General features: G+C 41.3%; 4 protein-coding genes across 8 annotated transcripts in view; 1 reads left to right on the forward strand and 3 right to left on the reverse strand.

Annotated features, from left to right (window-relative positions):
• Positions 1–5,923: 5,923 nt before the first annotated feature.
• Positions 5,924–16,995, reverse strand: uxt (ubiquitously-expressed, prefoldin-like chaperone). Its single transcript, XM_041799566.1, has 6 exons — positions 16,735–16,995; positions 14,683–14,764; positions 14,072–14,139; positions 11,650–11,757; positions 11,316–11,379; positions 5,924–6,477 (listed from the first exon to the last, which is right to left on the reverse strand). Exons 1-6 carry the CDS (start codon positions 16,830–16,832, stop codon positions 6,415–6,417), a joined length of 483 nt encoding a protein of 160 aa, XP_041655500.1. The 5' UTR covers positions 16,833–16,995; the 3' UTR covers positions 5,924–6,414.
• A 1,047-nt stretch (positions 16,996–18,042) lies between these two features.
• On the forward strand, positions 18,043–23,414 carry cdk20 (cyclin-dependent kinase 20). Of its 4 annotated transcripts, XM_041799542.1 has the most exons (10): positions 18,043–18,079; positions 18,507–18,578; positions 18,658–18,743; positions 20,167–20,280; positions 20,351–20,539; positions 21,108–21,229; positions 21,852–21,914; positions 22,072–22,195; positions 22,670–22,825; positions 23,104–23,414. In XM_041799542.1, the coding sequence occupies exons 3-10, from the start codon at positions 18,669–18,671 to the stop codon at positions 23,293–23,295; spliced, it is 1,035 nt and encodes a 344-aa protein (XP_041655476.1). In that variant the 5' UTR covers positions 18,043–18,079; positions 18,507–18,578; positions 18,658–18,668; the 3' UTR covers positions 23,296–23,414. The 4 variants fall into 4 exon arrangements, with proteins under 4 accessions (XP_041655476.1, XP_041655475.1, XP_041655479.1 ...); XM_041799541.1 differs by having other exon boundaries at positions 18,050–18,578; XM_041799545.1 differs by lacking the exon at positions 18,507–18,578 and having other exon boundaries at positions 18,057–18,079; positions 18,648–18,743.
• Positions 23,415–25,195: 1,781 nt separating this feature from the next.
• gata1b (GATA binding protein 1b) lies at positions 25,196–29,438 on the reverse strand. The gene is made up of 4 exons (XM_041799067.1): positions 29,171–29,438; positions 28,953–29,092; positions 28,499–28,624; positions 25,196–25,396 (listed from the first exon to the last, which is right to left on the reverse strand). The coding sequence occupies exons 1-4, from the start codon at positions 29,436–29,438 to the stop codon at positions 25,235–25,237; spliced, it is 696 nt and encodes a 231-aa protein (XP_041655001.1). The 3' UTR covers positions 25,196–25,234.
• Positions 29,439–48,854: 19,416 nt separating this feature from the next.
• magixa (MAGI family member, X-linked a) overlaps positions 48,855–70,820 on the reverse strand; it is a 54,481-nt gene continuing 32,515 nt past the window's right edge. Inside the window, exons 17-22 of one of the 2 annotated variants that reach the window (XM_041798571.1) lie at positions 57,466–57,660; positions 56,834–56,910; positions 56,516–56,662; positions 54,671–54,809; positions 51,267–51,501; positions 48,855–51,203 (exon numbers count right to left, since the gene is read on the reverse strand). In XM_041798571.1, coding sequence (XP_041654505.1) covers positions 50,600–51,203; positions 51,267–51,501; positions 54,671–54,809; positions 56,516–56,662; positions 56,834–56,910; positions 57,466–57,660 — 1,397 coding nt within the window. In that variant the 3' untranslated portion in view covers positions 48,855–50,599. Of the gene's footprint in view, positions 51,204–51,266; positions 51,502–52,363; positions 52,452–54,670; positions 54,810–56,515; positions 56,663–56,833; positions 56,911–57,465; positions 57,661–70,820 lie in introns of those variants that run through there. The other variant, XM_041798570.1, reaches the window with a different exon arrangement.

A 70,820-nucleotide genomic window follows, 5' to 3' on the forward strand; every position in this document is an offset into this window, starting at 1 on the left:
TCCTTCATAGTAAAACTCAGATTAACGAGCACATTTAGAGATATTTCCTGACTTTAATCAGGCGACTGAGAGGTGTTGATTATAACGACAATATGAGTGTAGTAATGGATTAAATGTAAAAATGAGTGCAGTTTACATTTATAACCTGAGACCAGGGCGAGATGGTGGTGGACCAAAGTTAGAGAAGAGTCAAGAGGGTGTTTTTCTGCAGAAATGGGATGTTTGATGAAATAATGTACATTTTAAAAACGTGTAATCATAGGCACAACGGAAACTTTCCCTAGCAGTCTGGGGAAAACCACGGCACAATCATATGGGTATTCCTCTCTTTCTAGTGCTACAATAGCACCAAACTGCAGACATTCATGGTTAAAGGATGTCTTAATGATTCAGCCTACGACCCCCAAAATAAAGGTGCCAGGCCCGGGGACCCCCACTGGACCTGAAGGTGGATGAACACAGACATGATCTTTCTAGAACAGTCATGTGGAGACAAGGCCGTTCATAAAGGGGATAATGGAAGCGGTTTCTGGGACCCAGCCAAACTGGGGGCCAGCAAAGCCATAGTCCATTGTAAAGTTAAGCTGTGATATTCATATCTTAAATTTAACCTGAAAAATAACCACTCTTATCAAAGATTTTTTAAATCATTGATATAATAAATAGCCTTCTTAAAAATGTAAATCCCCTTTGTTTAAAAAACTATTATAATGGTTTAAAAATTGCTATAATGGATTAGTAAAGGCAAAAAATTGTGGAAAAGTTGGTGAAATTGGATTTTAAAAGTAGCAGAAATGGGTTTGGAGTGGCAAAAATTAGATAAAAACTGAAAAAGTGGGCATAAATAGTGGTAAAAGGGAGTTAAAAGTGCCTGAAATGGCTTTAAATCAGCAAAAAATGTGTGGAAATTTGGTGAAATAGAAAAATTGATATAAACAGGCAAAAAAGGGTTAAGTGAGAAAGAAAAAATAGGCAGATAATGACAGAAATTGGTTAAACTGGCAAAAATGGGCATATAAAATGATGAAATGTGGTTAAAATGGGAAAAATTGGGCATAAAAAGTGGGAAAAAGAGATTAATAGTAGCAATAATAGGTCAACAGAGGCAACATTAACCCTTTGGGTGCCAGAGTTTTTTCAAGAAAATATTCAATCATGATATCAAGATTTCAAAAGTCAGTAGCTTGAAAGTGTTTAGAGATAAAGGCATACTGTAAATGAGAAAAATCTTCAGTGTAACCCAAAGTTTGTGATGGGAGTAAATTCACTCATCTCATTGCATATTCTGACGTCACCAGGCGGCCTCCACTGCCACAGCTTCTTCCACGTCTGCCCCTACCTCCGCTGTTTTTTTATTCTGGCTACCTCCGTCAATATTCATGTTTTGACCACCCCTGCAACCCCACCATGTCCCCACCCCGGCCACCGTGAGGAAAAGCATCGGCTTCGGTATGTGCTGCTTGTGGACTCTCATGGTGCACAGACTCGCGGTGGCTGCTCACAGACGCACGGCAGTTCTGTTCTGAACGTCGTGTGTTGACCACCCCTGTAACCCCCACCACGTCCCTTCATCGGCGTTCGCCGGTTACTCCCACCCCAGCCACAATGAGGAAAAGCATCTGCTTTGGTATGTGCTGCTTGTGGACTCTGATGGTGCACCGAGTCACGGTGGCTCCGACACACCGGCAGTCTCGGTCTCACCGGACGACTGAACGTCATTGTCAGAGGGGTGAAATTTCCACTATTCCTCTGGGAATTGTGAGTATTTTCTCTACAATTCGCTCTCTTTCTTTCTTTTACACACTGACTACAACCACTTCCTCGTCTCCCTGACTGGCGGTGCATCTTTTACTCCAAAACTTTGAATAGAAACACGCCCACAAATGCTGCTGGTATTGAAGTTACTCATGTCCGCCATCTCCTGGTGTAAAGTAGCAACAACATTAGGCACCATATGTGACCAAAGCTGGTAAAAAGTCCTGCAAGTCGTCCGAGGTTATTTTTGAGTTTTTTACACATTATGAAAGCGTAGATTCCAAGCTTTCAAACGGTCTATCATACACCTTAATCTGAGCATATTTTACAAAGATATGCTCATTTAAATGTTAACTTCTAGTTCCTGTTTTTTTCTGAGAAAACCAGGCTCAAAGTTTCAGGACTTCTCCTACCTTCAGGCAGGCGAGGTAATGGGCGTGAACAATAGAGCCACATTTACATAAAGTCCACCCAAACCAAGTTTTTGAATCGGACTGGTGACGCTCATCAAACTATTCCCATAGGAAATCCGCCTTCATCAAACTTTCACTGTCGAGTGATCCTGAAGTCGTCGCAAGTCTGTTGATAAATCTTGCTCCTTCTTCATCGTCTCTTCTACTTTTCTTCGCTGCAGGGTGCATCTTGAGGCTTGTTGTTAAAGGTGATAACTAGAAACAGCTGTAGTTACGTGCCGAGGGGGGTGGCATTTGAGCCATGCAGTGTTTGTTATTTTTGATCTCAATGGGCAAAACTGGGAACAATGGGAGACTGAGCGGCCAATTATCACCCCGCAGTTTCGCTTTCCCCTCCCCTCAATATCCTTGCAGCAACTGTGAGAATAGGGCATTTTAAAACACAAAATTAATGCTTTTAAATGTCACATTTGTGTTACTTTTTTCATCTAATGAGTAGGTGAAATGTCGGACTTGCATAAAATGAGAAGAAACGGAAAATGATCATTTTGAAGAAAACGACTTTGTATCCATTTTTCTCAAACAGCGGCATGCCGACTTGCAGGAACTTATCTGGCTTCGGTCACATATTTGCAGGTAGAGCCTGTTTAATTCAGCAATGTTGCTTGTTGCAATATTGCGACTTTGGCGCTTAAAGAGTTAAGTTCAAGTGACAAGAATTACTTTAGAAGTGGCAAAAACAGGCAGAAAAAAAGTGGTGGAAAAGTTCAAAACTGACAAAAGTAGGTGTTAAAAGGAAAAAAATTGTGTTAAAATTGGTGGAAAAAATGACAGAATGGGGTTAAAATTTGATAAAATTGTTGTGAAGTGGCAACAGTGTAACTTAATAGTTTTTTTAGGGCATCTGGCGACCCCCTCTAAGTGTCTCACGAGCCCCAAAGGGGTCCCGACCCCAAGGTAGAGAACCACTGCTGTAGAGGGCAATTTGCTTTGCAGTCATCAAACCAGGTCTTTCTCGTCCTTCTTTGGTCTTTGGGCCACAGTCATGCTGGAATAGAAAAGCTTCTCCCCAAACTATTGCCACACTGTTGGAAGCATAGCATTGTCCAGAATGTCTTGGTCTGCTGAAGCATTAAGATTGGCCTTCACTGGAGATAAGGGATCTAGACCAGACCCTGAAAAACAGCCCCATATCATTATCCCTCCTCCACCAAACTTCACAGTCAGACAGGTAATGTTCTCCCAGCATCCTCCACACCCAGACTCGCCCAGGCGTGCATGCAGCTGTTGCTATGGAAACCCATTCATGAAGCTCCTGCTGCAGTTTTAGTGTTTAATGCCAGCAGAAGTTCAGAACTTTTCAGCGTTGGAATCAGCAGGGACTTGGAGACTTTTACCCATCATCCTTAGCAGTTGGTGACGTGGTGACGTGATGTTGCTGTTGCTCCTAAACTCTTCCACTCTCTAATAACATCACTGACAGCTGACTGTGGAATATCCAGCATGAACGCTGGACATCTCTGAGCTCTTCAGAACGACCTGTTTAGGATCACAGATGTTTGAGACTGCATGGATAGGTGAGGATTTTATACACCTGTGTGTCTGACTCAAACACCTGAACTCAATGAGACGCTGACTTCATATGTTCATCAATGATTTTATGAAGACCATTTAATCCTGTTATAAGGCAATCTTTTGTGGCATTTTCCTTTCCTGTCTCTGTGTGAACACGCAGCCTGATCACATGTTTTCGTGGCTCTGTACATCAGTTCTGCTTTCACTCAGCCTGCAGCATCACTAGATTTGACTATGAAACATTGTTATACTCAAACTCTCACAGTCAGCAGTCTGACAGACAGATGACATTATTTTAAAGGTTTTAAGGTGGCTGGTAAATCCTAAATACTTATTCTTCTTTATTTTTTCTGCCTATCAGAAACATTTTAAGTCAGCGTAGCAGTGAGAAACCTGAAGTTTGAGCTCCCTTCCTCAGTCACAGAGGGATAGTGAGAGCAGAGCCGGGTATCAAACCCGTGACCGTGCTGAGCGGGTTCACTGTCGGCAGTGAATCAGCTGCAGTCCTGGCTCTGTCACGCGTCTCCTCTTCAGGAGGCTGAGCATGTCGAGTGTGCGTGTGTCTATTTCAAGAGTCATCTCTCGGCTTCTTTACACACCGACTCTATTTAGCATCCCGTTGCCACAGAAACCGGCTCCGTGTTGTTGACTGAGCATCTCTGAGAGGAGCTGACGGCTCAGAGTTGTTATTAAAAGAGTACTACAGATATGGTATTTATAACTCCTCATCAAACTGCTGTTTAACATCTACGCCCATGTTATGAAATATAAAATCTGCTCCAGGTTCACATTACCGATGGTTTAATGCAGAAGCACGGTCTTTATCTGCAGCTAATGCTGGTGAAATTCAACAATTAACCCGCGGATGTCTAAGACTGGAGGAGTGGAGCCTGTTGTTATTTGTGTTGATTTACTGTTATGATTATTATGACTATCATTGTTATTATAACCCCAATTCCAAAAAAAGATGGCGCTGTGTACAATGTCATTAAATCAGAAGTCAATGAATGTCAAATCTCATAAACCCATATTTGATTCACAATAGAACAGAAACAACAAAATCAGAAGTTAAACTGAGACAGTTTAACATTTCAGGAAGAATATTAGCTCATTTTGAAACTGATTGCAGCAACATATCTCAAAAAAGTAGGGATGGGGCAACAAAAGGCTGGAAAAGTAAGTGGTATGAAAAATACCCGGAGGAGCATTTTATTACTAATGAGGTTAATTATCAGCATGACTGGGTATAAAAGGAGCATTTTAGAGAGGCAGAGTCTCTCAGAAGTAAAGATTCCTAAATGTAAAATAGCTCAGACTTTGAATCTTTCTCCATCTACAGTCCATAATATCAACAGATTCAGAGAAACTGGAGAAATTTCTGTGAGAAAGGGACAAGGCTGAAGGGCCCCCCGGGGGCCACTGCATTAAAAACAGGCATGATTCTGTAGTGAAATCACCACATGGGCTCAGGAACATTCCCTTTCCCCTTTACCCCCCATAAGGAGGGTAAAAGGAAAAGTTCTGTGAAATTGTATTTAAAAGTTTGAAAAAGTGGTTTAAACTGGCAAAAATGGGCATAACAAACAGTGAAATGTGGTTAAAATGGGCAAAAATGTGTGTCAAAAGTGGTAAAAGGGGTTCATAGTGCCAATAATGGATCAACAGAGGCAGAAAGTGGCAAGAACTGGTTTAGATGTTGCAAAAACAGGCAGAAAAAAATGGAAAGGGTTTAAAATTGAAAAAAAAAAAAAAGGGTTTAGAGTGGCAAAAATGTGTTAAAATGGTGGGAAAAGGTGATAAAAATGGGCTAAGATTTGGCAAAATTGGTGTAAAGTCTGAAAAAGTGGGTAAAAAATGTTAATGGGTCCAAATTGTGCAGAAATTGATGAAAAGTGGCAAATAATAGGAACAAAATTGGGTGGGGAAATTTTATTTTTTTTTGTCGTTTGTTTCGTTTTTGTTAAGGCATCACGCGACCCCCAAGCAGGAACGCACATCCTCATAAATACATGTAGACAGCCTGTGTGCATGGATCTGCAGACAGAACCACGAGGCTCCTGACCCCTACAGACTGCACTGAACCACCGCGGGTATAAAAGACTGACAGCTTAGCATGTTAGGAACTACATGGTACTCTACTCTGATCTACACCAGGAGAAACTGAGCTGTTGACAAACTTCTTAACCAAATCATTATTTATTAAACATGTACAGATTTACAAAACAGCCACACCATAAAAAGGATTTATATTTACCTCAACTAAAGAGCTCTGCTGCAGATTTCACCCTCTTGTAAGACCTAACAGTCACCTTGTGCCATCATTTAAAGGTGTAGGGATGCTTGCTGTTGGTATCGTTGCTGGTCTGGTACTGTGGGGACAGTTCCTCATTTAAAAAAGACAAAATGTGAATCTAACACCTTTCTTCCCTGGACAGCCACAGATGATGCTGAAATGAAACGTCTGAGTACTGACAGTCATCATCCTCCTGTCACGTTTCCCACAGGGTCTTTGTCTGTGGTGGATCAGATCCTGTACTTTCTCCAGGGTTCAAATGTCCTGGATGATGACTTTAATCAGCTGTGAGGACAGTCACATTTCCTCCTCTCCTCTCCCCTGCGATGCTCTTCAGTCTGAATGCATCAGCTACCTGTCACTTCGGTCCAGAAGAGTCTAGAAAATGTCTCCTCTTCTGCTCTCCGGCAGGTCAGCCAGACCCTGCAGCTCCCTCAGACCCTGAGGAGAAGAAGAGAAACAGCCAATCAGATTTCTCCTCTGGCTCAGTGTGGAGACATGTTGATCACATCTGGAGAGCAGCGCGTGGAAGCTGACCAGCTGGCCTTTTGCTTTTTAGTCTGTTTGTGAGTGATTTTCCCTAAACATGTCCAGAGGCTGGCATCCAGCTTTATGCTGAGGCTGAGTGCTAAGAAAAATTGTTTTTGCAAAATTGTTACGTTACATACAGTTGCAAGAAAAAGTATGTGAACCCCTAGGCTAATGACTTCTCCAAGAGCTAATTGGAGCCAGGAGTCAGCCAACCTGGAGTCCAGTCAATGTGATGAGATTGGATGTGTTGGTTAAAGCTGCCCTGCCCTATAAAAAAACACACACCAGTTTTGAGTTTGCTGTTCTCAAGAAGCACTGCCTGATGTTAACCATGCCTGGCACAACAGAGCTCTCAGAAGACCTACGATCAAGAATTGTTGACTTGCGTGAAGCTGGAAAGGGTTACAAAAGTATCTCTAAAAGCCTTGATTTTCATGTGCCCACGGTAAGACAGACTGTCTACAAATGGAGAAGGTTCAGCACTGTTGCTACTCTCCCTAGGCGTGGTCGTCCTGTAAAGATGACTGCAAGAGCACAGCGCAGAATGCTCAGTGAGGTGAAGAAGAATCCTAGAGTGTCAGCTAAAGACTTACAGAAGTCTCTGCTAACATTTGTGTTGACAAATCTACAATAAGTAAAACATTAAACAAGAATGGAGTTCATGGGAGGACACCACGGAGGAAGCCACTGCTGTCCAAAAAAAACACTGCTGCATGTTTGAAGTTTGCAAAAGAGCACCTGGATGTTCCACAGCACTACTGGCAAAATATTCTGTGGACAGATGAAACTAAAATTGAGTTGTTTGGAAGGAACACACAATGCTATGTTTGGAGAAAAAAACATCAAAACCTTATCCCAACTGTGAAATATGGTGGAGGGGCCGTCATGGTTTGGGGCTGCTTTGCTGCCTCAGGGCCTGGATGGATTGCTGTCATTGATGGAAAAATGAATTCCCAAGTTTATCAAGACATTTCGCAGGAAAACTTAAGACCATCTGTCCACAAACTGAAGCTCAACAGAGGAAGGGTGATGCGACAGGACAACGACCCAAAGCATAGAAGTAAATCAACAACAGAATGGCTTCAACAGAAGAAAATACACCTTCTGGAGTGGCCCCGTCAGAGTCCTGACCTCAACTCGATTGAGATGTTGTGGCATGACACCAGACATCCCAAGAATACTGCTGACCTGAAACAGTTTTGTAAAGAGGAATGGTCCAAAATTCCTCCTGACCGTTGTGCAGGTCTGATCTGCAACTACAGGAAACGTTTGGTTGAGGTTATTGCTGCCAAAGGATGGTCAACCAGTTATTAAATCCAAAGGTTCACATACCCTGCACTGTGAATGTTTACATGGTTTGTTCAATAAAAACATGAAAACATATCATTTTTTGTGCAGTATTAGTTTAAGCAGACTGTGTTTGTCTATTGTTGTGACTTAGATGAAGATCAGAACACATTTGTTGAGCAATTCATGCAGAAATCCAAGAAACCCCAAAGGGTTCACATACTTTTCACATACTTTTTTCTCTACAATGAGGTTAACAATTAAGCACTATATCCTGAACATTTGAAATTGTAGATCTCACACACAGTCACTAGGTTGTATGTGGACGTGTTTTTCTTGAAACTTGTTCACGTGATGACTCATGGACTGGATCATGTGGTTGTCTATCTGATTACCTTCACCTGTATATAATGAGGCGCTTTGCACTTGTCACTTTAGTCTGATGAAGAGCAACGCTGCTCAAAACATCACGCTGGTGCAATAAATAATTATATTTTTGGAGCCCTGCAGTGTGTGAGATGTCTTTCTGTTCATTGTTAGTCCCACCTGGATGTGCGTGTAGACTTTTTTCTTGATTTCTGCTCCTGTTACCCAGGCTAGAGAACCTCTAGGAGGTCCAACAGCAGCTGGAACTGTTGCAGAAAAAACTGCATTGCAAGCTAATCACCAGTAAATCTGCAAACCTGCAGTTTCTCCTGTTGCACCTTGTACATACTTTAGTGATTTTACATTGTTTTAAATTTTTATTTTGCTACTTTATTTTTCAATAGTAATCTACTTAAGTTGAAATTGCCTTGTAATACTTTTCTTCTGTTGTCTGTTTTGCACCAAACAGAAGTCAAATTCCCCGTATGTGAAAATGTACTCAGCAATAAAACTGATTCTGAAAAGTCCTGCCCTTCCAAACACTTTCTATGGGAGCTTTCCCAGATGAATGTGAAATATCTCGTCAGGTTAGGAAACATCCTTTCTTACATGCTCAACAAACTGGTGAGGAAGGCCCGCTCTGTGGTTTTGGTCTAGAACTGGACTGTCTGGAGACTGTGGCTGAGAGGAGGGTGAAGGACAAAATCACCTCCATCTTGAATAACCCCTCTCACCCTCTCCACAGTGAGCTGTGGCACATGGGCAGCTAATTCAGCATCGCCTCATCCCACCCAGGTGTAAAAGTGAGCGCTTCAGACGCTCTTTTGTTCCTGCTGCCATTAGACTGGACAACAGCAGTGGGAGCCACGGTCTGTCTCTGCACTGAACAGTTATATCTGACATATTTGGAACTTATCAATCTCAACCTGGACGCACTGTGCTGTAACATTATTACTGTCATTTAAACTGGAACTCTTATTCTATATTCACTGTACACTTACTATTAATATTCATCATGCCATGACTGTTGCATATATAATGCTGTATTATATTATAGTATACAATATTATTTTATATTCTACAGTATATTATACTATGCTATACTGTACTATTTTATATTATTTTTACACCTTAACTTGATATTAATATTCATACTACAATACCAACTGTTATCTGCACATCTTGTATTATAATCTTGCTCCTCCACACTGCACATCTAACATACCATTCTACTTTTTTGCACTACCTCATGTTCAGAGAGGCATCTGGCTGCAGCCCTCGGGCAAACCTCTACGCTGGGGCGTTCGGTTGGAGACCTCTACGCTGGGGCGTGACGTATATTGCCTGTGACGAAATTTCAGCTCTATCCGCTTGCCGACAGGCTGACTCTAACTCTAACCAGTTGGGCTTTAATGCCTAAATCTAACCAGTCGGATTTAAACGCCTAAACCGAACCAGTTGGGGTTCGCCCCAGCATACGAGTCGGCGTCTGCACAGTCCAGCGTAGACCACTACGCTGGGGCGAAGAAGCCCCAGTGTACGGGGCTATGCTAATGTGTCATAAGCACAGTTATGTAGTCATGCTAACAACAGCTAGGTCATGCTAACAACAGCTAACACGCTGCACACCCCAGCGTAGGCTTGGGCAATGTACGTCACGCCCCAGCGAAGAGGTTTCGCCCCACCGTAGAGGTCTCCAGCCGAAGCCCCAGCATAGAGGTTTGCTTGAGGGCTGCAGCCAGACCCTCTTGCATGGTCATGGCATAGCACTTCTCTGTAAATAACTTGCTGCCAACAAGCGTACCATGTCCCCTTACACAAACACGTGTCACTTTGTTACTATCGCTTGCAACGAATGTGAATTTATTAGAGGTGTAGAGGTACGTGTATTCGTACTGTATCCGTTTGGTACGGGCCTCTCGGTACGGTACAGACGTGTACCGAACGAATACATGTGGGATGAAACTCATACACAGACGGAAAACCAGAGAACAACTCAGTGCCACGCTGTCCTGGCAACCACACAACCACAGCAAACAGCAACAGCCTGAATATTCCCAGATTACAGTGTCCTGTTTAGGAACTCTTTTTGTGCCTTTATTGGACAGAGGAGGACAGTGGATAGAGTCAGAAACAGGGATGAGAGCAGGGGACAGACATGCAGTAAAGGGCCTCAGGTCAGATTTGAACCCGGGCCTTCCGCGTACATGGGGCGTGCCTTAAACCACTGGGCCACCTGCACCCCTGCCTATTTTTTTAGTACAATTTCATTTTAAAAAATTAAATTTTACTTATTCGCTTTAATTACCGTACCACAAACGTATGGAACCGTGACTTCAAAACCGAGGTACATACTGAACTGAAATTTTTCTGTTCTGTTACACCCCTAGTATATATACTGTAACTTATTTACTTGTTTATGTAACTTTATTTAGTTCTATTGTTCAATTCTATTGTATTATACCACCCATTGTGTTGCTGCAATGCCAGAATTTCCCCTCTAAGGATCAATAAAGTCTTATCTTAGATTATGTTCCACCATCCCCCTAGACCGCTGCTTTATGTTTCTGAATATTTGACATTTTATGAACTGTTTACTCAAAGGACGGACTACAGACAACAGGTAGAAAAAAATCAATCCTTATTTATGATGGTAAATACTGAACAAGTTGGGTTCTTTTTCTCGTTTCACTTCCTTTTCTATTTCAAGAATGTCCTGAGTTCATGATTTTAATGTCTTTAATCAGTTTCTCTTCTGTTTTTAACTGTTATGAATCCTCTTTAAGGTTCCTCTTTAACTTTAACATCTTTATTAATGACGGTTGTCTCTTCAGTGATTTCTCCGTTATAAATAAAGGTTGATTGTGATATTGAGTAATTGAATATGAGAAGGGTTAAAAATGATTTGACTCTGTTAATGTTATTTATATTTGGTGTCATTTAAGAAAGGGAGTCATACACCCATTAAAAAGGGACAGAGAGGGACTGAAAACCACTTATCTTCACTTTTCCCTGTGAATTATGATCAATGTTAATAAACAGACCTGATAAAGGAGCAGAACAGCTTTATTCATGTGAGTGTAGAACAAACAGACCTCCAGAACCATCCGGATGTTGGCCTTAATCTTTGCAGAGTCTTTGGTGAGCTGCTCCGTGAAGCTGAAACACACAGCGTTAGCAATGTTAGCATCTCTCCTTTAAAACAATGCACACAGCTAGCATAAAGCTAACACACTACAGATGATTGTCATCTCAAAGGAACTTTATCTGAATAATTCTGCAGGAGAAATCAAAATGTTTATTTTAATGTGCTGCCCTCTGCTGGAGGCTTATGGTGACTGCATGCATTAAACCACCAAAGAAGAAGTTAACTGTGTGGAAGTACTGCACTTCCAGTCGTGCTTCTTTTCTTTAAAACGCTGTACTGACGCTGTGAGCTGACTCGTCTTCTTCTCGATGAATCTCAGAGCCTCATCATGAGTCATCTCCAAGAAGAAACCGTAACCAACCGCCACGTAGATCCTGGACGAGTCCTCTCTGGAAACAAGAGAAGAGCCGGGCAGAGGAGCTGTAAATAAATCATTCAAACACCCGTGTTTGAATATAAGTTGAAATGTTTACGTGTTTTATAAAAAATAATACCAAAGTGCTTAGATCACATTTTTTATTTAACACCATGTTCAGATGTATGTCTTTAATTCTGTCAAAGCACTTAGTGAACCTCTTTTTTCAAAAGAGCTGAACAAAAACTTATTATTAATTTTATGTGTGATTAAAATAGAGGTTCATCATAGGTTAAATCATTTGTTTGTACATATTTTAAATCGTGCTAAATTAAGAGAAATGCATTCAAAATTCTCAGCCTAGACGAGTGTTTGTCAAATGGTGTGGCAGGGCAAGTCTAGACGTGCTGTGGAAATCTGTGCCAACATACACTATGTGGACAAAAGTATTCAGCCACCAGACCATTATATCAACAGGGACTGTAGTGACACTGCATTTAAATCCATGTACTTTAATCTGGAGTTATCCTCCTTCTGCAGCTCCAACAGCCTCCACTCTTCTTGGAGTGTTTCTGTGTGAATGTGTGTCCTCCCATTCTGTAGAGCATTTATGAGGTCAGGCTCTGATGTTGGACCAGAAGGCCTGGCTCACAATCTCTGCTCCAGTTCATCCAAAAGGTGCTGGACGGGGTTGAGGTCAGGACTCTGTGTGGGCCAGTCCAGTTCTTCCTCTAAAACCATGTCTTTCTAGTGACTGCCAAACAGAGACCGCAAGTGGGAGCGTGTCCAAGTTGTGCAGCTTTGGATGCAGGGCGTTCTCAATTGCAGACGTGGCCCACACCACCATTACAGTCTTTGTTACCTCCACCAAGGAGGTTATGTAATCGGCAGGGTTTGTTAGTTAGTTAGTTAGTCTGTTGTTAGCAACATTACTCAAAAAGTTATGGACGGATTTTGATGAAATTTTCAGGAAATGTCAGAAACGGCATAAGGAAGAACTGATTAGATTTTGGGAGTGATCTGGATCACCGTTAACCTTGCAAAGCAAATGGATACGCCCATTTCCTTGTTTTTCACTGGCGAATCCATCTTGTTAAGCTCCCATCTGAACTGTTTGGGCCTGGTTAGAAAGTGACAGGACCAATCAGCAACGAGGGGCAGTGGCAGAGTCGTGACGTAAACAAGCAGCAGCAAGAGGCCGGTACAATTATGGCGGAAGAGATTAGCGTGGATGCTGCTAAAGCGCAAGTTTTATCAGAACTTGACGACATTTCTTCGATAAAAGAAGAACAAAGATCAGCAGCGAGTTGTTTTCTTTTAAAAACCACAAAAGTCGAGTACATACATGTCTATAGTTGCCATGTTTCGCGTTATTCCCCGTAGCTGTGCACGAGCAGCTCGATAGCAGCTACGTCACGTGTTTTGTTTTGTTGCTCTGATTGGCCCGTAGAGATGTGACAGACAGAACATTCATCCAATCACACTCCAAGTTTTTTTCAAAGCCTCTGCCTTTTCTCAAAGGTTTCGTATTGAAGCTTTCCTGGCGTGTCAGGTTAGATCACCGTCTGGATCTAGGAATTCTTTAAAGGATTCTTTACTATTGGGAGATAGGGCTAATGGCGGAGGTCTGCGCTGTTACCACTTTACACCAGGAGATGGCGGCTATGAGTAACTTCAATCCCAGCAGCATTTTTGGGTGTGTTTCTATTCAAAGTTTTGGAGTTTATAGAGTTTGAAAGACGCACGCCTGGTCGGGAAGACGAGTCGGAGCATAACAGAGAGAAAGACAGCGAATTGTAGCGAGAATACTCACAATGCTGGGAGGAATAGAGGAATATTCACCTTCTGCCATGACTTCCAGTCATTCGGTGAGACCATGGGTGAGACTGTCAGTGCATCTGCTGGCACCAGCAGGCAATACTTCCACCATGACAGTCCAACTGTAGCGAAGCCAATGCTTTGCCTCACCGTGTATCCACCCCACTGGGGAGGGAGTAATTGGCGAATGCCGAGGTGGGGGGGTCACATGGGGACAGATCCAGGAATTTTTTAAAGGGTTCTTCACTATAGGGAGATAGGTCTGATGGCGGAAGACTGTGCTTTCCAAGTGATTTTTTAGTTTGAAGCTTTTGTTAGCTGGTTTTTCAGTGACCAATTTATGTTCTAGTGCATGCTGTAAATCTAACATTTAATAGTCAGATTCTAATGGCCCATTTTACATAAATGCCCCCCCCCCCCAATACACACACTGTCCTGTCCGTCCTGTGTAAAAACCTTAAAAGTATTGGATTTTAATTATCCTTAGGTCAGTGTTAACAGTGTTTATGAAGTATCAACAATCAGCTTACACTTCAGCCTGGACGTAGAAGTTACAGCCCAGATCGACTTCTGTCTTCAGCTGCTGAGAGCCCGACTCCTGCAGACAGACACACACGTGTCACAACAAGACGTTAGCTTCTGAATAATTACATATAAATAAAGGATGCATGCTCTAAATAAAATAATCACACATGAAGTCACATTTGGTTGCAAACATCTCCATCCTTTACTATCATATAATATCAGATTAAAGACTAAAATAACTAAGCACTGGCTAGAGACAAAAGGAAATCTATACAGAAGAAAATCTTGCTACTCTGTTAAATTTGCCTTCAAATTCTTTCACTAAAGTTTTGATTGGTCAGATGTATGCTCGTTGGAAGTGAAAACTTTGGAGAAATCATCCACGATCTGAAACAATAAAAGCTGCAAGTTTGCCCTGCAAAATTATGTTGTTGGTATGAGAGCTTGGCTTGAAGGATTTGCTGGCTACAGGGTTGAAAAAAATGTTTAATAAATTCACACAAAAGCCTCTGGTGTGCAAAGCTTCTAGACTTAAATTAAGTAGCTGGATCTTTTTTTTATTGTAATTGTATCAAAGTTTAAAATTCCGGCGTTGTGACAACCCTAACGTATTTACCTGCAGAGTCTGGATGGTGTTTTTCAGCTGCAGGTACTGAGAAATCTTCTCATAGACCGAGTCTCTCTGCTCAAACACCCTCCTGAAAAATCAAAAAGAAAACTTAATAATCCAGTTTAGACCAGAGATGAGCAGCTAGGAACCCAGGGACCATGTAAGACCTCCTCCTAACTCAGAGTTAAAATAAAATATCTATATATTGTTTAGATGACTGTGACACATGAAAAAACTACCATGAAGGTTTCCAAGCTATGTCGCTACTAATAACTGAACTAGTATCATCTCTTGCTGAAATTATTAAATCAATTCTATAATGAATGTTAAAACAAATCGAAGCCAAGACAAACACGAGATCACTGATACTCAACGTGCCTCTTGAGCCACATGTGGCTCTTTTGTGATGATTTGTGGCTCTTTTAAGTCTTCACTTAAAATATTATTCCCCTTGAAACCTAAGAGAAGGGAAACTTTGACCTCAGAAGTTAATCACATTAATCAGTTTGTTTCCTAGACGTATACAGAAGGCTTTGTCAAACATAATTGTCCCATTTTTGCCCTTTTGCACTGTTTGGTGCCACTTTTCACCCAATAAAGCTACCTTTGCCATTAAAAACCACTTTTTTGCCCATTTTTGCCACTTCTTTTTGACACTCTCCCCCATTTCTGCCCTTTTTCACAATTTTTTTTGCCACTTTTTGCCCATTTAAGCTACCTTTTACCATTACGTGCCCCTTTTTGCAATTTCTTTTGGACACTTTCTTCTAATTTTTGCCACTTTTGCCCATTTTTGACCCTTTTCACCATTTTTTCACCACGTTTCACCCTTTTAAGCTACCTTTTGGCATTAAACACCACTTGTTTCCTCGTTTTTGCCCATTTTTTTAAACTTCTTTTAGCCACTTTAGGACAACTTTTGCCCGTTTCACCATTTTTTTTGCCCATTTCAGCTACCTTTTGCCATAAAATACCACTTGTTTCCTCATTTTTGACCATTTTTGAAACTTCTTTTAGCCACTTTTATCCAATTTTTACCCCTTTTCACCATTTTTTGCCCATTTAAGCTACCTTGTGCCATACAATACCACTTGTTTCCTCTTTTTTCACCATTTTTGAAACTTGTTTTTGACACTTTTTTCAATTTTTTGCCACTTTTGCCCCATTTTTTCACCACTTTTCACCATTTTAAGCTACTTTTTGCCATTAAATACCACTTCTTTCCTCTTTTTTGACCATGTTTTTGCCACTTAAAGCCACTTTTATCCAACTTTTGCCCCTTTTCACATTTTTTTGCCCATGTAAGCTACCTTTTGCCATTAAATACCACTTGTTCCCTATTTTGTTGCCCCATTTTGCCACTCTTGACTGCTTTTTGCCCAATTAAGTCACTTTTCTGTCATTTTCTTGCCATGTTTTTGCCACTTTTGGCAAAAACATGTGTTTGCTGTTGCGACTCCAAAACCATGGATCGATCTACCTCGGCTCTTTAAACAGGGCTCTTCTCTGCCTGTTTTTAAATCTCTTCTCAAGGCTCATCTCTTTCTCTGACCTTTGACACACAGTAGTCGTCGACTTTATTTATTTGATTTCTTTTATGCGTGCCTTTTCATTTTACTCATGTTTATGTCTTTTAAATTGATTCTGTATTTTATATGTAGTGATCTTTTATCTCATGTGAGCTGCTATGTATTTTAATGTATTTGTATTTCTTCTCAGCACTTTGGCCAACTGTGGTTGTTTTAAAGTGCTTAACAAATAAAGTTGGATTGGATTGGACTTTTGGACCATTTTTGCCCCCTTTAACTTATTTTTATTGCTACTTAGAAGCCATTTTTGCCACTTTTCACCACTTAGATTGTGGCTCTTGCAAAGATATTTCAACTATTTGGCTCTTTGGCTGAGTAACACTGTACTAGATTTAATAATAACCTTCAGATATTTTTCTTTTTCAAACATAAACTACAGTGATGCAACATTTTAACTAAGTATTTCCTTCATTGAAACCCTCCTGTATAACTAAACCTTGTCTTTAATGATTACGAATCTGTTTCTTACTGTAAATCTCTCTTCAGAACTTCGTTGATGAAATGTTCATACTGAAGAATCTTCTGATCCACGTTAGCATTAGCATTAGCTTTCACGGGCTCAGACATCGTTCTGTAATTTAAACTTCCGGTTGCAGACAAATAAATTCCTCCGTTATCCGCTGACTATGAAAATAACGAATAGTTTAACGTTTCTGCTTCATGTTCGCAGGACTAAAAGGTTTCCATGTTGCATCACAGAAGTCAGCAGCCTCATGTAAACACCGCTATGACCCGGATATGGAGAAAGCGTCAGTATGTACTTCCTGATTTCAAAATAAATGCAAAGCAACCGAAGTGGAATAATGATAATAAGAAGAAGAAGAAGAAGAAAAAACACAAATCATCATCCATTTTTGCGATGTGATTCATCAGGTAAATTAAATTAAATTAAATTAAAAAATTAAATTAAATTTATTTAAATCAAAATAATGTTTTTAAAGGGAAAATATAAGATAGAATTTTGAAATTTGAACTTTTAAAGGTCAAAAACTGAGATGAAAGTTAAAATCATAATTCTAATAGTCAAAGTATGAGGCAAACATTGAAATCATGAGTTCCAAATGTCAAAATATGAAATAAAATTAAGAATCATGCTTTTTAAAGGTTAAAAAATGAGATAAAATTTAAGTTAGGAGTTAAAAAGGTCAAAACGTGAGATAAAAGTTGAAATCATGATTTTAAAAGGTCAAAAAACTGAGATTAAAAATACCCTGCGTTTTTAAGGTAAAAAATGAGATAAAAGTTAAAGCTGGGAGTTGAAAAAGGTTAAAATGTCAGATAAAAGTCAAAATTATGATTTTAAAAGGTCAAAAAACTGAGATGAATCAAAGATATGCATTTTAGGGTAAAAAAAAAAATCAGATAAAAGTTAAAGTTAGGAGTTGAAAAAGGTCAAAATGTGAGATAAAAGTTGAAATCATGACTTTAAGAGGTCTAAATAGGACTTAAAATTTAAAATGATTAATCTTAAAGGTAAAAATATGAGATATAAAGTCAAAGTTATGAGATGTAAAGCTTTTAATATAAAGTAAAAAGTCAAAACCGTAACTTTGAGTCATAACTGTGAGATGCGAAATTGAAAATATAGAGAAAACACCAATTTCTAACACACAGTTAGAATAAAAATATATGATCCGGTATAGCTGCACCACGGGCCGGATTTGGCCCCCGGGCCTTGAGTTTGACACCCGTGGACGAGAAACTGAAGATGGCAGTAATGCAACTTCATGAATGCCAGCTGCGGTTAAACACCAGCGAAGAAGAAGAAGACTTAAACTGTAAACAAACATGGCGGATCGCTGGGGGCTCCTTAGGTAGCTCGTTTGTCTTAAATCCTGACCTGAACTAGTCTGCCGCATTTTATTGACGTCTTGTCTCCAAGTGTGTTTTTTGTATTTTTAGCTGTCGCTTTTTAACCTGTCACAGGAAATATGAGCGGAATTATGACGTTTTAGTTCGGCTAGCTCGGCTAGCAGGTTACCAAGGCAACGGCAGCTAACGGTTACCTGGCTGTTAGCTCAACACTAGGGAGAGGTGAAGGCTCCGAGAAGGGAATTTAATTTTTTTAAGGATGTTAAATGCGCCGATCCAAGCCGGGTTTCCATCTCTTTTTGAATAGATCGATTAATTACTGTACATTGATTAAACTATTGAGTCTTTATTTCTGGTTTCATCTGGTTAAATTTAATATAATTAAATTAAATAATAGTTCGGTTCAGGTTTTACTGCTCACTTTTATAGATGCCATTGGAGTAAAATAACATCAGTTTCAACATCTTTTTAACCACTAACAGCTGCTGATTCATTTACTGTGTAAGAACACTTCTAAAATAACACAATGGTTTCATTGTGAATGTTAAATTCTCTCTTATAAACCTGTAGTGTGTTTCAGATCCTGCAGACATGGAGCAGTACAGTATTCTGGGTCGGATCGGTGAAGGAGCTCATGGCATCGTGTTCAAGGCCAAACATATCGAGGTAAACCTGCAGAGATTTTATTTTAATCATCACTTTATCAGCAGACTATTTTAGATTTATTATTGAACTATGACTGATATTAACGCTTGTGCCCTCCTCAAATTGACTTCCCTCTTTACACCTTCAAGGCACAAAAGTACACGTACAGAAAAATTGCCATTAAATCAGCATACATCAATACTTTTTTCTACTTTTTTTTTTCATAAATCTCTTTAGCAACTTCAGACCTGCTCAAATCTAACAAACATTGAATAATTTTAGAGATTTTAACCCTTTAAATGCCAGTTTGATCATTGAAATATTTTATTTTTTTACCAAAAAACAGAAAAAGTGAATTATTTTTCATATAATAAATAGTAGAAAGATGAGGCTTGGGGGTGATAAGAGTCTTGGATGGGTCAAAGATCAGCAACAAAATTGATTTGATTGTATTAATATTTTTTACGTAATGCCAGAAGTACTCTCCTGACATCTTCGAGGCTAAAATGCCCCCATTGACTTCCATTAAAACCAGGTTTTTTAATCTCACTGTCACTGCAGTATAAAATCATGCATTCTTTAATGTCAGCATTTCAATGTGAAGAAATCTAGTGAAATTTGACATTTTTACCGTATTCCACCAGATTCAACCTTTTAATCATTGTAGGACCATGCACCAAATTCTTGTATTTTTGTCTGTTATTTTATAAAATATAAAAAATACAAGGGCAATGAAATCAATTTGTTGCTAATCTTTGACCCATCAAAGACTCTCATCAGCACCAACGCCCCATCTTTCCACTATAATTTTATGGAAAATAATTCACGTTTTTGTGTTTTTTGTAGTAAAAGTTAAAATATTTCAAATAATCAAACTGGGATTTAAAGGGTTAAAATCTTGAAAATTTTTGAATGTTTGGTAGTTTTGAGCAGGTCTGAAGTTGTTAAAGAGATTTATGAAAAAAGTAGAAAAAATATTGATGTATGCTGATTTAATAGCAGTTTTTTGTACATGTACATTTTTGCCTCGAAGGTGTCCAGAGGGTACAAAATTCATTGAGAGAGTCTGAATGACATTTAAGAGTAAAACATGTTGGATTTCGAAAATTTAACTAGAAAGAAAAGTTCCTCTAAAAATTCATGCCACGAGCTGTAAAATTGACAAACTGATCACAAATTAAAAAAAATAACGTGAGAAAAATGGCCAAAAATGCCAAGGAGGGCACAAGGGTTAAGAGCTCAGAGTAGCGGCCCTATACTACACACATAACTTTGGCTTTTTATTTTCTCAATATGACTTACTATCTCAGGATCAGAGGTCAGCTGACTCCCTGAACTCCTTAAAAAATACCTGAAGACTCTCTTTTACTCTCTTGCCTTTTCTGATCGATCGATTGATTCCTGAACTTCCTTATATGGAAATTTATCGGCTGTTTCCTGTCAGACAGGAGAGACAGTGGCTCTAAAGAAAGTGGCTCTGAGGAGGCTGGAGGACGGCATCCCGAACCAGGCTCTGAGGGAGATCAAGGCCCTGCAGGAGATTGAGGACAACCAGCATGTGAGTGCCACAGGTCGCCATGTTACAGAGGTCAAAGGTCATACACTTACTTCTCTCTCCTCCTCCTCAGGTGGTGAAGCTGAAGGACGTCTTCCCTCACGGTACGGGCTTTGTCCTGGTCTTTGACTTCATGCTCTCTGACCTCTCTGAGGTCATCAGGAACACTGAGCGACCTTTGACCCCAGCTCAGGTTAAAAGTTACATGATGATGCTGCTGAAGGGTGTGGCCTTCCTCCACCACAATAACATCATGCACCGGGTCAGTCCCACATCTCCTTCTCTTTCTCTCATCTCTACATTAGTAAATGATGGACAGGTGCATTGTGGGTACTGTGAATATTGTGTTTCTGTAGATCTTTACAACCAAAGTCCTAGGGCTGGTCTAGACTAAGGTTTTACCCTGGTCTTGGGTCAGAACCCACCACCACCTCCCTGATGACAAACCCTGGCCCAAACTATTCAAATTTTCAGCCATAACCAAATGTTTTTAATGAAAATGGAAAAATTTGGACTTGAGGTGAAGCAACAGATAGAGACATATCCTTCAAAATAAAAGCACATCAAAGACTATTTGCTACATATTCTTCTCCAGACAAACATCCACAACCTGCTGAAAAAGCCTTTGCCACCAGTCTGGGTTCCTCCATCCACAGACCCTGTCATCAACGTGTTAAAATACAGAAACGGGGAGGACTGATTATATCCGTGGAAGTAGTTGAACTGAAGCAGCTCTTAGATTAAAGTTAGCATCATCTCTCTGATAATCATTGTAAGACTGACATTAATACTTGTGTTTGACTTTTATAAATATTTTTGTGCATCTGTAGGACCTGAAACCAGCTAACCTCCTGATCAGCTCCTCAGGCCATCTAAAAATCGCAGACTTTGGCTTGGCTCGATTATTCAGCGAACAGGGAGACAGACTTTACAGCCACCAGGTGGCCACCAGGTAACTCACCTCTACTCTGATGTCTGTTCTTACCTTTAAAGACCCTGTAAAATGAAATCCAAAGTTTGAGTCTTAACACCCTAGAAATGTTGGAATCTGGTTTCTGTAAACATGTGAAAACACTGAGATCTACATGTGACTGAATTCAGGATTTAGACTGTTAGAAAGTTTTTCACCTCTTTCCTGGCTGGGTTTAATGTGTGGGGGGGGGTATGTGGACTGGTGATGTCATCAGCCCACAGTAGGGAATGACCCCGCCCCTCTAACACTCCAATCTAAAATCACAGAGCAGTTCATCTCAGTCCAGTCTGTTGTTAGCTGATGTCACTGCCTTTACTGAAAGTTAACAGTCAGTTAAATGCCTTTTTTTTTTGTTCATTGTGAGGAGCAGTATTTAAAAATATTTAAACTTGTCTTTCTCATATGTGAACTGTAGATGGCACTAATAGGTGCTTGTTGGTTATTTGAGGCTCTTAAGTATTCTGTAACTTTTTTTATAAACTTTCAGTACCCATGGAGGCGTTTCCACTGAAAGGATTAAGGATAACCACATAGTTTCCGAAACCCCAAATGAGCATAAATCCTCGGTGATTCATTGTCTAACCATGGTGTTTGTGTTCAGGTGGTACAGAGCTCCAGAGCTGTTGTACGGAGCCAGGAAGTACGACGAGGGCGTCGACCTGTGGTGAGACTTTAATGATAACTCCCCTTCATCCTGAATCAGCTGTTACCGTTTCTTCACTGCTTGATCCTTACATTTCAGAGGCTGTGTCATGTCAGTGCTCTCAGCCGACCAGCAGGGGGAAGCACTAGTCTAAACTCTGCTTGTCTGTGCTCTTCAGGGCAGTGGGCTGTATCTTTGGGGAGCTGCTGAACTCGTCTCCTCTGTTTCCTGGAGAAAACGACATCGAGCAACTCTGCTGCGTCCTCAGAGTGCTGGGAACTCCGACACAGGACAGCTGGCCGGTGAGATGCTTGAATACATATGAGGGCTAAAAATGGTATTTCACTCATTTTATGGATGCAGCTGGACTCTTAATACTGAGGTGCAACTTATTAGAGACTCTCTTTGTTATATAGAGCTAAATATTTAAAGGTGACCTGTTGTAGACCCTTGGTTCTCAACCAGTGGGTTGGGTTAGCTAAAAATCTGCGATGTGATCCTATTGTGATAGAAATGCCTCCATCTCTTTGTTCTGTTACATCTTTTGTTCTATCTTAGGTACAAACTGTCCAATTTTACTTTAAATTATCTGGTTATGATTGAAAATTTTAAGACATTTGGGTCATCTAAATACCACACTTTATGGAGCATTATTAGTTATTTTTATCCTCATAACGTACTGAAATAACAGCTGGCTCAGGTGTGTGGTGATATTTCATCTCTGCTGATCTGTCAGAGACGTGCTAACATCACGCCGTGTCTGTGTTTCTCTGCAGGAGATCGTCGAGTTGCCAGATTACAATAAAATCACCTTTAAAGAGAATCCTGCCATCCCATTGGAGGAGATCGTCCCCGACACCTCCCCTCAGGCCATCGACCTGCTCTACAAGTTCCTGGTTTATCCGTCCAAGCAGCGCTGCTCCGCCAGACAGGTAGGACACAGGAAGTGGACTTCAGGTGTGCCGTCGTGAGGAGTTGGAGCTCCTCAGGGTTCAGTCTGAGATCCTCTTTTCTTTTCTGTTTGAGAGCTTTACTGACAATAAATCCCCCAAAAACCAAGGCTAGTTTTTCATTTATTTTAATTTTTTTTTCGAGGTCAGAAAGCTTGAGTGATGTCATCCCTCTGTTACCACATGAATTAAACCAGCACCAGGCTTATTGACTGTCAGATTGATTTATTAATTATTGATTGACCCGTTGTCCTCTGCAGGCTCTCCTCCACCCCTACTTCTTCTCCTCTCCTCTTCCTGCCCACCACTCAGAGCTGCCCATCCCTCAGAGGGGGGGACGACCACCTCGCCAGCGCCTTCAGGCTCCGCCCACTGACTTTTCACTGGACCTGCCCCTTCAGAGCAGCGTGGTAGACCCTGCGCTTCTGCAGAAACATGCCTCCTGTCTCTGAAGGGCGAACAGACACATGTTCATTTATTTATTTATTTATGCACTTTTTAATGCCTGATTGTGTTTATTATTATTATTAAACAGGATGGGACTGTCTTTTAAATCATAAATAAAGTTTACGGCAGATTAACCTCAATGTTGAGTTTTTTCTCACATCTTTAAAATGAAATTTCTGTAGAGCTGCAGTGAAGACGACTCCAAAAGTCTCTCAAAAAGCCAAAATACTGAGGGTCCTTTAAGTCTTCAATATTTAAAATGTCCTAAATTAGAAAAAAAAAATTTGAAGTGCTTAAATAAAGGCTTAAATTTAGATGGTATTTTGAGACATGTGTGACTCCTGTATCAAATCTTTACCTTCATGTTAGTGTTGGATGATTTTTTTATTAAAATTGATAGTTCACATCACATCTCCAGCATTTTAGTGGCATTTAAAGCAGCATATTGCACATGCAATCACAAACTATGAAGGAAGAGAGACGAAGACGAAGATGGGGAAATGCTGGTTCAAGGAAAAATTGGCTTCAAGATTGAAATATCATGATAGGATGGCAACCAAAAATTATGTGACAACCTGCCACGTCCATATTTTTTTGAGAAATGTTGCTGCCATCAAATTCAAAATGAGCTTCTCTTTTTATGAAATGGTAAAATGTCTCAGTTTCAGCATCTGATTTATGATGTATTGTGAATCAAATATGGGTTTATGAGATTTGGAAATCATTGACTTTTGTTTTTATTTACTTTTTTCATAGCGCACCAACTTTTTTGGAACTGGGGTTGAATAAACACCCATACACACCATTACTGAGATCACCAGCAGATGTCAATGCACCTATGTGACCAAAAAGAGCTGAGGACTGCAGTAGCTACCATTGACCACTGTGTGGAGCTGCAGCACCGGGGATTTTATTTTCCATAATCTTAGGCCTTGTACACAAGTAGCTAGGTATTTTCTAAAACGAATATCCCCCTTAATTAGTTTTTAAAAATACTTTCGTCCACACCTGATCGTTTACAAAAAAAAAAAATCGTCCACATGTAACCGGTAAATCTGCCGTTAAATGCTGCTCTAAACATGCCAAACCCATAGGTGGCAGTGTTTTTCAGATGTGAAACCTATGCCAGCCAATCAGAATGAACTTCCGTCATTCTGTCTCTTCTGCCAGAGATTCAAACATGGCGCAAGCTGTGACATTTGAGAACCAAAAACTCAGTTTCTCAGCGTACACATGAAACCATGAAACCAGAGTTTTCCAAAATCTCCACTTTGGCTGGAGTTTTCAGAAAAGATCATTTTTAGTGACGTAAGACTGCGGTTTCGTGTGGAAAAATAAAAAAATAAAAATATATGTGGTTTCCCAGATACCCGGCTACGTGTGTACAAGACCTTAATCTAAACTTTTTTGTCACTTTTAGGCCTCTGTACAGGTCCAAAGGAAGATTTTTCCTCCCACACAGACACCAACATGCACTCAGCTCAAATGTTAATTTCAAACTCACAAAAAAAGCTGACAGCTAGTGTTCCTGATGCACACAGCCACCTGGACTGAGCCTCCCTCCTCCCTATAAATCCTCTCAGCCTCTGATTACCAACAGCTATCAGCTGGCAGAAACCTGCCCAGGTGCTCCAACTTTTCCTGAGGAGCGGGGGAACGGTGACCAGGCTATGTGGGGAAACCTATTCATATATTCATAACACAGGAGAGACAGTAGTCCAGATAATCAGCTTATGCAGCTCAACTTTACAGTGCACTAATGTCTGTGACATTTATTTAGTACAAGTCTGAGTGTGAAGAGAGAGCATCCTCAGATCATCATTAAAGAACAAACGTTTATTTGATAGAAGGACTCTGATCACACACACAAACCTTTAACAAGTTTAACATCGCTTTAAAGACCTTTCAAAATAAAATGTCAAACAGAGACAGCATGGATGAATGTTACTGACAGAAGGAGTGAAATATGGTGTCCTCTGTGGGCGGGGCCAGGCTGGACATCTCACTCTCTGATTGGCCAGCTCTTTTGTTTCTCTTGTTCTTATTGGTCACTTTACGTCTCCTGGTTTGGATTTCATCTTTCTTCATTGCCAACGGCCTTTTCACCTGGAACACGTCACAGATTACCTGCTGTAATTGGTAGATAAGTTCTAGTTTGAAGATCAGGTGTAGTTTGTAGAGTAAGTGTAGTTTGTAGATCAGGTGTAGTTTGTAGATTAGGTGTAGTTTGTAGATTAGGTGTAGTTTGTAGGTTACCTGCTGTAGTTTGTAGATTAGGTGTAGTTTGTAGATTAGGTGTAGTTTGTAGATCAGGTGTGGTTTGTAGATTAGGTGTAGTTTTTAGATCAGGTGTGGTTTGTAGATTAGGTGTAGTTTGTAGGTCAGGTGTAGTTTGTAGATCAGGAGTAGTTTGTAGATTAGGTGTAGTTTTTAGATTAGGTGTAGTTTTTAGATCAGGTGTGGTTTGTAGATTAGGTGTAGTTTGTAGGTTACCTGCTGTAGTTTGTAGATCCGGTGTAGTTTGTAGATTAGGTGTAGTTTGTAGATCAGGTGTGGTTTGTAGATTAGGTGTAGTTTGTAGGTCAGGTGTAGTTTGTAGATCAGGTGTAGTTTGTAGATTAGGTGTAGTTTGTAGATTAGGTGTAGTTTGTAGATCAGGTGTGGTTTGTAGATTAGGTGTAGTTTGTAGGTCAGGTGTAGTTTGTAGATCAGGTGTAGTTTGTAGATTAGGTGTAGTTTGTAGATTAGGTGTAGTTTGTAGATTAGGTGTAGTTTTTAGATCAGGTGTGGTTTGTAGATTAGGTGTAGTTTGTAGGTCAGGTGTAATTTGTAGATCAGGTGTGGTTTGTAGATTAGGTGTAGTTTGTAGGTTACCTGCTGTAGTTTGTAGATCAGGTGTAGTTTGTAGATTAGGTGTAGTTTGTAGGTCAGGTGTAGTTTGTAGATCAGGTGTGGTTTGTAGATTAGGTGTAGTTTGTAGGTTACCTGCTGTAGTTTGTAGATCAGGTGTAGTTTGTAGATCAGGTGTGGTTTGTAGATTAGTTGTAGTTTGTAGGTTACCTGCTATAGTTTGTAGATTAGGTGTAGTTTGTAGGTCAGGTGTAGTTTGTAGATCAGGTGTGGTTTGTAGATTAGGTGTAGTTTGTAGGTTACCTGCTATAGTTTGTAGATTAGGTGTAGTTTGTAGATCAGGTGTAGTTTGTAGATTAGGTGTAGTTTGTAGATCAGGTGTAGTTTGTAGATTAGGTGTAGTTTTTAGATTAGGTGTAGTTTTTAGATCAGGTGTGGTTTGTAGATTAGGTGTAGTTTGTAGGTTACCTGCTGTAGTTTGTAGATCCGATGTAGTTTGTAGATTAGGTGTAGTTTTTAGATCAGGTGTGGTTTGTAGATTAGGTGTAGTTTGTAGGTCAGGTGTAGTTTGTAGATCAGGTGTAGTTTGTAGATTAGGTGTAGTTTGTAGATTAGGTGTAGTTTTTAGATCAGGTGTAGTTTGTAGATTAGGTGTAGTTTGTAGATCAGGTGTAGTTTGTAGGTTACCTGCTGTAGTTTGTAGATTAGGTGTAGTTTGTAGATTAGGTGTAGTTTGTAGATCAGGTGTAGTTTGTAGATTAGGTGTAGTTTGTAGGTTACCTGCTGTAGTTTGTAGATTAGGTGTAGTTTGTAGATTAGGTGTAGTTTGTAGGTTACCTGCTGTAGTTTGTAGATTAGGTGTAGTTTGTAGATTAGGTGTAGTTTGTAGATCAGGTGTAGTTTGTAGGTTAGGTGTAGTTTGTAGATTAGGTGTAGTTTGTAGATTAGGTGTAGTTTGTAGATTAGGTGTAGTTTGTAGATCAGGTGTAGTTTGTAGATTAGGTGTAGTTTTTAGATTAGGTGTAGTTTGTAGATCAGGTGTAGTTTGTAGGTTAGGTGTAGTTTGTAGATTAGGTGTAGTTTGTAGATTAGGTGTAGTTTGTAGATCAGGTGTAGTTTGTAGGTTACCTGCTGTAGTTTGTAGATTAGGTGTAGTTTGTAGGTTACCTGGTGTAGTTTGTAGATTAGGTGTAGTTTGTAGGTTACCTGCTGTAGTTTGTAGATTAGGTGTAGTTTGTAGATCAGGTGTAGTTTGTAGATCAGGTGTAGTTTGTAGATTAGGTGTAGTTTGTAGATCAGGTGTAGTTTGTAGATTAGGTGTAGTTTTTAGATTAGGTGTAGTTTTTAGATCAGGTGTGGTTTGTAGATTAGGTGTAGTTTTTAGATTAGGTGTAGTTTTTAGATCAGGTGTGGTTTGTAGATTAGGTGTAGTTTGTAGATCAGGTGTAGTTTGTAGATTAGGTGTAGTTTGTAGATCAGGTGTAGTTTGTAGATTAGGTGTAGTTTGTAGATTAGGTGTAGTTTGTAGATTAGGTGTAGTTTGTAGATTAGGTGTAGTTTGTAGATCAGGTGTAGTTTGTAGATTAGGTGTAGTTTTTAGATTAGGTGTAGTTTTTAGATCAGGTGTGGTTTGTAGATCAGGTGTTGTTTGTAGATTAGGTGTAGTTTGTAGGTTACCTGCTGTAGTTTGTAGATTAGGTGTAGTTTGTAGGTTACCTGGTGTAGTTTGTAGATTAGGTGTAGTTTGTAGGTTACCTGCTGTAGTTTGTAGATTAGGTGTAGTTTGTAGATCAGGTGTAGTTTGTAGATCAGGTGTAGTTTGTAGGTTAGGTGTAGTTTGTAGATTAGGTGTAGTTTGTAGATTAGGTGTAGTTTGTAGATCAGGTGTAGTTTGTAGATTAGGTGTAGTTTTTAGATTAGGTGTAGTTTTTAGATCAGGTGTGGTTTGTAGATTAGGTGTAGTTTTTAGATTAGGTGTAGTTTGTAGATCAGGTGTTGTTTGTAGATTAGGTGTAGTTTGTTTACCTGCTGTAGTTTGTAGATCAGGTGTAATTTGTAGATTAGCTGTAGTTTGTAGGTTACCTGGTGTAGTTTGTAGATTAGGTGTAGTTTGTAGATTAGGTGTAGTTTGTAGATTAGGTGTAGTTTTTAGATTAGGTGTAGTTTTTAGATCAGGTGTGGTTTGTAGATCAGGTGTTGTTTGTAGATTAGGTGTAGTTTGTTTACCTGCTGTAGTTTGTAGATCAGGTGTAGTTTGTAGATTAGCTGTAGTTTGTAGGTTACCTGGTGTAGTTTGTAGATTAGGTGTAGTTTGTAGATCAGGTGTAGTTTGTAGGTTAGGTGTAGTTTGTAGGTTACCTGGTGTAGTTTGTAGTAGAGCCCACAGGCGTTGCAGACGGTTTCTCCTGCAGAGTTTCTCCTCCACAGAGACGTATTGACGGTGAAACAGTTCACACACTGAGCCCCTCTTCTCTGAGACACGGTCTGAAAAAATGAGTGCAGTAATTCATGGCTCAGAGCGTCGATGAACATAGATTAGTTTATCATAAAAATGTATTGATGATCTCTGCTCTGGATTAACGTGAAAATAAAGAAACATAAAACAGAGCACTGAAAATAGTGATCATAGTGACTGCCCAGCGGTATTTCAGCGCTCATTGCTTTCACTCAGCAGCCGACCCAGACTTCACAAAACATCTGGGTACCATATAAGTGAAAGACTAATCTGTCTCCCTTCACATTTTTAGCTCTCCATGTGAATTTCTTAATCATCGGGGTTTGTGAATCTATGAAACTCTAATCCAGGTCTCACCGCTCTCCTCTTGGGTCTCAGCAGGGGCCTGTTGTCGGGTCTTTGCTGAACGATGCAGCTGTTGCAAAGGTGACCACCTGCAGAGTCCCTCGTCCACAGGGGGGCGCTGTTAGTCCCACAGCTCAGGCACTCACGCTGTTCTGAACACAAACACAGACATCACGACACATCCTCTCTCTAACAGCAGATCAGAGCAGAAAGTTTGCTACACCACTCACCTGGATCTCTACCATACCCACAGGTGAGACCACCAGGTAAACACCAATCACTGGAGGAGGAGGAGGAGGGATAAATGCTGCCATGGTTACTGTTCCATCCAGCTGCTGAGGTAAGGAGGAAGGAAGGGGACGGACTCACAGCTGGATTACCATATAAGGGAGGTGTGATGTCAGCAGAGCTCAGTGACTGACAGCTGGAGTCGTACAACCAGTGAGGGGAGGATGAGAAGAGGTGATAATCAAGGAGCCGCTTGGCCTCATGGGACATATTTGGTGGCTGGAGAAAGGTGTATGAAGGGGCGGGGCTAACCTGCCAAAACAAGAACAAAAGGAGAAGAAACAGCTGATGAGGAGGCATGTTAATGTCTTAACATCAACGGGAGACAGCGTCTGTGACATCGTTGACGCTCATTTATGCTCAGTTGGGTTAAAGTTGGGTCGCTGTGTAAAATGTGAAATGAATTTAATTTCTTACCTTTAGGCTGGACCTGGACTTTTCTTACTGAGTCGTCTCAACCGCTCTGGACCAATCAGATGTCCTGATCTAATCCCCGTGTTCCTTAGAGAAATAGGAAAGGAAAGTCAGACAGAGTGAGAGTTCCTTTTAAACACAACTATCTGTGCTCCATCACCAGAAAAAGCATCAAATACTGAAACAAAGACAGCAGAGAATAAACTCTGAGACTTTCCTGTTCACTGATCTTTAATCTGACCGTTTCTAAAAGTTTTTCAGAGCTGATACTCACAGACGACGAGCTGATCTCTCTCTCCTCTCCTCTCTGACTGAGCTCACGTTCAGGAGGAGGCGCAGCATCACTCTGGCTCCTTCACTTCCTTTTGTCGTGAGTCTGATGTGGTTTCAGCAGGGCTGGGTAATGTGGACCAATCATAACAGCTCAGTATGTAAATGTGTGGAAATAACAAATATCATAGTACCAGAATGACAAATTTTATTATTTTAGTCAAATTCAAACCTTGTTAATACCATGGCATCAAAAATAGAAGTTAGAACATCTAATGTTGGCCAATTTTTCATTTTTATTCAGTAAGAACTGCAGGAAAACTCTCACAAACTCTATGATTCATAAAAAAACATTCTCAACATTCTGATAAGATTATCAATATTTTCTCTCGTCTTTAATACCATGTGATCAAAATGATCCCATAACTCGATAAAAGTTAAGAAAAAAGAGGACGGTCTAAACTGACTGATTTTTTTTTGCCTCTCTTTCATCCATTTCTTTGCTTTTTTTCCACATTTCTGCCACATTGTTAGAAACATTTACTATAGCTGCTTTTGCAGCTCTTTGCTTATTTCAGCCTTTTTTGACACATTTTGTGTGTCAAAAAAAACTTTTAGTCATTTTTTTCCCACTTTGTTTTTTTTTTTTTTTTGCCAATTTTATCTTTTTGTTTTTTTGTTTTTTTCCTTTTTGGCAAATTTCTGTCACTTTTTTAATCACCTTTTGCCCATTTCTACAACATATTTAGCAACTTTTTGACTATTTCAGCTTCTCTTTTGTAATTTTTGTCAATTTTTTTCTACTGTTTGATTCAATCACTTTTTTTTTGCCTTTTTTTTTTTGCACATTTCTGTCCATTTTTTGCCCATATTAGCAAGTTTTGCCTATTTTTTAAACTTTTTGCCTATTTTAGCAGAGTTTTGCCATTTTTGTTTTTGCAACTTTCTTATTTTTAAATTTTTCCCCATTGATTTTTTGCCACTCTTATTCATCCATTTCTTTGCCTTTTTTTCCACATTTCTGTCACTTTTTGAAATCACTTTTTACTCATTTCTGCAACATCTTTAGCAACATTTTGCCTAATTTAGTGGCTTTTTGCCTATTTATGTCACTTTAAGAACATTTTTGCAACTTTTTACCTATTTGTGCTATTTTTCTTTATCCTGTTTACTTGGTCTTGCTGCATTTTTTTTTTTTTTGGTCTCTTTAACAACTATTCAGCTTTCATAATATTTCTATAAAAGTTTCTTCTATTTTTACACATCATGGTGTAAAGGCTGACATTGCTGTTCTAATATTTCAGTGCATCCATCCACATTGTTATCATCACTGATAAAAGCTGATTCTGATTTGACTGAAGAGGTTTACATTGAGAAAAAGGCTGTATTGGACTAAAGCTCATGTTTTGCAGCTCTGACCAGGGTGGTTTTTATTCAGGTTAAAACTAAAATATGGTTTAACAGCTCTACTTCATAATGGTCTGGGATTTTTCTGGACTCAGTGGGCCCCGAGTTTGACTGGGCCCCAGAAAGCTCTCCCATTTAACCCCCTCATGGGCGGCCCTGCAGAGTTGATCAAACTAAAACTGTGGGTGAATTTTCCATCTATTCCAGCCTTAGTTTTCATTCATCACGGTGCTCATGGCATATGACACACTGTTCTGTGGAGCTACTGAGAACATCTGACCCCAACAATGACCTGTGAACTCCAGAGTTAACCAGGGAGGTGAATGTCAGCCAGAGGTAGCTATAGGTGTGACTGGTCCAGTGAGTACTGGTTTATTCTGGTAAATCCCACCTGAGGACAGCCCTGACTGGGACTTTCAGGAGCCCAGTCATTTCTGTGGGCTGGTCTGTTCAGCTGGAAATAATAAAACAGTCTTTAACTCTGTCTCTGAGCATGATGGCTGATGAGAAATCAGACAGTGAAGGCAGCAGGCCCTGCCCCCCCCCACCCCTCTACCCCTCTACCCCACCTGCTGGGAGCCCGGTTGTGCAAGCAGGAGGCTTCTGGTTTTCCGGAGCCAGAAAAAAAAGGCCAAGAGAGGAAAAGGGAGATGAGCAGAGAGCGGTTGGTGGTAAGTGTGTGTACGGGGTGTGTGATGGAACTGCTGGGGATCAGAACCACAGCACATTTCACATTCATGTCACTCATACAGAGCCGGCATCCTTTACCCACCCATGCCCACACAGCGGCGGTTGGTGAGGGGACGCTATGTTGACATCGTGGACGTTAAACCAGCCTGCTGTCATGAAACCGTTAAGAGAACACGCCTCACTTCTCCTAAAATCTATTGCTGTTATTTCCTTCAGTTTATGAACCAGACCGTTAAAATCCATCATCAAAATAAACATAAAATCAGTCCAGAGGTCAAACCTCAATGAAAATTAGTCAGAGTGAGTAAGAGTTCTGATTGGCATCAGAACAGGAAGGATGTACGGAGCCCCAGACATGACATGGTCAAAAAAAATAATAAACTGTGGCCACAATATAGCTTTAACGTGCACACGAAATACTAATTAATAATATTAATATCATTCCTGGACAGCTGGGTAAGCAAATGTAGCGCACCTTCTCTGAGGTCGAAGGTAGAGGCAGTAGAGGGGCTAAAGCTACACGATGGACAGGGATAGAATGAATTTAGTTTTAGGCTGGGAATGAGCAAAGGCATTCTGAAAGGCCTGGCATTGAAGGAACCATTATCACTGAGAGACATTTAAACACAATACTGAGAGCCAGGTTGCTTTACTGGCAGAGGTACGACTTGGACTCCAGATAGGAAGGTACGCTCCGTTTGCTTACCCAGCTGTCCAGGAATGGTATCAATGTTATTGATTAGTATTTCCTGTGCATGTTAAACTTATTTCATGGCCACAAATTAGTATTTCATGGCCACAATTTAGAACGATGTGGCCACAAATTATTATTTTATGGCCACGAATGATTATTTCGTGGCCATGAATTAATATTTCGAGGCTGAATTAGTATTTTGTGGCCACGAATGATTATTTTGTGGCCATGAATTAATATTTCAAGGCTGAATTAGTATTTTGTTGCAATAATTTAGTATTACGTGGCAACAAATTAATATTTTGTGGCCACAAATTAATATTTCGAGGCCGCATTGGTATTTCGTGGCAACAAATTAGTATTTTGTGGCCATGAATTAGTGTTTAGAGGCCACAATTTAGTATTTTGTGGCATAATTTAGTGTTTCGTGGCCACAATTTCGTGTTTTGTGGTCACGAATGATTATTTTGTGGCCATGAATTAGTATTTTGTAGCAACAATTTTGTATTTTTTCGTATGTTGTGGCAGCGAAATAGTATTTCAAGGCCGAATTAGAATTTTGTGGCCACAAATTAGTATTTTGTGGCAATGAATTAGTATTTTGTGGCCATGAATTAGTAATTTGTGGCCACAATTTAGTATTTAGGGGCCACAAATTTGTATTTTTTTAGTATTTTGTGGCCACAATTCAGTATTTTGTGGACACAATTTAGTTTTTTGTGGCCACGAATGATTAGTTTGTGGCCATGATTTATCATTTTTTGGCCACCAATTAGTATTTTGTGGCCACAATTTAGTACTTTTTAGTATTACATGGCCACAGTTTATTATTTTGTGGCAGCGAATTAATATTTCGAGGCCGAATTAGTATTTTGTGGCCACAATTTAGTAGTTTTTAGTATTTTGTGGCCATGAATTAGTATTTTGTGGCCACAAATTAGTATTTGTTAGTATTCTGTGGCCAAAATTTTGTATGTTGTGGCCATGAATTAGTATTTCGTGGCCACAATTTAGTGTTTTTATGGACATGAATTAGTATGGTGTGGCCACAAATAAGTATTTTTTGAATTAGTATTTTAATAATTATTATTTTTAGTATTACATGAATCAGTATTTTGTGGCCACGAATTAGTATTTTGTGGCCATGAATTAGTATTTCGTGGCCACAAATTAGTATTTTGTGGCCACAAATTAATATTTCGAGGCCGATTTAATATTTTGTGGCCACAATTTAGTAGTTTTTAGTATTTTGTGGCCATGAATTAGTATTTTGTGGCCACAAATTAGTATTTGTTAGTATTCTGTGGCCAAAATTTTGTATGTTGTGGCCATGAATTAGTATTTCGTGGCCACAATTTAGTGTTTTTATGGACATGAATTAGTATTTTGTGGCCACAAATAAGTATTTTTTTGTATTTCGTGGCCAATAATTATTATTTTGCGGCCATGAATCAGTATTTTGTGGCCACGAATTAGTATTTTGTGGCCGAATTAGTATTTTGTGGCAGCCAATTAATATTTCGAGGCTGAATTAGTAATTTCTGGCCACAAATTAGTATTTTTTAGTATTCTGTGGCCAAAATTTAGTATTTTGTGGCCACAATTTAGTGTTTTGTGGCCATGAATTAGTATTCTGTGGCCATAAAATTTTAATTTTTTAGTATTCTGTGGCCAAAATTTAGTATTTTGTGACAACAAATTTTTTTTTTTTTCGTATCTTGTGGCAGCGAATTAATATTCCGAGGCCGAATTAGAATTTGTGGCCACAAATTAGTATTTTTTTTAGTATTTTGTGGCCACAATTTAGTATTTTGTGACCACAAATGATTATTTTGTGGCCATGAATTAGTATTTCGTGGCCATTAATTAGAATTTTGTGGCCATGAATTGATATTACGAGGCTACAAATTAGTATTTTGTGGCAACGAATTAGTAATTTTTAGTAGTTTGTGGCCACAATTTAGTAGTTTTTAGTGTTTTGTTGCTAAAAATGAGTATTTTGTGGCCATGAATTAGTATTTTGTTGCAATGAGTTAGTATTTTGTGGCCATGAATTAGTAATTTGTGGCCACAATTTAGTATTTAGCGGCCACAAATTTGTATTTTTTAGTATTTTGTGGCCACAATTTAGTGTTTTGTGGCCACAAATGTTTATTTGGTGGCCATGAATTAGTATTTTGTGGCCACAAATTAGTATTTTTTAGTATTTTGTGGCCGATAATTATTATTTGGTGGCCATGAATCAGTATTACGTGGCCAAGAATTAGTATTTCGTGGCAGCGAATTAATATTTCGAGTCCGAATTATTATTTTGTGGCCATTAATAGTATTCTGGGTGCAAGTTACAGCCATATTGTGGCCAGAATTTAATTTTTTTTGGCCATGTCATGTCTGGGGCTCTGTAGGAAGGAAATCTGAGAATGGCCTGTTTCAGCACACGCTTTCTGAAAGGTGGAGAAAGTGACGGGGAGGGAATGGATTTCTCTGGTCCTTTAGGGGATTGTGGACAGACCAGGGGCACATATTTATGTTAGAAAAAGCCTGAAAAAGAGACTTTTGCATAAAATGTAACTTTTAATAGAAGAGGAGATGCTAACAACAGGAAACATGGCCCCGTCCCTGCTTTTATGAGACGTGTTGCTGCCATCAAATTCAAAAGAGCTAATACATTTCATGAAGGTAAAATGTCTCAGTTTAACTTCTGATATGTTGTTTATGTTCTATTGTGATTAGGATTATGAGATTTGACATCAACTTCTGTTTTTAGTTACATTTTACAAAGCGTTCCAACTTTTTTGTAATTGGGGGTTGTATAAACAAAAGAATCCATGACAATCATGCGAACATTTTATAAATTTCATGGTAAAACTGTGTCAGCAGTAAATTCCCAGTACACAGCTCTATATTGATAGAGAATTTAAAATAAAGCAGAAGTTCTTCCGTCCTCTCACATGTTTTTAACCTTTCCTTCTTTTTTTTATTCTAATACTCTGATTTCCCATAAACCCTCGCCTGTGGTGAAGACATTAAAACCAACATGTCAGACACTTTCAGTTTGAGATGATGACTCATCATATTGTTATAATTCATAGACAGTCTTTATTTCCTTAAAAAAAAAGCAGAATTTGTGGTTTGTGTTGGTATAAGTCCAGCTGGCAGAGGCTTCAGACTCAGACATCAGCTGGACGTCAAACATGGACGCCTTTCTGCACAAACTCTCAGCGTCTCATCAGCTGGGCACGTGTGCCACCATCATCGTCATGTTCACCTACACCATCCTCCTGGACAGAGACTTCGACTGCACCTGTGAAAACCAGGAGCTGGAGTGCTCCTCCTACATAGCCCTTCCTTTCTTCATCATCTTCTTCCTCACTCTGTGGACCAGCAGCTCGTTCCTCAGAGTCTGCAGGTACACCTGTACCTTCTGCAGCAGTGACAGCTGCAGCTTCCTGCTCTCTGCGTCCTCGTCTAAAGTGGTGGAGTCCGTGTCCGTGGGTCTGATGTGGGTGGCGTTCGTGCTGATCGATGGAGACTGGTTTGTGTGCTGTCACAACAATCACTCTGAGAAACAGCCGGGGTTAGGCTGTAAGGCTGCAGAGAAGATCACAGAGGTGGAGAGGACCATGATCTCTGAGCTGAAGAACAAGTCCAGGGTGAGTCCTACTCCTTTACCTCAGAGATTCATGACCTTTTTCCTTCTCAGACTCACCTGGAAGAAGAATGATCTAATGTTGCCAGAAATGAATATAGATTCATCTGTTTTATGATAAAAATCCTAAAATTGGGCCTACTTGTTTTGATCATTGAAGACCTTCATATAAACTATTCAGGGTGTTATCTCATGATTTAGTGAATTGATAATTAAGTTAACAATGCATTACAGAATAACTATGCCATTGTTCTTTATTTCCATTTCACCTTTATTTAACAGGAAAACTTTGTTGAGATTCAAATTGTCTTTTTCAAGAGTGTCCTGGCCAAGACAGGCAGCAGCACAGTAGACAAAGATTCAGACAATAAGCATATTACCATGGTGACCACCCAACTGTCACTGAGTTACCATGGTGACCACCTAACAGTCACAAAGTTACCATGGTGACCACCCAGCAGTCACAGAGCCACTCTGATGATCACTCAGCAGTCACAGTTACCATGGTGACCACTCAAAAGTCACAGAGTTACCATGGTGACCACTCAACAGTCACAAAGTTACCATGGTGACCACCTAACAGTCACAAAGTTACCATGGTGACCACCTAACAGTCACAGAGTTTCATGGTGACCACTCAACAGTCACAGAGTCACTCTGATGACCACTTAACAGTCACAGAGATACCATGGTGACCACCCAACTGTCACAGAGTTACCATGGTGACCACCTAACAGTCACAGAGTTCCATGGTGACCACCCAGCAGTCACAGAGCCACTCTGATGATCACTCAGCAGTCACAGTTACCATGGTGACCACTCAACAGTCAGAAAGTTACCATGGTGACCACCTAACAGTCACAGAGTTCCTTGGTCACCACTCAAAAGTCACAGAGTCACTCTGATGACCACTTAACAGTCACAGAGTTACCATGGTGACCACTCAACAGTCACAGAGTTCCATGGTGACCACTCAACAGTCACAGAGTTACCATGGTGACCACTCAACAGTCACAGAGTTACCATGGTGACCACTCAACAGTCACAGAGTTACCATGGTTACCACTCAACAGTCACAGAGTAACCATGGTGACCACCTAACAGTCACAGAGTTCCACGGTGACCACCCAACAGTCACAGAGTCACTCTGATGACCACTTAACAGTCACAGAGATACCATGGTGACCACCCAACTGTCACAGAGTTACCATGGTTACCACTCAATAGTCACAGAGTTACCATGGCGACCACAGTCACAGATTTGTGCTATGGTAAAAGCCCCACCTCAAATGTAAATTTGCACTAATTAATTTATTGATTGATTCACTGCTGATTCTATTATCCATACTCCACTGCTGTCAGTAATTAATCTATTCTAATGATCTATATAATTTTATAGTAAACAGATATTGTAAATAATAATATAGATTCTGTGTTTTTTTTCAGATTATTGGAGGCATTTTGCTCTTGGTGATCATCATCCTCGGGTTCCTGTTGACGTTGTTCGTACGTATGAAATGCTGCAGACAGTCGAAGTTTTGCAACAGGAAGTTCCTGTACGACAAACTGATCCTGGAGGAGGAGGAGGAAGTCGTGAAGGAGGTTCTGAGAAAATCAGCACACGACAGGCTGACCAGAGAGGTCCAGGTCAGAATCCACGGCGAACACTGGGAGCAGTGTTTCGATGTTGGCGAGGAGCTGATCAAACACTCGACTAAACCAGACGACTGTGACGGAGACGAGGGACGAGAGCAGCGAGCCACAGAGAACCAGGTGAAGACACGATAATCTACAGGTTTAAATCAGGGTTTCTGAGGGTTTTTAAGATCTGGGGAGGTTTGTGTTCCTTCATTATCTGAAACACAAATTCAGACTGGTGGGTCCTGAGGCTGGACCAGTTGAGAACTAATCGTCCAAAGAGATTAAAAAGTGGCACAAATAAATAAGTCCAGCGTCAGACCCAGTAACAGTTTGACAGTATTCAGGTCCAAAGTGAGGGAACCGTTAGCCAGGATGCTAGCACCAATGCTACTGATCAATACACACTGATATCAATAAATCAGAGCTGAGGTCTGAAGATGGCCTGTTGGCTGGGTTTGTCAGGGGCCCAGACAGAGGCCTGAGACCACCTCTTCAGGTAGACTTCGAGGTCAGATCCAGGTCTCTAATGTGATATCCAGTCTCTTGTCTGATTTTTTGTTCTTAGAGGTCTAAACAACCTCAGAATGAGCCTCAGGTTTGATCTCTGACTGATTTTCTGTCTGACTGTGCAGGAGCTGGGGATGTGTGCCGAGGCTCTGAGGCTGCAGGTAAATCCATCTCAGTCCCGTGCTGGGTTTCATTAGTTTCTTTATAATCATGGAGAATCCTGAACCTGGAGCAGCCACACCAAAGAGACGTGTTCCTCCTCTGTGTGGCGCTGTTTGTTTCTGTTGTCTTCGTCTAAATCTGACAGAAATGTTTATGTCCAATAGGAGCAGAACTTCACACAGGAAGAGGAGGAGCTAGGCGTCTAAACCGACCAATCACACACTCTGAATTTCTCTGTAAACCCACTGAACTCGACTCTTCATCACTCATCACTTTTTGAGTTTGTAATAAAAGTTTTAAAGGTGTTTTCTATGTGTCGATTCTCTTCTTACTGCTGTTGTCACAAACGTCTAACTCAGTGTTACTCAACCAAAGAGCCAAATCGTTGAAAAATACATTTGCAAGGGCCACAGTCTAAGAGGTGAAAAGTGGCAAACACTGGGAGAAAAGTGACAAACATGGGTGGGGAGTGACTAAATAATGAGTTAAAAGTAGCAAAAACGTTGCATAAAAATAAGTGAAAAGTGACTAAAACGGGCAAAAATCAGAAAAAAGTGGGAAAAATGGGCAAAGAGTGGCATTTAATTGCAAAAGGCAGCTTAAATGGGCAAAAAGTTGCAAAAAAAGGTAAAAAATTGCATAAAGCAGGAGGGAAAAGGGGAGAAAAGTGACTAAATGAAGTAGTAAAAATGGGTGTAAAGTGGCAAAAGAAAAAAAAATGAGTCACAGGTGGCAAAACTTGTCCAATACTGGAAGAAAACATGGAGAAAACTGACTGAAAAGTGAGTAAAATGGGCAGAAATGAGAAAAAAGGTGGGACAAATGGGCAAAAAGCATCCAAGAGTGGCAAAATGGGAAATTAGTAACATTTAATTGCTAAAGGCAGCTGAAATGGCAGAAAAGTGGCAAAAAATGCAAGAAAAGAGGCAAAAAAGCTGGATAAAAGTGTCAAAAATGGGCTAAAAGCACTAAAAAATGGAATTAAAGTAGTGGAAAAATTGCAAATAAGGGTGATGGAAATATGCAGACAAAATAGAGGTTGAAAATTAAAGCCTTCTGTGCAAGAATGGGAAACAATCTGATTAATGTGACTTGCAATGGATAATTTCTGAGGTAAAACTAGTTTTTAATGTTTTCTGGGGGAATAATATTTCAATCTAGATAAAAAAAATTGCAATTTCAGCTGAATTTGCTTGGGGATGCTGAGAGCTGAATTGTGGAAGAACTGCTGAAAATAGCCAAAAAACACAAAAATAGCTGAAAATAGCATAAAAATAGTATAAAATGGAATAAATGGCACACAAGTAGCTGAAAATGGCATTCAACAACTTAAAAAAGAATAAAAATAGCTGAAAGTAGCCTAAAAAAGTTGAAAGTAGCCTAAAAATGGCTGAAAATTGCTTAAGAATAGCTGAAAGTAGCCTTGAAATAGCTGAAAATAGCATGAAAATAGCTATATTCTAAAAATGATAAAAGTTAGAAATGAGAAAAGTCATAGCAGTTTAATGACGAAGAAAACTGAATTTTTTAAAGTTTAAACGGTGTCGATACGACAGAGTATGAAGGAGGGGATAGCCGGCGAGGAAGAATAATTATAAAGAAAATGGCTGACGCGAATATCAATAGTGCTCAGCATCCCCACTATTGAAGATATAAAAGATCCACAAATCATCACAGAGGAGCCACATGTTGAGTATCACTGTTCTACCTCATACCATGTTTAGTATCACGTTATTCTGACTGGTCTAACACTCCACACCTGAGGGATCAGGAACAGGAAGTCCATGATGGCTCCACTAATCTAACACCAACAGTTTATGACAGAGCTCAAGTTTAGGACTCAGACCCAGGGCTTTAAACCTTCACCACTGAAACTATGAACAACTGAGGAGAGAGAAAACAGACAGGAAGCTCCTGTCTCTGAAAACACTGATGAAAAAGAGAAACCGCACCACTGCTACCATGCAGAACGCTGAGGAAACTCTCCTTAAAAGATGCTTTGAGGAAGCTCAGCGTCTTCCTGTTTTTCCATGGATTGTTCTGATGTCCTGCTCCCCTCCCTTCCTCTTCTCTCTTTCTCACATACAGGTGCATCTCCAGCTCATGTTTCCTCTGATTTCATTCAAGAAGAGAAACTTCCATAAATTCTAGATTCATCTTGTACAGAATTCAATATTTCAAGACTTTTTTTTGTTTAAATCTTGATGACTTGAGCTCACAGCTCACACCTCCCTCCTGGACAACTGTCCAGTCAGCAGTCGTCCCCATGATCATGGTATATTCTATTATTTACATTTTTAATATTAATATTTATTTTAAACATTTAGAGATAGTGGGTTTTAGACTTGTGTGAGCTGTAAGCTCCAATCACCAAAATTAAAACAAAACGGCTTGAAATATTTTCCGTTGAGATGATTCTAGAATTTATGGATGTTTCACATCTTGAATTAAATCACAGAAAAATATGTTGTTGGTTTTTTTTTCATGCTATTAAATCTTTTTAGATGCACCTGAACTTAGAGCCCTAAGGGGTTCATGGCCCTGGAGCTGTGGAGGTTTCTTTAAACCAAAACCAAAAACATCAAACATCAATGATTCAGAATAATCGACTCCACCCTTTAAAGCCTGTTGTCACATATTTGATTCATACTTTTATGATACCTCTATCGAATCAATATGATCAATTAATGACTGAAAAAACTTCTGAATACAATCTGAAAAATGTTAAAAGTTCCCTCAAGTGGATTATTAGTTACCAAAAACACCAAATGTATCAATCAAATGAGACACAAAAAATATATCTGTTAAATTTTATGGAAATTTGGAATTTTTTTGGATTTCAATAGAAAGTGAAATAAACATTTCATTTCCAAAAAATGAGAATTTTCTGGATATAATTTGTGTTTTCAGGCTTTAAGCGGTTAAAATCACCCAGACTGGCTGTAATGTTCTCTAAAAAACTCCAGTCTGAGGCTGAGGGGACGATCTCAGAGGGTTCACACAGAAAACTGAAAACCAGAAACCCAGACCAGAACAGAGAGAAGCCATCAGTGTTTCTGATGGAGACAATGAGTCAGCTTAGGGGGTTACCAGTCAGGGCCAGTCAGAGACTCACACCTGGACCCAATCAGGGCCAGTCAGAGACTCACACCTGGACCCAGTCAGGGCCAGTCAGAGACTCACACCTAGACCCAATCAGAGACTCACACCTGGACCCAGTCAGGGCCAGTCAGAGACTCACACCTGGACCCAATCAGAGACTCACACCTGGACCCAGTCAGGGCCAGTCAGAGACTCACACCTGGACCCAGTCAGGGCCAGTCAGAGACTCACACATTTTTGAACTGGCCTGCTACATACTCCTGCCAAACGCAGTATGCAGTATGTATTGCGTACTGCGTTGGACAGTAGTATGCAGTATGACTGGCAGTCGGACGTTATTGTGTAGTATGCTTGGCCTGGTTTAGCTGGTGTCCGGTATACAGACGTACGTTAACCCTGGTCAATTGCAAATGACGCTACAGTGTTTTCCATTTACGTACAGAAAAAATCTGGGAAGTGTTTTTATTTGATTTTTCAGGATTTTTATAGCCGTTGTTTTTAGCTTAGCATGTACAGTGCAGTGAAAGGACACACTTGACAGCACCTTTCCAGCCGCTATGAGCCGTAATGCAGAACAAAAACAACAGTGACCTTATTGCAACTTATTTTGCTATAGCACATGTTAGAAAGGTAAATATAAAAAGTAATGGCACTTTTTGTAGCCATCAGCCGCTCCGGTGAAAATCTCGCCGCTCTCCACATTCCGAACTCTGACCCGGCGCTTTGCATTGTGGGTAACAGTAGGCGAAGCAGACTGGTCCTATGCATACTGTGAAATTTTCCCGAATCAGCATGTCATTCGGGTATTTTTGGCATACTGCATTTTGGGCAAATCAGTACGCACCGCTAGTATAGTAGGAGAATTCGAAAACGGCCTAAGTTTGCCTCGCCATGGGCAATGAGCTCGATCCAATTATGAGCTTTTTAACTGCAACATCTTTAAAGACCCTGTAAAGTGAAATCCAAGGTTTTTGTCCTTACACTCTAGAAATGTTGGAATCTGGTTTCTGTAAACATGTGAAACCACTGAGATCTACATGTGACTGAATTCTGGATTTAGACTGTTAGAAAGTTTTTCACCTCTTTCCTGGCTGGATTTAATGTGGGCGGGGCCAATATGTGGGCTCATCATGTCACCAGCCCACAGTGGGGAATGACCCCGCCCCTCTAACACTCCAATCTAAAATCACAGAGCAGTTCATCTCAGTCCAGTCTCTTGTTAGCTGATGTCACTGCCTTTATTGAGAGTTAACAGTCAGTTAAATGCTGTTTTTTTGTTTATTGAGGTAAATTTACCAAATCTATCAGCCACAGTGGTCTATGGATCACTGAAAGCATCAGAACAGAGATTTGAGACAGAAAACAGACTTTTTCCTCTTCTTCAAAGGTCAAAAAGGTCAAGAGGCAGGCTAATGGCATGAGAGCTTCCCTCCATTCAGCAGCATTTTTTAAAGTCTGAGAAGGTTGTATTTCTCCTGAGTGGGCGTGGCTTCAGCTCATTCAACAGACACGCCCACACCATCCTGGAGCAGATTTTAAATTTAATAAACTTAGAGATGTTTTAGTGGACTGGAATTTGATTTAGGGGTTCATAACAGAGTGAGCGGCCATACAACAAACCTAAATACAGATTTATTTTCACTTTACAGGGTCGTTAAGATACGCTATTGGAGCTGGAATGACCACGGCTGCAGTTGATCCTCGTTAGAGGATTTCAAGTGTCCTCATTCAAACCACAGAGCCTCGACAGAGTCCTGCATTGTTATGCTTCCTCACAGACATCGAACCCTGATTTCCTGTTACCCCTGGTAGGATAGACGTTCAGATGAGACATCGCCACCACGGGACGGGGGGCCATCAATCAGCTAGAAGTTACCTAGAGTCACCAACGCAGCTGACGGCCCCCCCATCTCTATCGCCCCCTTGTGGCTGGCTGCAGTATAACCACTCGAGACTGATCTCAGTGTTAACACATGAAAATAAAAAACATTTTGATAAAAATTACAGATACTAAAACAATAATTAGATTAATCAGAGCAAACTATGCAAACGGCGTCTGTTTGGAAAAAACCTGGCCCTCTAGTGATGACCCTCTGTTTCATAAATGAATCAGTGAAATATTACAAGCTAAAACTCTTTTACATTTTCTAAACTGCACGAAACTTTAGCAACTTAACTTTAGCAACCGTCTTCAAAAAATGCCATTGCTTTTGTGCAAATTAGAAAATGTGCAGGAGTTAAAACCAAACCCTGACCCAGTGTTTATCGTCTTGGACTTCTTCTTTGTTGGTCTGGTTTTTATCAGGAGGATCAGATCAGAGTCTAAATCTGGTGTTTTTCATGTTACAGACACATAAAGACGACAGGACGCGGCTGCAGTCGGCTGACTGTTCACTGAGTTTAAAGTTTTATTAAAGCAACAAACAGTTCAGTCATGTGACCATCCCCCAGCTGTGTGAGGGTCAAACTGTTTCCTGTTCAGACCTCGCTGCTTCCTGTTCGTCTTTGGAGCACGTCCTGAATACTGAGAGTCCGAGCTCCAGTCGGTCGGCCCGCCATCAAAGCGACGAAGAAGGCCGACAGTCTAAGAAAATGCATAGAAGACAAAGATCCAAATGCCCGTAGAGAGCGCAGGCTGAGGGGCGGGGCTAAAGGGCAGCGCAAAGGTTTGTGGGAGTTGTAGTGTAACTGAGTGTAGATGAGAAAATGAGCTGGACGATACGATGAGACACGCATGGAAAACAATGGAGTCCATAGACGGGTTTAACAAAGGCTGACAGTTTTCACAAGACATCATGTAAATGTCCAGACAGAAGGAGCCCAGAGATGAGGATGTAGGACTGTTTTATTGGCCCTGACCCTGCTCATAAAGTCTGATCTATCTTTGTTAATATGTTTAAAATCTGATGGTGCTGATTCAGCTGGCTGCACACCGGATGGATATTTAAATCTTAGCTGGTTTTCAAACGACCAGCGGTTCTCAACTGGATCAGGACCCAACAACGCCTCCTTAACGACGGATCACAACCCAACAATTTCAGAGAAATTTGTCAGTTTGGACTGAAGATGGAACTCAAGATGTCCCAAAACAAAGAGAGAGGCATGCCCTTCAAAATAAAAGCACATCATAGACTTTCAGGTGTACTTCCAATGAAAATGGCTTTGGGTCCTTTTGGGTCTTGACCTACCAGTTAAGAAACAGATATCTGGACCAGTGGTTCTAGTGTGGTCTGGCCTTAGGACCCACCACCACCTCCATAACATCACTCAAATTTTAAACCTAGACCTCTGATCTTTCTCTGTTTTATATATAAAATGTTTTTCTTGGTCTGTATTGTTTGTAGATATTTCATGAATGTAACTGCCAGTCTGTTTATGAATAAAGCTGAATTAAAAAAAAACACGTCGAACTGGAAATACGATGTACAGACAGACTAGAGCTCCTGATGGATCTACCTGATGACAGACATGAAATCTGGACAGTCCATCTACTTTGCAGGGTTTTTGTGACATTTAGCACCGACTTTACAACCCCACTCACTGAAGAGTCAGCAGAACTTGGGCATGGTTGCATTCACATCTCCAGCATGCTGAAGAATACATGAATCATGCCTGAGACCACCTCTTCACGTGGACTTGGGCACACTGGCCAAATGAACCGGACTTTGGGATTAAGTGTACTTGGGTTCCTAATGTGAAACCAAGCTCTCAAATCAGGCCATGGCCCCGCTATCGCTGGGGAGGGAGGTGAAGACTGGGCCCAGAATGAGGCCTAGACTGGTTTAGCGTGCAGCCAGCTGAAGCTAACGGGGACGCCTGGGTAGTCTAACCTATCTGTCAGACTCAAAGATTAGAACATCAGTTGTATTTCTCTGCTTCCTGTCAGGATTTCCAGAATATTCTCCATGATTTCCCTTTAACTCATTGAGTGCCATTGACGTATATATATGTCAAAGTGTTTTTCAGCGGCTGGCACAAGGGGGCGCTCTCACGCTCCCTGTGAGTAATTTTGGGGCTTCTGGGATACGTAGTCGGAACACGGAAGAGACGGTAAAGCAAAGCCGCTGAGATCAGAGAGGTGGAGATGCAGGGATGGAGGTAATCCGAGCTAAAAGTTCTAAAATATTCAGTATCGGCACAAAACGCCCCCCAAAAAACTGAGGGATCAAGCGGCCAGTTTCGCCAGCGGATGCTGGAAGAAACTTTAAACTTTTGCGTGAGAAATTGGTTACTCACTAAAACCAACAGTGAGTCCAGGCATCAGTGCGTTCATACATCTGCCTCGCCCGGCCAAGAGGCTAGAGAATGCCGCCAGGTCTCCCTCGTATGTCGGAGGAAAAAGGCATCCACTGGCCAACTGGATGCATACAGCGACGACACTTCAGAGACGGACTTTTGCGACTCAGACTCTGAGGAATGGCTGCCGAGTGAGCAGAGCAGATCTTGTTCTCCGTCCCAGAGCGATGGAGGTAAGTTAACGTTAGGAACCCACTGATTATTCATCCAGATTTATCCAATGAAACCATCACTCATGCTCCTGTGATTTCAGAAGCAGATTTGAGAGAAGAGCAAGCCCCATGCAGTTCTACAACACCGTCTGTTGGCAGAAAAAGAGGTAAGAACAAAAAAGTTCTATATTATAGCTTATTTATTATATAAATAATATAACATATTATATTACTTATATAATTTACAGGCAGTGCCAGGGGACACGCAAGCAGGAGAGGACGTGGGCGTATAGGGGTCCCGTTGAGGCCGTCCAGTTGTATTGTGCTGTATTTTGTATTTTTTCTTATTTATTTTACAATAAAATGATATTTGTAATACAATTTTCAGATGTCTTTTATGTCATTGAAGGCAAAATTATAACATTCAAATCACTGTTTTGCTTGACAGACTCTCTTTTTACAAAAATGCGTTGTTCTCAGCTTTCTTTTGGTGAAACTAGCCTCTATTCAAGTTTAAATAAATCAAGAATGGAACAAGCTGTAAACAAACGGTTTGTCCATGATGAAACAGAGAGTTTCTTCTTTCATCGGAGCTATTCTGTGTTTTCAGAGTCATAGTACAAAATATTCTGTGGGTCTTGAAAGACGACTCAAAATGGCCAAAAACGCTGGCACAAGCCACTTTCCATTTTATAAAAAGGCTGGCACTCAGTGAGTTAAAGAGTGAGGCGGAGCTAAACTGTTCTACATGATGATGAATGTGATAAACATTGAACCGTGTGAAGCTGAACCGCCCTGTTGGCGTTTAAGCCGTGACAATAACACGACACTGACGTGCCGTGGCAGGACAGAACAAGTGACAGGAAGTGACGTGGTGTGAACAGGAAGTGGTGTGGTGTGTCGTGGCGGCGTCTCTGCCCGCAGCCCGCCGTCCCTGTTGCGGACGGAGGCTGAAATAAAACGAGGCACTTTGATGATCGGAGCCGCAGGGCGTGGCCTGCTCCTCCATGGCTGAACTCTGCGTGGTTGTGTTTCTGTGTATGGCTCTGGTACGTCGTAGGGTAAAGGATTCTCTGTTTACAAGCAAGCAGGCAAACCAGTTCATCTCTATTTAATCTCTAATAACAATAATAATAACAGTAATAATAATAATGTCATTGAGCCTTTACATGTTTATAAAAATAAAAAATCATTCCAGTGATATTCACATGCTCAGATTACAGAATCACACTCTAACTGGTGAGAGCTTGAGTCTCTAAGGTTCTCACGTTGTTTGCATACACGTTTGGAGTGAGCGAGGACGATGAGGATGATGGCAATGATGACATCATCAGAAACAGGGAGGAGCCCGTGTGTTTTAGTCCAATGGGATCTGGTATCACGGCGCTGGTTCACCACAGCAGGGCGGCGACCACAGGGGGCGCTCTACATACGAACGCCAGCTTCAAACGAGCCTTAATGACTCCAGTCAGAGAAAGCGGGTATCATTTAGTGGATTATTGCCTGGTTGTTCTCTCTGGGGGACATATTGATATTTCAAACCTGATTCAGAATGACTGTAGGAATTATCCTGCTGAAATCGCCCCATCGCTGTCAAAATAAAAGAGTTATACTGTTGGTTTTTGTCTATTTCATGGATGAATTTCACACGGCAAGGGAGAAAAGCTGTTTAAAAGTGGGGATGCCGTTTCAGGAGCTACACACTAAGCATCTATGACCAGCATGAAGCTGGAAGTTGTTTAAAAAGAGTTAAAAAGTTCCCACTTTTTGGACACTTTCTCCCTCATTATGGGAAATTAATGAGTGAAACAGAAACGTTGGTTTCCTGTCTAGTAAATACGCCTCATGCCAGAGATTCACAACCTTTAATTTCTGCTAAGAGTCAGCTTAAATCTAATTATTGCACTGATTAACCCCAATCTAAACTGGTCTGTTTAACACAGTTTAGATTCTGGTCTTTCTCCTTATGAGTAACTTTGCAGTCAGGCGCTGTAGCTGTCCGTGTTGTTGGGTTAACTATCTGCTGCGTCTGATATGATGGATCTGTGCTGACTACACCCACTAACCTCTATAATATAAAGATTATAATAAAGTGTCTTGCACTCCTCGATGGTTGCTTTCATGATTTAACCTGACACGCTAGATTGACTGTTTCTGCATGGATGTAGTTTACACTGATCTGGGAAAGCTCCCAAACCACATTTCGGAAGGGCAAAACATTCTCGGAAGGTGATTGGAGGAACGTTCTGTCTGTCACGTTCATGACAAGCTAATCAGAGGAACAGGACAAAATGACAACATGTGCATGTGCTACTCCTGAGCTGACAGGCTACCGCTGCTGTAGATTGTTGAAGGCGGAGCTTCTCGGTGACTAAAACTGATGCCAAGGCCGGTCGAGACGTGCAAAAATCTTCTCTACCTGGACAAGCTTTCAGTGTGGCTCTATGCTCTTGTTTTGAAAAGAAATGTGGTCCAGTTCAGTGTTAATTTCGTTGACTGAAACTATGACTAAAAATGTTTGTCGACAGCCTTTTTACCCATGACAAAAACTAGACTAAGACTAACAAAAATAGATCTGCGATGACTAAAAGTGACAAAAAGAACATTTAGTTTTCATCAGGATGACTAAAACTAGACTAAAATGTAATGTAGTTTTTGTCAGACATTCAAAATCCTTGATATTTCACCACTGTGGGTAAATCTGTCAATAAAACAATGCATCTGTATCTATTCTGCAGAGTGGAGAGAACACTATCATGGTTTGGTACCAGATTTAGGCAAGAGAATAAATGCTTGGACTAAAAGTAAAGACTAAAATGTGAGGACTTTTATGGACTAAAACTAGACTAAAATGCTCTTGAGTTTTCGTCGACTGAAACTAAGGGGCATTTCATCTAAGGACTGATACTAAAATTAGAAATAGCTGCCAAAAAATACACAGGTCCAGTTTCGATTAAACTGCCGCTTTCCTACAGCTACATCCGAGCTAATGGCTACTGTGGCAACAGCTATTGGATACACAGACAGACTCCACCCCTAATGATTGCAAATAATGCCAAAGCAGACCAGAAAAAGGGCGAAATAATCTTTCCCATCATAAGGAGCTTTTAGTGTTGTTTTTATTCTTTAGTAATAAAGAAATTGGATCTGGTTCCAGTAAAACTGACGCTAAACCCCGCCCACAGCTACCACCTCGTTCTCCTAAAATGATGCTGACTGGTCCAAACAGTGTTCAGTTCTGCACAAATGCTGTGGGTTGGAGCTTTTCAGCATGGAGTTGCCCGATGACAAACATGGAGTCTGGAAAACCTGTCTGCACTGCAAGGTTTATTTGTGAGAATTTGTGTTTTCCTCTCAGTGTTTAAGAGTGACTTGTCAGAGTGTATTTTAAGCAGGACTGTCAAGATTAATCACATTAATTGTGGTTAATTGAATCCCACAATTAGTGCACTATTTTCATTTAAAATCACGATTTAATTGCATGCTTCATCGTCCCTTCAGTGCACTCTGGTTCCTCCATGTCAGCGTCTCCCTGCTCTCACAGTGATGTAAAATCTGTCCAACACCGCTCCTTAATCCGCTTCAGACTGGTCTCATGGAATTTAAGGTTTCTTGAATCAATAAGTATTTAAAAACTGCACCAATCTGATGATGCTTTCTTCACCTTTGTCTAATAGTCATTTTACTGAGCTGTCCTCAAACACATCACAGTGTTATCAGGTATCATCTTGTTCAACCAGCTAACCAGCTTTTATTCTGTAGGTTTTAACAGATTTTAAAAATTGATTAATATTTTCTGTGGACCGTATTTGAAACTAAGGTTAGGAGCGATTACCGTGGCTGATTTGAGCGAAGGAGGAGAATAATCGTCCTGCAGCAGAACTAAACCTTAGCAAAAATGTTAATAATTCTTTCTATCTCTTGCTTTTCATTAGTTTATTAACAGCGGTGCTTTTTGTCCCTGTAAGGCTCCTGTAGGAAGATGCTGATCGGTCTCCTCTCACTGCTGTGATTGGTCGATAAAGTTACAACCTGGCTGAAGTAAACCAGCGCTGTGATACCAGAATGTGAAGCTTGATTGAACGCTCATATGGCTTCATGATGTATGTTTTCAGGATGCACAAAGGCATGATGGGTAAATATAAACACAACTGTTTGTTAATTAGATGGCTCTGTGTGCAGCTGTTATGTCATTGGCCGATCAGAGGCCTCAAAACCCGCCCACAAGCCAATCAAAAGACAAGTCGTTTTCTGCTTGCGTCTCATGCTCCAATCAAATTGTCTGTCATCCAATCAGACGCAGGCATAGGCGGGTCTTCTCATTAAAAAAAGCCCTTATATATATATATAGCCAATTAGGAAAGAGAACATCCTCACTGTGGGCCAATCAGAGAGAGAGACCGCCCACGAGTTCCCGACCACTGGGCCGACTTCCTGTAAGGGCCTGCGTCAGTCTCTGCGGCGTCGGCTTCAGCCACGGGCCGGGTGTGCTCCCCTGTTTCCACGGCGACTCAGCTCTCCTCCAATCAGAATCCTCCTTCCAGCCTGCGGTAGCAATGCTGGCTGCTGATAGGCTGACTTCCGAGAAGCTTGCTGCTGATTCGCTGTCAGATACAGGCTGGTGCTCGTCTTCCTCGTCGTTCATCGGCATCAGGAAGGAGAACGCTGCTTTCTGAGGAGAAGGCGAGCTCCCAGAATGCTTTGGGGTGGTGCTGTGGTCTCTCTTCTCCTCCTTTTCTTCTATCACTCTCCTTCTGCTCTTCGACTCGCTTTTCCTCCTCCTCTCCTTCGCTCTTCCTCCAGACTCCTCCACCTCCTCCCTCTCCTCCAGCGTCGTCGTATCCCAGGAAGGAGCGCTGTTCCTGGGTAAACTCCTGCTCCTCCTCTCCTGCTCCCTCTGGTTCTCCTTCTGCTTGGCTGACTTGCCTCTCCTCCTCCTCTCTTCTTCCTCCCTCTTCTCCTCTTCCTCCCTCCTCCTCTCCTCTTCCTCCCTCCTCTTCTCTTCCTCCTCCCTTCTCTTCTTCTCCTCCTCCCTCCTCTTCTCTTCCTCCCGCGCCTCCTCCTCCACTAGGTCCAGGTCTAGATCAGGAGGCCCTAACCCTCCTCCTCCTCCTCCTGCTCGTGTTCTTCTTTTGGTTACTCCTTCTCTCCTCGCCCTTCTCCTGCTCTCTCCTCCTCCTCCTCCTCCTCTGTGCTGGCTGTAGGAGGCGGTTGTCATGGTTACTGTTTCTGCATCCTGCTCCTCTGTGTGTGAGGAGGAGGAGGGGGAGAGGGCTCCTTCCTCAGGGCCTGAAAGACAGATAGAATGACATGTAGTTCCTCTGACAGCCACTAGGAGCTGCTGTTTATCTACTGCTGAAAGTCTGCAGGGATCAACACTGATTCCTCTAAAACCTGAGCATGCAAGCCAAAGTTTCTGCTTTTCACCAAAACAAAGACAATCATTTCTATTTTTTTTCATGGTCTTGTTGAGAAAATGATGACAGTATGATAAAACGGTGATTTGGGAATGCAAAGGCTAGTTGGTTGACCCAAAGGGGGCGTAATCATCCTCCTGGTGCCCTTATATTTAAAGAGCCCTTAACAGCTTCCTCTAGTAGTAAGAAATTTAGTCAAGTGTCCTCTCTGCCATCTAAGTGGACAAAACTGGACCAAGTGTCCTCTTCGGAACTATCTAATTAGACAAATTGGAACAAGTGTCCTCTTTAGTGTCATCTTATTAGACAAATTTGACCAAGAGTTCTCTTCCGTGCTATCTAAGTGGACAAATTGGACCAAGTGTCCTCTTTGGTGGCATCTTATTGGACCAAATTGGATTCCCTGTCTATTTTACAGTGATGGGGTAGGTTTAGTCACACAATGAAACACTCACTCTTACTCAGGGTTTCTCAGTATTTTACTTCAAATGCATGACAACGTTTCCTGCGCTGGCGCCCCCACAAATGATTTGTTTCTGCCCCTCAAACAGCCTGAGTCCTCTCCTGGACTTAAGGAATGGCTGCCTCATGTTTCGCATCATCTAAAACCAGCCCTGTTTTCGCTCCATTAAAGTGAACAGGATGAAGAAGTTCCGCAGCTGTTTATGAAAATGTTAAGATGAAGGGATGAAAGCTGAAGACAGTCAAAGACAGGACAGATCAGAGTTACCAACCGCGAGTTCTCAGTGCGTCCGATCACGTAGAAGCACGGCTCGCCCTGTTTGGAGTTTGTCATACAGAGAGACAGACTGGACAGCTCCACTGAGGAGGAAGAGGAGGAAGAGGACAGGAAGTACAGAAGGGAAGGAAAAGGAGGAAAAAGTCAGGTCAGAGCAGAAATCGGAGGAATCACCGAGCTGTGATTGGATGATCAGACTCAGAGAGGAAGTGCTTTAATAATTAAGATTACCTTTAATTAATCAGGAGTCCATTAGTGGACACGGAAAGTGATTTCTAATTAGAACGAAGGGAATGTTTTAAATATAAGAGTCTGCATGGAGGGCAGAGATGTGCTACAGAGCATTTATAAAAAACTGGGTCAATAACGGGGAAGTATTAGCCCCTCCCTGATTTCTTTTTGTTTTTCATATTTGTCACTTAAATGTTTCCAATCATGAAACTAATGTTAATATCAGACAAAGATAACCTGAGTAAATACAAAAGTCAGTTTTTAAATGATGATTTCATTAATAAAGAAATAAAGCCATCCAAACCTGCCTGGTCCTATGTGAAAAAGTCATTTCCCTTAAATCTAAGTACTGGATGTTCCATCTTTGGTGTTTGTGATAACTGTCAGTGAGTCTTTCACATCTCTGTGGAGGAATGTTGTCCCATTCTTCTCTGCAGGGTTGTTGTAATTCAGCCACATCGGAGGGTTTTCCAGCATGAACGGCCTGTTTAGGGTCATGCCACAGTGTCTCAGTCAGATCTAAGTCCAGACTTTGACTAGACCGCTCCAGAACCTTCATTCAGTCTTCAGTCCATTCAGAGGTGGACTTGCTGGTGTGTTTGGGATCATGGTCCCGCTCCATAACCCAAGTGGTCTTGAGTTTGATGTCATGAACTGATGGCCGGACATTCTCCTTCAGGATTTTCTGCTAGAGAGCAGAATTCATGGTTCTAGTGGTCCAGGTCCTGGTCCAGACCATCACACTACCACCACCATGTCTGACTGTTGATCTGATGTTCTTCTGATGAAATGCTGTGTTAGTTTAACAGCTTTTCTCCCTCATTTTGTTGTAAACATGCTTTTAAAAATCAATAATGTACTATTTACCAGTGCTTTGGAGGCTACTGGTTAGACTGGAATGGCAGCTGGGGGTCTAGACTGGCCTGAGTGCAAAAGGGAAGGTGATGTCATCCTTTTAATATCGTATCATCTTTTGAAGATGATGTCATCCTTTGACTATCGTGTCATCCTTTTGAAGATGTTGTCATCCTTTGAGGATGATGCCATCCTTTAACAAACATAAAATGATTCAAAGGATGACATCATCAAAGGCAGATGATGGAATGTTTGATTTTGAGGCCTTTTTCCCTCCATTTTTACCAGTCGGCCATAGTTGGAAACTTTCGTAAAAGTAGGTCTAACTGTTGAGGAGTGAGGGTTCCAGAAAGTTCCTCTTCTGTCTGGTCAGTCCTCAGAATATTTTCCCAGAAGTCTTGGGGATCATCATGATGTTTTTAGTCAAATGTGAGACGAGCCTTTGTGCTCTTTTAGTCAGCAGTGGTTTTGGCCTTGGAACTCTCCCATGATGCAATTGTTGTCCAGTCTCTTTCTGATTGCCGAATCATGACCTCTGACCTTAACTGAGTCAGGGAAGCCTGCAGGTCTTTAGATATTGTTCTGGATTCTTCTGGGACCTCCAGGATGAGTCGTCCATGCTTTTTGGAGTCATGTTGGTAGGCTGGCCACTCCTGGGAAGGTCCTCTACTGTTCACAGTTTTCTCCATTTGTGGGTAATGGCTCTCAGAGTGGTTGGATGGGGTCCCAAAGCCTTAGGAATGTCATTGTAACCCTTTCAGACAGATAGATGTCAGTGACTTTGTTTCTCATCTGTTCTTGAGTTTCATTAGATGGTTCCATGATGTGTGGAGATCTTTTAGCCAACTTCACTCTGTCAGACAGATTCTATTTAAGGGGGTTCTGGATCCAACAGGTCTGGCAGTAATCAGGTCTGGGTGTGGATAGTGGAATTGAATTCAGCTTTCCAAAAAAACATGGTTAATCACAGTTAATTCATGATTTAACAAAGTGTGGCAATGACAGGACCAGGTAGGTTTGGATGGCTTTTTCCCCCTAATACTTTTACACAGCACTGTACATGAAGGGACGCCAGTCCAAGTCCTGGTATGGACAAAAAGTGATGCTGAGGTGACCAGCATAGCTGATAAGCTTCTGATAAAGACCTCAAACAACCCGCTTCATAAAAACCGAACCAGGTCTTGAATCTGATCCTGGATCAGAGCTAATTTCTCACCGTAGTCGGGCACATATCCGTTTCCTTTCTTGAGGACAAGGTGGATTCGATGTCCTCCTCTCCTGATCTGCTCCACAGCCTGACTGTGAGTCATCCCTGATGTGCTGTCTCCGTTTATCTCCACCAGCTGATCGGACACCTGTGGACAGGTACGCCTCCATTAAGACATCAAAAATGACACATACAGGTAGTGGTGTTCACAAAGCCACAGGCTAATGTTATACAGAGATAATTAATCAGCTGGATCAAAGTAAAATATGTTAAAGCCCCTTAGAGACTTTAGATCGACCTTCAGCCTGTAGAGGGCGCTCACGGCTCCTTACCTTCTCAGAGCTGTTGAATATTTAAAGCAGAGGAAGCAGAGAGTGTGTTAACAGCTGGGATGTTAAAGTTTGATGCTCAGGATCTCACAGAAACAGACTGGAACTCTTTAATTAATAAAATCACTTAATATGTGGAAGCAGAGAGACACAGAGTCTCTGCCGCTCGCTGTTTAACACTCATTGACACGATTGACACGGGACAGGCGTTCAACACGGCCGCTTCTCCAGAAATAAAGGGATGGTTAAAGATAAGGGACTCTAAAGAATCAAATATCCTCAGATAGATGTTCGTCGTACACCAAACATATTTGTTTTCTGTCATATTAACATGAAACTCTCTAGATCTGAGCTGAAACTACAAAAATAATCAGCTTGTGTTGTTTATAATTTTCTTATTTACTTTTACAGACCAAATTCTTCAACCACCTAAACGCAGGAGAAACATGAGAGGAGAGAGATATTTCCCATTAAACGTAAAGAAGAAAAAGTCAAATAATGAGAATTAAGAGTCGTTAACCCAGTGATCCTCAACGCATGACTCCAGAGTCACATGTGGCTGTTTTGTGATTTAATTTTAAATATTATTCCCCCAGAATACCTCAAAAAGGGAAAACTCTTTTGCCCTTTTCACCATTTTTTGCCACTTTTCATCCATTTCTGCTACCTTCCTAACCCATTTCTGGGTTAACGCAAATCGCTAACACTGCTATTCGCCAACACTGCTAATCGCTAACTGTTAGCAGTAAGCAGCTAGGGATGCTAATCACTAACTCGCTAATCACGGCTGCTTAGCAGTTAGCATTTGCGATTAGCAGCCAAGCTAATACAGGAACAAGTACGAAGCATTTATGTTGCTTATATGTTTCCTTATCACTGCCAGTTGATTTACTTGTGTTAATATCATTATGGGTGCTACTTTGAGTTCTTCGTGGCGATCATGTGCTAGCATAGAGTTGCTATTATAATAAGTATAATAAGACAGTAATTGAAAACAGTGTCTGATCACACACAGCTAGCCATTTCCCCTGTCTGTGTTAAAGTAAAATGGAATTAGAGACAAATCAAGGAGAGAAACTGCTTTAAGAGAGTTTTAACAGTCATTATTTTAACTCTGTGACTCCTCCAATTAATTTCATGACTTTTATTTAGAAAACCACAAACCAGGAAGTTTGATCTAACTTTGTTATTTTACCAAATATTTTATCCTAAATATATTGATTGTTTTAGTCTCGAAGGTTGACTTTATGCTCCACATTTCTATTTTATTCCAGATTTTCAACTCTATTCTTGATTGGCCTGTGACATTTTTAATTTTATTCACAACATTGTAGTAAATTATTTTGTCTCAGAGAGCATCATAAAACCCCCCCTCCTCGTGTTTTTCCTCCTAAATATTCTCTGTAGATTCCAGTTCAGACTCTGCTGATGATCCAGCGCTCTGCTGCATCCCCTTTAGGCTGCACCACCGCCTGGAGCCCCTTCACAATAAAAGCAGCTGCTGTGTGTCCCTGCGTGTGCGTACCTGGATCTTGTTGCTGCGTTGGGCCGGGCCCCCGTCCATCAGCCCGAGAACGTACAGCCCCATGTTGTACTCGCTGCCCCCCCTCAGAGAGAAACCGAAACCCGTGGGACCCCGTTCAAGGTCGACGCTGTAGAACCTGGACTCATCCTGATGGAGAGAGAGAGAGAGAGAGAGAGAGAGGATATGCACTCATCCTAAGTTTAGCAAGGACGCCATAACTGATCAGTCAGCGATGATTATTTAGTATTAAAATCATGTGACTGATGGATTGGAATCAATGCTTTTAGCTCATGATCTGATTATAACACCATTACTGACCTTTGACCTCCCTCTGGATCCTTTCATCAGCCGGCCATCAATGTCCAGATCTGCTCCTTCAGACACAGTGGATGAGTCTGAGGAAAGGAAACAAGGACAGAAGGTGAGATGAAGGAGAGAAGGTAAGGACACAAGGAGATAAAGGAGAGAAGGTTAGGAGACAAGGAGATGAAGGAGGGAAGGTGAGGAGACAAGGAGATAACCGAGAGAAGGTGAGGAGACAAGGAGATGAAGGAGGGAAGGTGAGGAGACAGGGACAAAGCTGGAAATTCTCCTTCCTTCATATTAAAACAACATGGCTGAATTTCTGAGGTGATACTTCAGTGATGCTCTGTGTAACACACCTAGCTACCTAGCATCTATCACCTACGTAACTCTAAGGGTGAAAGGTCGACACGAGTTGTGCTAGATTAAAGACACTGAGTCAGAGCATGGCATTATGGGTTATGATAACAATCAGCAGAGCCTCTCTGACGTTAAAGCTGGTGCATAGACCGACCCAGTTCACATCCAGAACTCATGGGCCGATGCACGTGGATCTTTAGACCACCGATGGGCTGTTATTGAAGTCGTCAGTGGAGTTGTATTATTTTTGTTATCCAACATTCTAGCGTGTTTATGTTTGTGCGTACGGTGTCGTGGCGTGATGCTCAGTCTCAGGGTGTTCCCCGCCCTCCTCAGGATCTGGGCGAGGTCTCGATGCTGCAGCCCCCCCACGGCTCGGCCCTCCACCGCCTCCAGCTGGTCCCCGGGCTGAATCTGCCCGCTGCGTGCCGCCGGGCTGCCCCGCCGCACCGTCACAAACCTGTGGGACATCAGGGAGGGGGCTACAGGAGAAAGGAGAGAGGGGAGGAGTTAGGGTCATGAGTAACAGTGGTCACAGCAACGGTTTAGGTCATGGTTGAGGAAATAACAGTCATCCTGTAGAAAGAGAGGAGTTAGTCTCTGTGATGAAGACTTTACCTCTCCTCCTCCTCCTCCTCCTCCTCCTCCTCTGACAGCTGTGAAATAATAAATGTGTTAGAGGTTAAATAATTGAGCTCGCTTTGCTCTGCTCGGCTGAACCCACAGCTGCTGCAGAGAGAGAGAGAGAGAGAGAGAGAGAGAGAGAGAGAGAAAGCTGGAGTTTACAGATGCAAGCAAGAACATCCTGTTTGTGTTTGTTCTGGTTAGCGCCCCCTTGTGGCAGATGTTTATTTAAAAAATGTCTTCAACAACCATGATAAAGATGAGTCAAAGATCCAGAAGACAGAGTGCTCACTTGAACATGAGAAACAAACCCCAAGCTCCAGCTTTCTTTTCCAAACTCTCCCTCTGATAAAGTAATGCTGTCCAGTTCTGATCAAACTGCCGCTGTAGCTACATCCACGCTAACCTCTTTACTGGCCGCCATTGTTTACAGGATTGCAGTCACTTCAGTGAAACTCTGTCATTTTAAATGATGCTGATTGGTCCATTCATTCCCTGCCTTGCAGGAACAACATTTGCAAGATAGATCCAACAGTCCATTGACTTTACAGGACTGCAGAATCTGACCAATCACAGGCTGTATAAGCCTTTCTGTTCGTACCGCCCTCTATAAAAGAGGAGACAACCATGGCTGATGTGTAGAACTTGTGGAACAGAATCTTTATTATGCATCCAGTAAGTCAAGAGTCTCTTCCAGGCTGATCAGCACAGACGTTAGTAGATGCAGGAGGTGGGTGTATTGTAGATGTTGGTGTTGGTCTGAAATCCGAGCTAACGTATCAGCTGATTGTCCTGATGGTGGAATCACAGCTGGCTGCTGATCTGTGATGTAACAGTAAAGCCTCTTACCCGAAAGTTGTTCTTTTAAAGCTGCTAGAGTGTTCTTCTCCTTACACAGAGGATGGAACTCCTACTCCCATTTACGTCTCATACCAACAAACCGTTCACTGGAGTGGATCACATGATCCCTCAGACAGCGTTTGGTAACCTTTATGCTTACGCCGTGCTCGGGTTAAACTTCATGTTTGATCTGCTTCTGTTTGACCTGGAACTGAGCAAACGAGGACGGGACGGCAACACGGGACAGGGTCAGTGCAAATACACCCCCCCCCCCCACCCCGTCTGATGGTCATGTGATCAGCCCGAGAACAGGCAGTTTTTGTCTTCAGTTTCTTTGTTGTGTTTTTTTTTTTCCCTCATTAGTTTATAAGCCAGAAAATCTCTCTGAGAATGTCCCTCCCTCCCCGCTCCCTGGGCTCTCAGAGCTCTCTGCTCAGGTCCAGGACCAGGTCTAGTTATGCTTGCTTCTTGTTAGCTTAGGGTTCCACAAAGATCCACCTGTGGACAAATCCAGACATCAACACGAACCTGACAAGTCGCCATTACAGAGGCAGTTTCTCTGAAGATCTTCAACAATGTTCTAGTCAAGACAGGCAGCAGCAAATCAGATCAACATCAAGCAGCTGAACCAGAAAACATGATCCACGATACAAAATTAAAAATAACTCAGACACAAAGTACCTATACAAGCCAGTGTGTACATGTGTGACTGTTTATTTCTACTGACTCAGTTAATAAGGACACCTGATGTGATAACGAGTCATGGGAGTTAATTAAACAAATGGTTTTAGGGGAACAGGAAGTCAGATGGAATAGTGTTGGGAACACATGGGTTAGTGACATCTATCAGTCTGAAAGGGTTACAAGACACTCCTAAGGCTTTGGGACCCCATCCAACCACTCTAAGAGCCATTATCCACAAATAGAGAAAACTGTGAACAGTAGTGAACCTTCCCAGGAGTGGCCGGCCTACCAACATGACTCCAAGAGAACATGGACGACTCATTCAGGAAGTCCCAGAAGAACCCAGAACAACATCTAAAGACCTGCAGGCTTCACTGACTCAGTTAAGGTCAGAGTTCATGACTCAACCATAAGAAAGACACAGGGCAACAATGGCATCATGGGAGAGTTCCAAGGCCAATACCACTGCTGAGCAAAAAGAACACAAAGGCTCGTCTCACATTTGACTAAAAAACATCCTGATGATCACCAAGACTTCTGGGAAAATATTCTGTGGACTGGCAAGACAGAAGAGGAACTTTCTGGAACCCTCCCCCCAACTCCTCAAAAGCTCGTTACCAATTATGGCCGACTTCTTGGTTGGAATTGGAAGGAAAAAACCCTAAAAATCAAACATTTCATCCTCTAACTTTGATGATGTCATCCTTGGAACATGATGTTGTCCTTTGAAGATGCCATCCTTTGATCATGTCGTCCTTTGAGTCCTTTTATGTTTTTTAAAGAATGACATTATCTTCAAAGGATGAAGTCATCTTCATAGGATGACATCATCTTCAAAGGATGATATCATCTTCAAAGGATGAAATCATCTTCAAAGGATGAAATCATCTTTAAAGGATGAAATCATCTTCAAAGGATGACATCTTTAAAGGATGACATCATCTTCAAAGGATGGTATCATCTTTAAAGGATGAAATCATCTTCAAAGGATGACATCTTTAAAGGATGAAATCATCTTCAAAGGATGACATCTTTAAAGGATGAGATCATCTTCAAAGGATGATATCATCTTCAAAGGATGAAATCATTTTCAAAGGATGAAATCATCTTCAAAGGATGACATCTTTAAAGGATGACATCATCTTCAAAGGATGGTATCATCTTTAAAGGATGACATCATCTTCAAAGGATGACATCTTTAAAGGATGACATCATCTTCAAAGGATGATATCATCTTCAAAGGATGACATCTTTAAAGGATGACATCATCTTCAAAGGATGGTATCATCTTTAAAGGATGAAATCATCTTCAAAGGATGACATCTTTAAAGGATGAGATCATCTTCAAAGGATGATATCTTTAAAGGATGACATCATCTTCAAAGGATGATATCATCTTCAAAGGATGAAATCATTTTCAAAGGATGAAATCATCTTCAAAGGATGACATCTTTAAAGGATGACATCATCTTCAAAGGATGATATCATCTTTAAAGGATGAAATCATCTTCAAAGGATGAAACCATCCAGCTGTTATTCCAGTCTAACCAGTACCCTACGAGGTTCTATATAGTAAATAGTACATCACTGTCCTTTAAAAGCATGCTTTTAACAAAATGAGGGAGAAAAGCTGTTAAACTATCAGCATTTCATCAAAAGAACATCAGACCAACAGTCAGACAACATTCCACCTCTGCAAGGACTAAAAACTAAATGAAGGTTCTGGGGTGGTCTAGTCAAAGTCTGGACTTAGATCTGGTTGAGTTTTGATTCTGTTTTGAAGTCATCAAAGAGCCTGTGGTGCGTTCAGGAGCGCCTCTTGTCGTTGTTTCTGGCTTGCAGAGCTCAAACACACAGCGTGCGACACTGGACTGAACAAATAAACGGGACTGGACTCAGCAGGACGGGAATGTAAACCGGATCAGACATAGAATGGCCTGAAACAGGAAAAAACACCAGAATGTCTCTTTAAAGTCACTTTAAAAGCTCAAACAGTCAAAGTGTGTGTGTGTTTAACAGTGTTTGAACTGAACACACAGCTGGGAGGGTGGGAGGGAATGTTAGCATGTGAGCCGATAACAAAGTGCTGAGATCGACATGTTCGGAGCGTGGAGGAGGACGAAGCATGAAGCTGCGGAGAGAAATAAGTGATGTTATTCAGACAGACAGCTCTGACGTTAAAAAACCCTAAAAATAACCAAACATGAACAATAAAACATCACAACAGTCAGAGACAGCTCAGCTTTAAAGGCAGATAACAACAAACCAACAGAAACAATGGTACCACATCCACATCGTGCATCTTTAAACATCCCAGCTTTTATTCTTCAGGGAGACAGAGGGAAATGTAATGAGGATCTTACTTTTACTTGGATGGGGGTTTACTCTTCATCACTCTTATTTCCTCAAAATATCCATGCATGCTGCAGCAGCAGAACCGAGATGATATGACAGCTACATTTACCATCAAAAAACACAGTTCAAGCAGTTTGTGGAGATGTTTGCAGAATAACTTTGCTCCCAGATGAAGCAGTATTAGTGACGTATTTAATACAGAGAGGAGACTCTGAATACAAGGTTTAGTCATTAAAGGACCCTTGGCAGAGATCGATGAAGCTCAAATTAAACAGAGCAACTGAATCCAGTATCAGGAAGCATCTTTTCAGGTACCAAAGTCAGAGAACTACAGGACATACTAAGATGTGAAATATAAACGCCCGAAGAATCGATGGTCTTAGAAAACAGCATCACACTCAGCACATCCTGATATTTGAACATGTCTTTGGACCAGATCAGGTATGGGGGCGTGGACCATGCCCCATCTCTCCAGGTATCCTCCCAGCTGACCCCTTACACAATGCATGCGATCGCCCCCCACCTCTGGACCAGCCCACCAAGTACTGGACACCATGGATGCAGGCCTGGGAAAGCGCAGCTGCTGTTCCCGTATCAAACACCCCGCTTTCCCGAGCATGTCAGCATCAGACACACGGTCTAACAAAGACACCCAAAGATGCACTGCAGAGAAGTCAATGTCCAAGCCTCACAAGATCTAAGACCAGGATGCAGATTAATCCATCATCACGATTAATCTGATTAAAAATTTTAATGCAATTAACCCATCTACAGCGCAGAATGACTCTAAATCCATGTAACATCTCTGGCAACGCATTTTGGGCAGTTTGTCCGAGTAGGGTTACCGTCTAGCATGCCGCTGCACATGTGCAAATGGGCCGTTGATCCGGTAGTGACCAACCAACTCGATATGGAAGATGCTAAACAGCATGTTGGCCTTCTCGATGGGAAATTTGTGTACAAAAAACCCCAAGATGGAACAGCCGACCAACATAAAGTGTGATGCACATTCTGCAGGAGGGAGTTTTTTTTTTTTTGCACTGAAGCACTTCCTGCTTAAAATACCACATTAACGCGAAGCAGATGTTCGTTGGGGACTCTGCTAGCACTTGGGCTAACACGTCCCCAAGCTTGCGACAAACCACCCTCACGGATCGCCAAATTTAAAGAGACTATGAATTAAAGTGAATATTTTTCATCATATTGATCTGTATTGTTTTGAAATTTGACATTACCAGCTGCTTCTTGGGTGCCAAACATGTCTGGCCCGGCTACATTTCATGATTTAAAAATTTGGCCCAGTTGGATTTGTAATTGAGTAGCCCTGGCATATATATTCCCTTCTTTCTTGAGTCTGCTTGCTTATGCAAAATGAAACACAATCAATATAGATTAAAAATGAATGATTTAAATCATGATTAATCGAAATTAATCCACAGCAACCCTGTGATTAATCTGATTAAAATTTTTAATCGTTTGACAGCACTAGTATCAAACAAAGAGTTAAATCTGTGAAGGATTTGTCATGGTGTAAACCTTTCTGACGTTTTCTGCAGGTTTTAAACTCAGAGTTCACCTGACTTTACAGCTACAACCCAGCTGACCAATCACAGGTCTGCTGGGTACCACTGTATTTCCTGCACTTAAATGGCATGCACAGGGTTGTGGCGTGTGTTGTGTCAATGCAACTTCAGTTGTTTAACCAAAAATGATGTTTTTTTTGTTTCCCAGTGCCATATTTAATCTTAAATTTCTGGCCCTGACCTGCAGATGGTGAGAACCTTCTTAGCGTTTTAAATGGTCATTAACGGCGTGATGTCAGTTTCCAGTTGGGACGTTCTCCGTCTGGTTCTCTCAGAGTTCGGGTTTGCTCTCCTGGGAAGTTGTTGGTTTTTGTGTTTTTAATTCGGCGCTCCCTGTGATGCTTTCACTGTCTGTCTGAGGTCAGGTCTCCACAGCGCTCTCTGAATCATGTATGAGAACATTTGGTAAAACTTCTGACGATATAATTTCACCGACTGCACATGGAGGCTGATGAAATATTAACCTGTGGCTGTGTCAGCACCTCACGCTGCCTCCTCCACCTTCATGCTCCTAAATCCTCACGATCAGAGCCGTCAACATCAGCATGACCATCGTCTTCATCGTCATCATCATCATGTGATGTGGATCAGCTGACTGAGCCACATCTAACCCTCACAGCTCTGCTGGTCTCTGTGTTAATCACAGTACAGTAGCTCTAACTCACCTGCACAAGCATGCCCCCCCCATTACTACAGTGTGATGAATTATGGATTACAGTCACTATTATTAGAAGGTTTCACATTTTCCATTCAAACGCTGACACTGTAAACTAATGATGCATCACAAACACACACCTGAGAGTCTGGTTTACTCCATCAGAACGAGGTCATACTACACGCTCTCTAGCCAATCAGAGAGCTTCTTTCTGTTGTGATTCGCTGCCAGCAATCTTCCATCCTGTCCACACTGTGCTTACATTATCTCTGTAAAACTAAACAGGGACAGCAGCTCTAGAGTTTAACCATTTGGGAAAACAATCTCACTGTAATTTAGTTTACTCGAGTCCAGTTACTCTGGTCAGACTTATTATGCTAAAATCACTTTTGAAGTATCAATAACAATAAGTTAAAGGGGGCAAATTTGGTCAAAATGCAGCAAAACTGGTTGAGAAGGGGTGAAAATGGGATCAAGGTGGCAAAAAATTGGTAAAAACACTCTTTAACCCATTTTTGCAACTTTCCTGCCAATTCCTGTTCCCATGTCCCGCTCTTTATGCGCTTTTCACTACTTTGCCAGGCTGTTTTTGCAATATTTTTGCCACTTTTTACTCATTTTTGATTCCTTTTTGCCTCTTTAAAACAATTTTTCTTTTCTCTAACCCCTTTTAAATCAATTTTCCTGCACATTTTTGCCCCTTTGTGCCTCTGTAGTATCCATTTTTGCCACTTTTTCACCCTTTTTCATTTCTTTTTTTGCAGCATTTTTGCCACTAGTAACTCATTTTTTAGACTTTTTGCCCCTTTTTTCCTCCTTTACCAATTTTTTGCCACATTTTAACCTCTTTTCCTGCACATTTTGGCTCATTTGTGTCTCTCCACAACCCATTTCGCCACTCTCTCACCCCTTTTCATCACTTACTCAGGCCATTTTTGACACATTTCTGCCAGTCTGAACCCATTTCTAAAAAATGTATTTACCAATTATGAATGACGAGTGAATTTCTGTAAAAACAGGTCAAAATCAGATCATTCTAAAAGTATTTCAATAGTCATTTTTTTTGGATGGATTTAACAGCTGCAGACATTTGAAGCCAAAAGACACTCCTAAAAGCAGAACATCTTCTTCTCCTCCTTTTCTGAATTTAATGATCTTCTGGGGGCCAGACAGAAAGCTTTGGGGGGCCTGATTTGACCCTCGGGCCACCAGTTGATGATCAGTGCTCTACAGAGTTGAACGAACACTGCTGGATCAAGGATGCTACAGAACTCCAACACTGAAGATCATCCCACTCAGGATGGAGTTTATGGGTGTGATAGTGAACTGTGGAGTCAGCAGAGTACTGAAGTCTAGTAAAAGTAACATAGCTCTGAATAAAAACTTACTTAGGTAGTAGAAAAGGGACTGATTTCAAAATGTATAAGTACCTGAAAGAACGGCTCGATTACAGTAATCTGAGTAAATGTAAACAGTTACTTTCCACCCCTGCTGACAGAACAAAAAACCTGCAGAGCTCAGAGACAGAAACATTTCTGCTGCTCTGAAGGTTCCCAAGAGAATAGCGGACTCCAGAATTCTCACATAGAAGACCAACCAGGACTCTCCTGGAGCTGGTCACCATCAGGGGAGAAGGACCAGAGATCCTGGAGAGGATGGGACAAAGACACAGAGGGACGACCATCCCTGCAGCCTCCACTGATCTGGGCTTTAGGAGGAGAGGAGAGATGAAGCCCGGCTTTCATGTGTTTTAAACACATCCTTGTCCTGTTAGCAGTTGTGTATTTGGGATGATGCCATCCTCCTGATTTTAATGAGGCTTCTTTCATATCTTTAGTGTCCCGTCTCGCTCTGGCGGTGATCTGTGTCTGGATGGATGTGAACGTGTGGTCGTTTAATTCTGTGGTTGATTGTGTTTTCAGCCCCAGCTGCAAACAGACGACACATCTGGACACAAACACGGTCAGAGCTGCTTCTGTCAGCTCTGGGTGAAATTTAAACAGACGTGTCACTGAGGCTTATTGTTACATAACACGCAAAAACACGCACACAAGCACACACACGCGCACACACATACCCAAACACGCAAAAACATGCACACAAACACACTCCTATTATTATTTCATCTCTGCCTAAAATGAAAACGCTGTTTTACACTGAATTCTGTGGAGATTCCATGTTTTATTTGTGTGACGGGGTGAGGACGGCTCCTTCAGGGAGACAGAAATAGAAACCACACAGACTCACAGTCCGGTGGACAGAGAGGGCTCAATGTGCCACATGTGACGCTCCTCAGACAGAAGACCTGGCTCCGTGGATCCGGCCTGTTAGGGTCAGTGTGAGCTGTGTTTGACCGATCATTAGACCAGGTACTCTGCAGGAATAAAAGGTCTGGATCTGCCCATGTTTTCTGGTTAGGTCTATCAAAAGTTAGGAACACAACAGTTTCCCTGGTCCTGGCACAGTTTGGTACCCCCCCCCCCCTCCAAAAGAGACCAAAGAGAAGTCACAAATGAGTCGTGCTGGCACCTCTGGCTATCAGTCAACATCCAGGCTTCATAAGAGGATAGTAGGACCAAAGACCTGAAGACTCTGGCTTTCAGCCACACGCTCAGATACTGTGAGCGCCGCAGCACCTTGACCAGCGAACCCATCACCTCATGCACGAGTCAGAGTCTGCACTGATCTCAGCCTCACAATCAGTGGATCAATGGATTACATCGCCAAAGTAGGCGACCTGCTCACAGATTCGATGGCAGCATCCAAGGCATCCCCAGATACCTGGATCTTTGTTTTGACCCAGGAGACTTCAGCCCCCTCATTCAGCAAGTCAAGAGACCCCACAAAGACACCTACTGCTGATCAAACAGGATGATAACAATGTGCATCTGTTATTCATTAATTTCCTCCTTAAATATATCAGTGAAACTTCCTCTACAATTTCATCCAGAACAATCTAGAAACCATCAGAGTCTCAGCTGAAGTATCTAAAGCAGTGTTCCTCAACCCCACTCAACCAAAGAGCCAAACTGTTGAAAAACACCTTTTTTAAAGAGCTGCAATCTAAGAGGGGGAAAGTGGCGAAAACAGCATGAAGTAGCAATAACAATAAGTTAAAGGTGGCAAAAATGGTCAAAATGCAGCAAAACTGGTGGAGAAGGGTGAAAATGGGGACAAGAAGTGAAGAATGGTCAGAAAGTGGCAAAAAAGGGTGAGAAGTGGCAAAAAAAAACAAGTTACAGGTGGAAAAAAGTGGTCCAAAAGTGACAAAGACATGGCAAAAAAGAGTGAAAAGTGATTAAAATGGGCAAAAAGCAGTGAAAATTGGCAAAATGTGGGAAAAAATGGTGACATTAAGGGGCAAAAGTAGGACAACACTGGAAAAAGATCAGGAAAAGGTGGCTTGAACCTGAATGGCTTGAAGTATCAATAACAATAAGTCAAAGAGGCCAAAAATGGTCAAAATGCAGCAAAACTGAGGGAAAGTGACAAAAAAACGAGTAACAAGAGGAAAAAAGTGGTCCAAAAGTGGAAAAGGTGGCCAAAAACAGTGAAAAGTGATTAAATTGGCAAAAAAGCAGTTAAAATTGGCAAAAATGGTCTAAAGTTGTGAAAACGGCAAAAAGTTTCCCCTATTTAAGGTTTTGTGGGGGAATAATATTTAAAATGATGACACAGAAGAGCCACACGTAGAACATCACTGGTCTAAAGGATTATTTTGGTGGAATTTTCCTTTAACCGTGAACGCTGAGGCTCTTAGGGTCATAACTGTAAATCCACTGACAGTCTCAGTGAAACCAGCACCCCGCTCCCACTGCCACTGGTTTCAGTGAGGTGAAACTATTTCAAACATTCCTGAGAGCCGATAAAGACCAAGGCTGGTTTCACAATAGAGACCTGGGCCCCAGATCCAAGTAGACCTGACCCTGAAGTCTGGTTCTTATGAACAGTGTGAAGGCAAGCGTACTAAACAGAAACATGACATTCATGTCAGGAACATGTGTGTGTGTGTGTGTGTGGGGGGGGACAATCATGCCAGAGCATGGTGCAGAATCACCATGCCTATGTAACGGCATCTAAAACAGGAGGAGGAGGAAGAGGAGGAAGAGGAGGAGGGGAGAAATAAAGAGAGAGAGGAAAGGAGAAGGATACAGACAGATAAAAAAAGATGGAGGCAGACTACATACTCCAGATAAATATGCTGCTTTTACTTTGCATTTTCCCTTTAATAGATTTATCACATTATGACACCATGCTTGCTGACTGGAGGAAGCTCAGTGGCCACATGTGGCCCCCTCCTCACTCACTGTGGCCCCCTCCTCACTCACTGTGGCCCAAGAGTCAATTTCAACTGTCAACGAAGCATAAAAGTGAAGCGATCATAAGCTCTGCTACCAACACCCGACACAAATGCTGAACACATCTGAACAGAAACACAGAAATAGTTCTGAGATAATCTTTGATTCTGGTTTTGGTTTCATTCTTCCCCATAAACACCTATCAGTGTCTGTGGCTGTTAAAAACAGATACCAGTTCTTTGGAAATAAGCTTAACTATTTACATTTTAAAGCTATAATAACCAACAGTGTTGCTCTGGCTGTCTCTGAGTTTAGTTTCTGATCATTTCTCCTGGTCATTGTTGAATTTTCTGTGTAGTTTTTGGGGTTGTTTATGTCTTGTGTTTCCCTGTCCTTCTCTGCTGCAGGCTGGCGGTGGGAGTGGCCTAAAGGCACCGAGGCTCTGCCCCCACCCATCTGAAGTGACCCCCACCTGACTGTTGGCTCCGGGCTGAAGCGGGGAAGGTGCCAGAGTATGCCGACTCCCAGAGTGGTGACCCTCTCCAACCCTGGCGCTGTCTGCAAAGATTTCTGTGATTGTTGTGAAGTTTTCTGTGAAGAAACTAACCTCACCTGTTATTCCAGTGCCTCCTTTCTTCACTGAAACACTCCCGCCTCCATTTAACCCTTTGTGTTAACACTAAAACTACCATCGACCTAACATCCACGTCTCTGTCTCAGTCCTGGGTCCAGTCCTACGTTTGAACGTCACACTGAGGGATAACGAAGCATGCGATTAATCGTGATTAAAAAAAGGAACTAATTGTGGATCTTTGTTAATTGCGATTAATGCAATTAACAAAGAAACAAAGGATGTGAAATCAAATATTTTGCATTTGTTATTGCATGAAGGGGCTGCACGGCAGCGCAGGTGTTAGCGTAGCTGCCTCATAGCAAGACTATTCCTGGTCAGCTTCCCGGTCAGATCTTTTCTGAGCAGAGTCTGCGTGTTCTACCCGTGCACTCGTGGGTTCTCTCTAGATTAGAGATACTGTGGCTCTGGGGCCACATGTGGCTCTTTTGTGACTATCTGTGGCTCTTTTATGTTTTAATCTTAAATATTATTCAAGCAGAAAACCTTAAAGGGAAACTTTTTTGCCCATTTTCACAATTTTTTGCCACCTTTCACCCATTACAGCTACCTCTTGCCATTATATACCACTTCTTTCCTATTTTTTGCCCATTTTTGCCACTTATTTTTGCAACTTTTTTCCAAATTTTGCCTATTTTATCACATTTTTTTCTCATTTTCCCCATTTTTCGAACATTTAAGCTGCCTTTTGCCATTAAATATCACTTTTTCACAAATTTTTTCCCATTTTTGCTACTAATTTTTGCGACTTTTATCCCATTTTTATCCTTTTTCACTATCTATTGCCCATTTAGGCTACGTTTTGCCATTAAATACCACTTTTTTACTAATTTTTTTTTCCCATTTTAGCCACTTCTTTTGCCACATTAATCACATTCTTTTTTTTTCATCTTTTTTCACTCATTTAAGCTACTTTTTGCCAATAAATACCACTTTTTTCCTATTTTTTGCACATTTTTGCCACTTTTATCCAAATTTTTTCCATTTTCACCAGTTTTCCCTTTTTGCACCCATTTTTGCCACTTCTCTTTGCCACTTTTATCCATTTTTGCCCTTTTTCACTATTTTTTTGCCCATTTAAGCTGACTTTGCCGATAAATACCACTTTTTCACTATTTTTTTGCCCATTTAAGACGCCTTTTGCCAATATATACCACTTGTTTTCTATTTTTTGCCACTCTTGACTGCTTTTTGCCCATTTTAGTCCAATTCCACCCATTTTTTGCCACCTTTTTGCAACTTTTGGACCGTTTTTGCCACCTGCAACTCAACTTTTTGTCGAGTCTCACCCATTTCTGCTATTTTCTGACCCTTTTTTCACCTTTCCCTCCCCATTTTTGCCTCTTTTCACCCACTTTTGCTGTTTTTTCACCATTTTTGCCACCTTTGATTTACTTTTAATGCTACTTAAGCTGTTTTTTTGCCACTTTTTACCACTTAGATTGTGGCTCTTGCAGAGGTATTTTTCAACAGTTTGGCTCTTTGGTTGAGCAGGGTTGAGTAACACTGCTCTAGGTACTAGACAAGACATACTTGTTAGGTTAATTGGTGACTCTAAATTGCCCGTAGGTGTGAGTGCGAGCATGCCTGGTTGTTTGTTCTACATGTCAGCTCTGTGATTGACTGGTGACCCATCCAGGGTGTACCCCTTCTCTCGCCCATTGCCAGCTGGGATAGGCTCCAGCCCCCCATGACCTCCATAGGAAATGATAGAAAATTACTGCATGAGATGTTTTCTTCTGTCAACTTTAGAACTATTTTCACATTCATTATTGCACTGGAAACTGCATTGCCTTTTGTAAACATCTAATTGAGAGTGTTGTCATGCCTTTACTTTTTCCTTCCATCCTGAATCATTGACCAACTCTTTGCATTGCTGCATAATTACCTCAAGTTTGGTCTGTGTTCACCAGGAAACCAAAATCCAAACAGACTAGTTGACTCCTGTCTGGCTGCGGCTGCTCAGAAACTC

Source organism: Cheilinus undulatus, linkage group 11 (genome assembly GCF_018320785.1).
Source record: "Cheilinus undulatus linkage group 11, ASM1832078v1, whole genome shotgun sequence".
NCBI lineage: Eukaryota > Metazoa > Chordata > Actinopteri > Labriformes > Labridae > Cheilinus > Cheilinus undulatus.

Coding starts and splice junctions, on each gene's coding strand:
- uxt (XM_041799566.1), bottom strand. CDS start 16,832: ATGTCTGAGCCCGTGAAAGCTAATGCTAATGCTAACGTGGATCAGAAG. Junction 14,765..16,734: donor GTTCTGAAGAGAGATTTACA/GTAAGAAACAGA, acceptor TTGATTTTTCAG/GAGGGTGTTTGAGCAGAGAG. Junction 6,478..11,315: donor ACATCCGGATGGTTCTGGAG/GTCTGTTTGTTC, acceptor TCTTCTCCTCAG/GGTCTGAGGGAGCTGCAGGG.
- cdk20 (XM_041799542.1), top strand. CDS start 18,669: ATGGAGCAGTACAGTATTCTGGGTCGGATCGGTGAAGGAGCTCATGGC. Junction 21,230..21,851: donor AGCCACCAGGTGGCCACCAG/GTAACTCACCTC, acceptor GTTTGTGTTCAG/GTGGTACAGAGCTCCAGAGC. Junction 22,826..23,103: donor AGCGCTGCTCCGCCAGACAG/GTAGGACACAGG, acceptor TGTCCTCTGCAG/GCTCTCCTCCACCCCTACTT.
- gata1b (XM_041799067.1), bottom strand. CDS start 29,438: ATGTCCCATGAGGCCAAGCGGCTCCTTGATTATCACCTCTTCTCATCC. Junction 29,093..29,170: donor TGGGTATGGTAGAGATCCAG/GTGAGTGGTGTA, acceptor GTTTGTGTTCAG/AACAGCGTGAGTGCCTGAGC. Junction 25,397..28,498: donor TCTACTACAAACTACACCAG/GTAACCTACAAA, acceptor GACGTGTTCCAG/GTGAAAAGGCCGTTGGCAAT.